The sequence below is a fragment of the Watersipora subatra genome, chromosome 9 (genome assembly GCF_963576615.1).
Source record: "Watersipora subatra chromosome 9, tzWatSuba1.1, whole genome shotgun sequence".
NCBI lineage: Eukaryota > Metazoa > Bryozoa > Gymnolaemata > Cheilostomatida > Watersiporidae > Watersipora > Watersipora subatra.
The window spans coordinates 11,793,723-11,844,645 of NC_088716.1; the positions used below are offsets into that span (position 1 = coordinate 11,793,723).

Consider the following 50,923-nt stretch of genomic DNA (forward strand, 5'->3'; position numbering starts at 1 on the left):
CAAGCTTTAGTGACATTGCGCGTAACGTCATGTATAGTCGCTATGCGTATTTTAACTCGAATAATGACAATCTCTACCAAATGAATCCATTGTATCTCGTGTAGCTTATTGGGTTAGCTTGTTGCCTTGTGAACGGGAGGTTCCAAGATCAAATCCTCTGCGATATGGATTTTTCACTATTACATTTCAATTGCTCTAACTGGACATAAGGTGTGCAAAAACAAACTCTGAGATTTATATATATAGATATAGCTGTAGCATAAACTTAACTAAACTTATAGCTTGTGAGGGTATGCTGACCTCACACTGGTGGGTTCAGCATAGTCTTGTGCAAATAAGATTTTCAATTTAAAATTCAATCTAGAGATTACGGTCGAGTAATGTACAATGTGCATATAGCAATAACATGTAAAAGACTGACTATATATAACTAAAACTATAATTTTTTTATATACTGGTTTTTATATAAAAACTATGATGGCATGAATGATATCAAAACATAAACACAACTTGGTATACGTGGCACACAACATTAGCTAAACAATATATTTTATCTTGTAGACTTGAATGACACGACCGCAGTTCACAGACAGATGTAACATAACACTGGTATCAAGAATAAACCTTGAAAGCAGACACACGACAAAATTGTTCATTTTAGACAGAGTTCTTAGCATTGCACATCAGCAATGATTGTCGATATCAATAAATCCATAAACCTTGCATGGCTTGTGTAAATGAGTGAAGTTTCTGGATATGTTACAGCAATGTTGCTATAACAAGATAATGGTTGTCAAATAAATGTCCAGCAGCCACAATTGCTAGGACTGACATTCAGGTCAACACCGATGAATCATTCTAAATAAATCGTTTATTTTAGGTGCGTTGATATCTTAAAAGCACACACAGAAATAAACAAACATCTTCATTCAAAATTTAGAATGGTAAATGTTGCTTACGGTGATTAAAAATAAATTTTCTGTGCAAAACCTTTTTACTACCTGTGCAACGCCGGACATTCAGCTAGTCTTTGCTATAATAAGAGCCGCGTCTGTCTGTTCAAAACTACGATTTAAGCTACGAAAAAGTATTGCTTCTGACAGGATTTTAACTCACAACTGTCCATAGACCAACACTATACCACCTGTGCTATTCAATCACATTGTCATTGTATGGAATTATTGTGCACATAGTTATTACACCTGACAATCTCTCACGGCATATTGTACTGCCAATATATATATATAGCTGTATATATATATATATATATATATATATATATATAATAGAATGTCAGTTCAAAACTTTTCTAACATAGTGCTCAATTACTAAAAGAAAGAGCTGAAATATAGCGAAGTGAGAGTTGACTAATAAAGCTTTATTGCTATTAGTTTCATATACATTGTAAAATATACAATCCTCAGATAAAACTCATTTACTAGTGACAAGCAGGTAAGATGTACCTTGAACAACCCGCAATAAGATTAAAACATAATTATATGAAAGCCATGTTGTTAAGTATATGGCTAGGTTATGTTACTGGATAATAAGAATTTTATCTGGATGCATAATTATATAATATTTTTCTAACAAACATAGTCTGCATATTTTTGAGGTGTTGTCATATGCTTTACTTACCTTACTTGCTTTACTGCATTCCATTTGATGGTGTACCCTGTGTTGCTCCTTTTTAGCTCCCAAATATAATTACTGAGCGTTGTAGCGTGTCTTTTTTGTCATTGTTGAATGATGCCTTATGATTGGTGAATCTAGCCTTGAAAGTGGTTTCACACAGCCCAATATATGTTTGGCTGTTTTACTGGGCATCTGTAACTACTGCTTGTTATATTAGGTTTTTGGTCAGACACCTTCCTTCTAGTTGGCATTTTTCTGGCTTTCTGCAGTTGCAGGTTCTATTGCTGGTGTTGTCTTTCTTCTTTTCCGTGTTTAGTAGCTTTTTGTTATGGCTTTCTATAATGCTCTTTACATTTTCCATACAACTGTAACTTACATTAGCTTGAGTGTATTCTGGTTAAATATTTTTCTAAGCGGGTGGAATTTGTTGAATATTCTTTTAATCATTATGATGAAAGCTCGTCCTATGTTGGTACTGGCAGCTGCATTATATGGGGGGGGGGGGTTCTACCATAATATGTTTCTTTTTCTGCGGCCTGGTCGTTTCCTATCATCATCATTCTGTGATTTCTATATCAGCTTGTGTTGGTATTTGCTATCATTTAGGGCATCCTGATATATTTTAGTTGCATTGTTGAAGATGGTTTTGCTTGACGATATGTTGTTAAGGCGCCTGCTGATAGAGTCTGGTATGTTTGCAATTATTTGCGGTGGGTGATTGGATTGCGTGTGAATGTAGCGTGGTATGTTGTTTGGCTTGGTGGAAGGCTTGTACGAGATTTGGTTTAAGTCAAGGGTTATATCCAGGAAGTTTACAACTTTCAAGTTGGCTTCTATAGTGATATTTAAATCATATTTGCTGAAGATGGTACAAAGGCCTTTCTTGATCGCTTCTGCTTTCCTAGGTGTGCTCCTAACAATTCCTAGCCCGTCATCTCAGTATAATCCAAAAATGTGATTATATTTCTCCTGAATCTTGTGTAGCATAGACAAGCCAACCAACTCACATGTAAATGAGTTTTATCTGAGGATTGTACATTTTACTATGTAAATGAAACTAAAAGTAATAAAGCTTTTTTAGTCAACTCTCACTTCGCTATATATATATATTTATATATTATATAAAATCGTATATTGTCTATTCGATCTTATGACGCTCTAAGCTCATATCCTTTTGTATTAAATACGGATAAAGAAAACATAGAACGCTTTCAAAAGTTTTAAGGTTTTGCCACCTGATATGAAAAATTATGATCAGCGTCTAAATGCCCTTAATGCTGAGGAGCTAGCTATATCTTTAGATATTTGCTGTCAAAATACCCAGATCACGTCTCTAGTCTGCCTGACCATCCACTACAGTTTCAATTCCCCAAAAAATCCATCATATCCCAGACACCAACACCTTGCCAAACCCCATTTTAGAACAGAGCTACGCAGAAAGAGCTTTTTTCCAATTATTGTTATTTTATTTTACAACTCTTTATTTTTGTTGTCTGGTTTAATTTGCTTTTAACAGCATTGACTGATGAAAGTAAAGTTCATATCTATCTACTGCAACCCAGAATAGAAGAGTCGAATAATGTTCTTTGATTGAGAGTGTTATCCCCTCCCTGAAGTTAGGATTGTCAAGAGAGGACAACCGCTAATGGCGGTACACACCCTTCAGTCAGCATTTCGTTAGTTTGTTTCATGGATGCAAAAGAATTGTGCATAGTGTGAGTGTTTTAACAACACGCACACATCAACATATATGATCAAAAAATTTTTTTGCTAGAAAGTTTAGAGAAAATCAGCTAAAACTATAACAACTTATATGTACGTACTTTTACAGATTGTCTGCATGATCCTTTACTATTCTACTAATGTATTATATTACGCCTGCGCGGTGGTGGCTAACTAATAACTGAGTGGAAGAATGAAAGTGGATGCAACTCGGTCCAAGGCTATTTGCATTGAGCTCATAGGAATGGCAACAAAAAATGGCGTATTTTATTGAGTTCACCATGGCACTGAAATTGTTTTTTCCAATAAACTTTGCTACTCACAGGCTAGTCAGAATTTGAGGTATAATGAGCAAAAATTCAATACTTGTGGCGTCTATTGAAAGTGCAATAGTCAATATATCAGGTAAATCTTATGCCTCATGCCTTAATTAGGCATAAGTTTGCCTCAAGTTTTCCTCGAGCTTGCTTTTTACATATTTTATGCATTCTGTTCCAACATTATTATATTAGTTAGACTATTCATTAGTTTTTTTAGTTAGACTATAGTTTCTTTGTGTTGTTCTTTTTTATTTTTTATTGTACACTGCTTTTTAGTTAGTAGTTTACTTGCTGTGGTACCTTGTATAAAAGATGTTGTAAAATATGACTATATGATTACCACAACAAAGATTGCTCATTATATATGTATATACATGTATATATATACATAGATATATATATATATATATAGATATATATATATAATTAAAAATCCAAATGTACAATAGTTCAATATAGTTCAATGTAGTTCAATAGATAAAGGAAAAGTTACCAGTGACTGAGGTAGTATCAGGCGATATATTTTTAAAATAATATTATAAAATAAATATAAACTTATTTATATATATTTATGTATTATATAGTTATATAAATAGATTTATTGGTGTATTACAATATTTAAATTACACATAATTTTGTAACATTATCATAGTTTATCTATGTTTTTATATAATATTACATAGAATTAACAATACTACTGCGTACTACATACAATACATGAGTGATACATATATAACTATTATAATATTTTATCATGTCTTATTTTATTAGTTAGCGCTAGCTACAGTAAAATAATTATAATAATTTATTCAATTACATTTTCATTTACTATATTTATATTAAGTTATATTTTATTGTAAAATGTGTATTATATTATTAAATTAATAAATATTAAACTTAAAAATATGTAGGAATATGATATTAAAATTAAATATTTTATAATAACGTTAAATCACATAAAAAATAATACATATTTATAGTTTATAAAAGCATGCAACATGCAAAATATTAATTTTAAAACTTTTAATTGAGATACTATTGGTAGCAATATTGATAATTTAATTATTTGATATAACATTATAAATCATATTGATTGGTAAATGAAATGCTATCACAATATTGTTGATTATTTCATGTCTAATGTTGCAGTGCCTAGTAGCTGCTCTGCTCCAGGTTGCTCAAATAGAACTATTAATAGTAACTGTACCTATCACAGATTTCCCAAAGCTAAGATGCTCAATGGCCATGCGAGATGTCGTCAAAAGACTCTAAGTTAATTGAAACAGAGGTGATCCAAAATGTCTATTCATATAGTTTACACGCATGTACATTCTACGTCTATATGTTGCACTAGTGTTTCTATAAAATTTCACAATAAAATTACTTATAAGCAATATTCATACTGTAAAATGTTTGCATGACACTTATTTGGTTTTCAGATGTTTATATTACATGTACGTTTCAAGTTTATGTTCTACTTTTAACTCTTTCCTTTAAATATTCATAATTCTTTCATATTGTATTTAATCAATACTTTTCTACTTGAAAGTTTAGATAGAATTTCTAAATGCTAAACTTGTTATAGCGACTATTTTTGAACATTTATACTAAATGTTACAGGAAAATGTTACAAAGAATTAGCCTACGAAATCAACTATATTTTGCAATCTTATCTCTGACTGTAATTAGATTTAATAATCGTCAAAAAAGCATTCTACTTCTAGTCAATCACAAAATATTTTATGTTATTTGATTAAACTTCCATTTACTACTATACAGGCAGGTTTGTTATTTTGAGATTAAACTCCTTCTGGCTACACATTTAGAATATAGAACTTTCTTTTATGTACACATTTACATATACACATTAGTTGCATACATGATAAAATGATATCATGTACCATGTACATTATACCATATAACATAGTAGGAGGGGAATTTTGCGCTCAGGTATACATTCTGGTGAGTAATTTTCTAGGGAAAGGTAAATGAGTGAATAGGGCACATTCTGGGCTTTTCATTGGTTACTCCTATTAGAGCCTTTGCATTTAAAGAGTTTGGTATTTCAGAGGCCAAAATCATAACGATTCGTATTAGCTCTAATGGTAGGATCATTGAACTTAAAACCCCTGGAATGGCAAGAGGTCATTCGCGAGTACGGAAATCCGGTCGACGCCATTATCAGTTAATGTTCAAGTCAATTTCATTGTGTTCAATGTGAGAAAGAAATCTAATTTCAGATTTAACAGCTATGGAATGTCACGAATACACCGCTCAATCAAAGGAACAGACTACTGAGATTGCTACTAATAATTTATGTACGAGAGATAAGGGTGTAGGTGCACAGTGCTATTGCTATTCCATGAACTGCAAAAACCGCAAGAATGGACTTTTAAAGGAAAAGGCATGACATTTCACAAGTGAGTCACTTCTACTACTAGTTCTGTTACTATTGCTCAAGTCTACGACTACTAATAGTTGTGCTACTACTAGTTAGTACTGCCACTAGTTAGTTCTACTACACTAGTCACTGGGTGAGTGAGAGTTGATCAGTGTCACTACTGAGTGTACGAGTTTGACTGTATTTTGTCGTTGATTAGATAAATTTATAAGCTAGTGAGTGAAATGTTCTTCCTTCAGAACGAAGGTTTTTTATTATTTAAATTTTGAATTTTTTTTATAATAATATTTTGGAACTACAACCCATTAGGTTATTTCTAAATATTTATATTTGAAGGAAGTATTTGTCGTGCTTATAATATTATTTATTGTTGTACCTGGATCTAGCTAGCAGTAAGGAGATAAGAGTAATAATACTATTGTTATTACTACTCTTGCTAACTAACTACTACAGTTTCATTTTAATTTTTAGATTTCCAAACAAAGCAACTGAGAACTCTCGTTATTTACAATGGTATCGCAACCGCAGAAGAGTGAATAAGCCTGATCCTTGAGCACTTATCTGCAACGAACATTTCAATGATCCATGTTTTAACAGCAGGTTAAAACGTTCGACTGAAGCCATTTAAAGGTAATATTTTTCAATGTTGAATGATACTTTTCAATGATTAAATTTAAAACCATATTGTCAAGCACAGTGCTGCAAGGTTGCTCAACTTAAAGTAGCTATTATCTAAAAAAAATTGTTGTGTGATCTGTTCTCTGTGATTCTTCATCTTCGTTTCTGGGATTTAATGTCCAACGCATAAATTATGCTGTCCTTTTTATCAAATGTTAACTGTGTAAATGTTTTTTTCATTTCCTAGTTGTTGTAATAAAACTACATAATACTCCTGCAAATCATAAATTCCAAATTGATAGCAATAACTTGCAATTTAGAACATAAAACATCTTTTTGGAACAAAAAAAATCGATTTAAATAAAAAAAAATCAAATAAAACAATAGAAATCGATTTTTTGATTTAAAAAAAATTATCAATTTTTAACAACCCTGCCTACAACACAACAGGGTAAGACGTGGTGAATCTTTTCATATCAAATAACGGTAATGTGAATTTTGTTGCAAGTCAACCATTAAGCTTTATGCCTAAGATGGGTGTGAATGACTTCCAGTGAAAATTTCTACATTTTCATTTTATATAGCGATATGGTAGCATTTTGAGCTGTTTTATTTTCATTTATTTTATTACTTGTATGGTTGTTTATTAAGGGTACTATGTTTATGTGAATAAGACATTCATTTTTGTTGATTTTATGTAATTGTTATAATTGATGCTTTTGTTTAGGGGGTTGGAATAATAATCCTACTGTTACTCAGTTTAAGGCTACCTTCGCAGACTTATCATCAAATGTGGTGCAGAATCAGATGCTAGTAAGACAGGTAATGTTACTGCTCAAAACGAGATTCTCATCATACAGGCTACTCCAGAAGTTGATCAGTTTGTCGAACTCAATGATTTCAGATGTCAAATTTCTGTTATAGGTAACAGTATAGTCTATATAGCTGGCTACATTGTGCAAAAGCTAACTAAAGTGCTGTCGTGACATTGGCCGTCAGTTGCTGGTTACCACTAAGTCAAATATCCAGTACCGACATCTCTATCCTCTACTCAAGCTACAAAACAATGGAGGATTGGTGCGTCCATCAGACGATGTCATCAGGATCCTGCTAGTTGCAGATCAATACTTTCGTATTCATACAAAGCCAGATCCACTCCATTGTGTGGTGTATTTTATCAGTAGTGTAAGGTCTAGTGATGTGTTATGCTTTGGGAAACACCTTACGGATACGGCAGATGGCATATCCAACCACTGTGTCATTGATGAAAAACTTAATTCAGTCGTTTTATGATCTCCGACAGCATCATTATGCTAAAATCCTACACTCAAACTGCAAGGTGCATCTTTGTGGCATACAATACTAAAGTAGTACTTTTTAAAGGCCAGTAACAATATAATCACTAATATTCATCTGCAGCTGTTGTTGTGCTATTATTCCTAATCTAATTTAGTTCTAAGAAACTGATGCACCTTGGCTCAATATTCAGTGGTATACAAATCTCCTTTTACACAGTTTCTGTAACGTGTATGTATAAGTTTAATCATCTGATTACACTAATTCCTGCATTTCCTTGTTTGCATTATTTTGATTATTCTCTATTACAACGGTTTTTAATTTCCGTTTAGTTGTTGCAGTAGTTCATTCCATCTTTTACAAATACTGTATTATACATATCATACATTCATAAGCTATTATCACTTAAATCTTGAAAACAGTTTCTGTTTTGGCAGCATACCTATGTGTTGTTTTTATCGAAATACTTCATGTGCTAAGTTTTTCCATATGCATTTATGCATATGTAATATAAATTTTAATATAATGGAACAGTTGTTATTTGCCGGAATATATCATTTGCTGGGTTTATGCATTTGTAATACAACAGTTTGTATGAGTAACATGGTCGACGAAAATTTATTATTCATCTACTTATCATTTGATATATCCCACTCCATATGTTATAAATAGGTTTTCTTCTATCAGGGCACTCTAAACGTTGTGTAGGAGTAGCTTTCATTAACACCCAGCTGGAAAATAACTATTCAATATGTACATTTCTGTCATTTTTCACCGTTTGTTTACAAACGGAACTAGCATTCGATTAGCTCTCCAATATGGCGCATACGTTTACGTATTATTATCAACGTAAAAGTCACGTGATTGCCATTCCAGGGGTTTTAAGTTCAATGGGTAGGATAATCCCTATAACTGGATATCCGCCGCCAGCGCTTTACCGGAAGTCGACCGATGCATCCACTTTCGCTCTTCCACTCAGACTAATAACGCGGCCAACTCGAAAACGACCTTGATAGCAATTTCTAGTTGCAATCCCTAAATAATTCAAAATAGGGATAGTCTCGTAAAACTCACTGATTAGTCGTTCAAAATACTGCTGAGGCTAACATCAAAAAGTGCTAATGCTGGCATCGTAATGAGGACTGGCTAGTTCTGGAACACATTCTGTGGAAAAAGAAAGCTGTGAGGCTTTCACTTTGTAGAACAAAGGTGACTGCGTTTGGTTTGATAATAGCCGTTTAGTGATATTTAGTGTAGAATAGTTTGGATTACTGCTTTTACAAAATAGAGTTTCATTAGGAGTAATTGTCAGTTTTTATATACATGTATATATGAGGCATATGATACGTATATTTAAAAGTGTTTCAAGTGAAAAAGTGATCACGTGGTGTTTACGTACGCTTTTAAAATTGGTTGAAAGTGAATAACTTTTCGATCAATTCGCCTTCTCAAATCTTTTCATGCAATGCCCACTGCAGCTCGTGATTAAAAAGTAAGGTTATCGAGCGTGTAGATTATTGTAGAATGCTTTTTAAAAAAAAGCTTTGTTCAAGTCTGTTGGCACCTAGGCGTTTGTTGATCATAAAAGTGACGCCTATAAGACCTTAAACTAGAACTGCGCTAAGCACGATAAACGAAAAAATAGCGAATAAATTGAATGAGTACAATTTATTTTGGTTAGTAGGTAGGCCTATTGGTAGTATTCTTAAATAAATTTGGTTAATAACGTTTGTCGCATTATAGACACCTTTTTTGTATTAACAAGTGTAAGTACTCACCTCATTTTTAGCAAAGAAGGGGGCTCGGTCTTCCTTTCCACTTCTATATATACTACCCAATACTGCCTAATACTACCTAATTCACTGACTATATCCAATCACCTTAACTGCCGCGACCATCTGCAACTGATTTGAGCTTAGAAGTCAATATTGCCTGAGCCCAACAATTCCCATAATACAACATGCCCTTTTTTGGTTTTGGGCAACACCATAACTACCAACGAGCACATGTATTAACTCGCCTTGTGGCACTCATTACCTGACTCTGTTAGAGTCGTCTTCATGGGCTATGCCTCTGGCTTGTCTGACTTTGCACTACTACCGAAAATGCTCTCCTCTTCAATGCCAACACCATCGCCAGTATGCACTCTTTGGTTTCCAATATACCTTTCTTTTACTTCACTCTCTCTACCTGTCACTCCCTTGGGTTCACCGATATACCAATCTCGACCTGTACAGACGTCAACATCATCTCATCCTCCCTATCAAACTTATTGGTCCGGTTTTGTAACTTGATATCATCTGAAACACAAGAACTTAACTCAGCAGTAATGGCTCTCTACGAAAACAATGTAACCGGCTTAATACCTCTCTGAACTCCTTAACAGGCTCAAACTTGCTCTTGCATAATGTATCTACAACAGCCAATAATTTTAACTACTTCAACTCGGTTATGCCCAAAAAGTTTGTTCTCAATCCTTTTACCACATAAACTTCGGCTACCATAGTCCTTCCTGTATTCACTTTCCGATTGAATCACCACCATTCCAACTACGTTCTGCTCACTACCATCAGCACTTTCTAAACCTGTTGATGGCTTCTGCAACTTCAACCTATTGGCAGTTCCTTTAGTTGCTATCGACACCTCAGCATCAACACACCTATTGATGCTCGCCTGTATCTTTCCAACCGCAACACTGCACCGCTTCAACATTGCACAGCTTTGACAACTCGCAGCCCTAACACTTCATCTCTACTACACGTTACCTCACCTGCACACTCGGGAAAGGGTACCGTCAATCATTAAACTCAACTCGATACCAGTACCAGCACTTTTTCGTTGTTGATTTCAAGAAAGAAAATCAAAGCTTGGTCAGCTGCGCCATATCGTATTAACAGATGTAAGTACTTACATCAGGTGTAGCAAAAAAGGACCCTCTGTCTTCCTTTTCACTTCCTTATATACTACCTAGTACTGTCTAACACTGCCTAATCCACTGGCATTATCCACTCACTGTGACTGCCGTGACCACTTGCAACTGCTTTGAGCTTAGACACCAATACAGTGGAACCTCGGTTCTCGAACACAATCCATTCCAGAAAGTTGGTCAAAAACCGAGTTGTCCGAGATCCGAAACAGGTTTTCCTATTAGAATTAATATATATAAGTTTTAATCTGTTCCAAGTCGATTTAACAACCTCGGTAAATTATTTTTTAACATTTTACACCATAAACTGTGCTGTAGACTGCATACTATAAATAAAAACGGGTAGATATAGATCGTGTTTAACTTTAATAAAAGATTTTTTATCTATGAGGATGAAAAAGAAAACAAAAGTAAACACTTCATATGCTTTGCTCTTAAAACATCAAAAACATTAAAGGTTACGATACAATACAAAAAATTGCAGAAATTGATAATAAAACAGCAAAAAAATGCAACAGATCAGTTACGTCAAAAATCGTGTGAAAAAGAAAATAGACACAGCAATGGCACGTTTACTTCACATCTTTGAAGAAGAATCCTCCTCCAAAACAATTTAGGGTAACTCGACTGGAGGAGTTGTGTCCCTTGAAAATCTCATAGGTAGAAGCAACGCCCTCCCAGATGGCTCCTTTTTGTAAAGAATTAATGATGTGAAACTTCTCCCTTTTTGAGAACCTTCTGAAAGTGGCTCACAACAATGTCGTTAAACGTATAAACATGCTGTTTCCGGAACTGTTGCGAATGTTTAATTCAAATGCGCATAGCCCGGTTCGGTCGAGAACCGAATTTATGGTCGAAATCCAAGACGAACAAATCTCAAATTTTTAGGTTAAAAACCGAGTTGGTCAAGAAGCGAAGCGTTCGAGAACCGAGGTTCCACTGTATAGCCTGAGCCCCACAAATCCCATAATACAACAACCTCCAATGTGCATAATCAGTTCAAAATGAATTGAATGGATTAATTAAAACATCGATATAGTACCGCAAGGTCATTTCTCATAAGAGGTTAGATCTATGATTTTGTTCATTAATTTATTATTTTGCATTAAACAAGGTTCAAAGAAGTAAACACGAAGTATTTCAATAATTATGTTTCAAGTTCTATAAAAGATTCATTCACACCAAGAAGACGATATGGCTATAAGCAAGAAGTTTACATTATATGATTATTACTAGTGAAATGTATACTCAAATTTTATCCAAATAAAATGATTATTTCAACTTTTTCAGTTGACTGTCAGGCTTGTATGGAAGCTAAAGATGTTTTAGTGAAGAATTCAGAGTATGATGAAGCCTCCAGTGAGACGTATGAGTCAGTCGGGGACTCGATCAGTGACTCCGTCACTACAAGCTCTTATCACACGGTTTGTGTTGCTATTCCTGCTTTCTTCTATTTTTTTTTAAATGTCAATATATATGTATGTATAATTATTGAACATCTTTTTATACTTATTGGGTCAAATTATTAAATATGGTAACAAAGAAAATCTATTAAATTAGTTTAGTACTGTTTTTTTAATATAAACCTTAGTCTTTGAAAACTACAGGTGTCCTGTCTGTTTGGAGTTGAATTTTCAGGAAATAAGTGTTCTGCTTGCACCAGCAGAACATAGAATGTCATCTTACTTTTCTTTGATTAAGGTTATATACTCCTTCTTAAAGATCACTTTGCACAAAGTTTTAGCAGGTTTTACCAGAAAGTATGGGTTTTTTATTATTTACGGTTGTTTTTTATCTTTGAGGTGATCTGACTGCCAAGATGTTTCAAGAATAAAATTGACAAACTTTGATTGCGGTTAAAGTGTGGAAAATACCGTCATTAGTTGTTAGCGATAGTTGATATCAGCTATTGTGTTCAAGTTGCAACATTACATGTCACTATTTCGTTGGTCTCTTTGCAACCATAGATGTCATAATCGCACTTTCGCTTGACCTGAGCTTTTTAACCACGGTCAAGATTTTTCCACTTTAATCTTGAGGTATCCTGACATTAGGATTCTCTCAAACATCAAAAACAATTGCAAATAATATACCGATACTTTCTGATAAAACCTACTACAATTTCATCCTAAAATCAAGCAAGATTTGAACCCCTGCAGCTCAAATTTAGTGTTTGATCAACGATATACGCAGTCTATATTTAAAGATGGTGTATTCTTGTTCTATTTATAACTGGTCTAACTGCAGTTAAGTCCATAAAAGTGAATACAGAGAGACCAATATTTAACAGGATGTTAACTTATTAAAAAGGAGCAAGCAGGACTGAACAAATTCCTTTTTAAGGCTAATAAACTAAAAATCTTTCAAGACATAAGAAAGGCTATATACGACGCTGGTTAGCTAAATAGACTCATTACATTTGATTGGGGTTCGAGCTTATGAGTCAAGGACAGAGAAGAATTTTGTTTCACTGGTACATTTCCTCGTCAAAAGTTTCCTAAGGTACCACCATCTTTGTTTGTTCCATTTACCTGGGATGGTATGATTATAATTTGTGACACAAGTCTCATCTGTTTTAGGTGTCTATTGCAATAGCCGAGCCTTCTTCGCCGAAGCATGAAACGCACGTCAAACATACAAAAAATGACCTTTTAAATGTTAAAGCTCTGAGCTTCCTGTGTTTATGGTACCTCTTCAGTGCGGGCACTCTCTTTTCTAACAAGTATATACTTTCGACGTTGAATAGTAATCCCAGTGTTTTAGGTATGTATTTAACTAGAACTAGTAAATATTTGTCTCAGGTGTGAACAAGCTGTCTTATAAATCCAGTCCGTGTTAACTATGTTTATCTGTATTAATTTTTAACTCTCTCGCTACAGAAATTTGGCTCATTTTGACAGGAGTAATTTCTGCCAAAAAACATCTGCTGACGTACATTCAATGTTTTTGGTGTGAAATTAGAATCTTTTATCATAGAACCTTAATACAAAGTCTGTTGGAATCAGCAGAAAATTCTACGTAAGAATCAATGCATTGGACTTACAAAAGCCATGTTTAATATTGTTTTTAGTTTAGTGAAACTGGCAGCAACAGAAAAATGTTATCGCTTTTAACCAACAAGCAGAGGCTCATTTTCTTATATTAAAATGTAGTTATCAGGAATATCTGAGGTTCAATGTTGAATAGTTTTACCATCAGAAATGCATTAAGGTTTCTGTTCACAATTTTTCTTTTTCGTCCATCCTAAAACCAAACTGACAGATTTTAAAACCGCAATATTATGCTGTGGATTCTGAGAGAATAGATAACTAGCTAGTTTATTCTTTTTTTCAAAATGATAGCCAAATATCATAAAGTCGTTGTGACGAAATTTAGCGTATATCTGATGACACCTTGATCCATAATCAATGTTTTTGTATAGGTACTAAGGTGAGCCGTCATAAAGGCTTTTTGGTAGAATAAACAATATGCGCCAGCCATTATAAAAGGCTTTCCGCTGTGAAAGAGTTATGTTATCATATCTTTTTGTAATTCGTCTATATCATAACCAATTTTCATGAGTTATGCTCTAGTATTGTACTAGACCACGAATATACATGTATGTCTGCAGGATGCTCACAAATCCTCACAACGAGCATTTGTGGGTATATGCAACTGAACTTGTGCACTTCAACAGGAAGAAGGTCAGCTACCAGCAACAGACATTTCATATTCAACATGCTTCTCTTAGGAACAATGAGGTAATGTTTCTTTTGGGGACAATGAGGTAGTGCTTCTTTTGGGGACAATGAGGTAGTGCTTCTTTTGGGGACAATGAGGTAGTGCTTCTTTTGGGGACAATGAGGTAGTGCTTCTTTTGGGGACAATGAGGTAGTGCGTCTTTTGGGGACAATAAGGAGGTCCTTCTTTTGGGTACAATAAGGGTAGTGCTTCTCTTTGGGAGAATAAGGTAGTGCTTCTTTTGGGGACAATAAAGGTAGTGCTTCTTTTGGGGACAATAAGATAGTGCTTCTTTTGGGGACAATAAGGGTAGTGCTTCTCTTGGGAGACAATAAGGGTAGTGCTCCTTTTGGGGACAATAAGGGTAGTGCTCCTTTTGGGGACAATAAGGGTAGTGCTCCTTTTGGGGACAATAAGGGTAGTGCTCCTCTTGGGAGACAATAAGGGTAGTGCTCCTTTTGGCGACAATAAGGGTAGTGCTTTTCTTGGGAGACAATAAGGGTAGTGCTTTTTTGGGGGCAATGAGGTAGTGCTTGTCTTTGGGACAATAAGGTAGAGCTTATTTTGGGGACAATAAGCAATAAGGTAGTGCTTCTTTTAAGAAAAATAAAATGGTGTATTAGAGGACGGCCTACTTGTCTATATTTGTGCACTGTCATTCCCTTGTGCTGGACTCTATTCTTTGTTGGTTTGTTTATATCTTGTTCACCTCCCCGTCTCTTTGTTTCTCTTGATGTCATTTATGGTAGCTTATCATATTACACTTAGCTGTCTTTTTGTAGGCTAAACATATATTTTTTATACAATGGTAGGTTAAACATGTCTCGGCAAAGGTTCCTTTGTCAACTCTTTGTCTTTGCATGGGGAGTTTCTGTGTAGAGTGGACTTTAAGGCTGGTTCACACTATATCGCCGTATTTCGGCGTTGATGCCACAATACTTCGGTGATCGTCGATGATAACCATGTTCACACTATCACAAACCCATCTGCGTTTGCATCAGCATATACTCCGTGACATAGTGTTCTCATTTTTCCTTTTAAATTTTCACTAAGAAACCTTTTTGTTATTGCGTGCTTGAATCATATACTAGTCTCGCAGCAACCATCATAAACGGAAATAAATAGATCACGCTATCCGCAACCACGAATTACTATCGCCGAAATGGTTCACATTAAAAGGTAGTCGTCGATGCTCGGGGAAATATCAGGAAAGTTTGACAGCTGTAAACTTTCCCAACGTATCCGAGTTGCTTTGTCGATGCCATCGATGATTCACATAATCGACGCTGAACGTCGAAAGGAAAACGCCGTCATACGGTGATATATATACGGTGACGCGTGTCATACGGTGAACCAGCCTTTAGAGAATTTGTATAGGTGAATGCCTTAATAATCTATCCTAGTTTACAGAAGGATTTGAGCTAAAGCCAAGATTGAGCATGCTTTTGGATTTTTACGCATATCATAGAGGGGTACCAGTGACAACATACAAAAAATATCCATCATATAATGTGGCACGCAATAAGCATTCGTTTAGTCCTACTTATATATACAAACTCGGAGCTATCCTCTTCTTGCTGTTTTCAACAATGTGTGACCAACCATGGTAATTACTCTATGAATCACTCTAATATAACATTTTTACCATACAACTAACCGGTTTGTTATAGCTTAAAAATTAGAATATTTCTAATATCTTGGGTCACATTGTTTACTGATGCATTGTACCACATGTGCGTATTAGCTATCAGAGGCCCTAGCTGTTTAGGTCTTTGTGTATCTCGGATGAAGGCCACAACTATCGTAATTCTCCTAAAATTGTAAGGGGTAAGCGATCGGTATCCAAGCGCTTCACATGTACCCCACTTACATATGCCCTACCTATAAGCAAGCCATCAGCCCCCTTAGGCTAGATCTCTATGGCAACAGTGAGTAGAAAGAAAACTCGCTGTTTCAGCTAGAGATTTTAACTAAACTGCTCTGCTCAGTATATCATTGAAATATTAGATTAATTTAGCTGGCAGTGGACAAATCTGGTTTCAGCGACAATTATCATGGTAACTACAAGGAAGGTGATTTGACCAATCAAAGCACATAATTTTCGTGTTGCTCATTTAACCAATGAACGTTCAATAATCACCTGGTCATGCGCTGTGATTGGTTAGAAGCATTTCCTGTTTCTTACATCATGTCTGGTCAGCTAAGCTTTCTTTGCCCCTAGTTAAGCCAAAAGACTAAAGGTAGGGCCACACGAGACAAAATTCTCACGAAATCGGCGAAATTTGGACGAAACGATTCGTACGAATTGAAATTTGGACGAATTCGTCCATCGTTGGTTGCGCACGATGAACGAATCCTGAATTAGACGAAACGTCTGAAATTCCTACGACTCGTTGTTTGATTGGTCGGTTGAAAAGGTTAGTTGAATGTTGAAGGCCGTTTTCTTTTGCACATGTTTGGTCAGATCTAAAAAAGATAACGATTTGCGAGTTTCTAGCCCGCAGTTCCTAACTCGGATTGAAAACTGTGTACTGTGTTGGCGATTATATGTAATCAGTAGTACCATGGACGTAATGGATTTATTTAATAGAAATATAACTGCTTTGTAGCTAGGCTAATAATTGCTGAAAAGTCAGGTTCAAAATTGTATTGTAATTAGAAGAAAAAGTAAAACGGTTTTGTGGGCAAGCCAAAACCTGCTGTAGTCATACAAAATAACCGTTTTGCAATGTAGTACATACGTAATAGTTCGTAATAATATTATCAATGTACAAGCTCTATTCAAAAGTATACTAAAAACCATTTACAGCCTACTACAACTACTCAGTGCAACTAGCATTAGCAGTTTTGTAGTTGCGTAGAAACGACCTTATTAACGCGCAGTTACAATGTATATTATAGGCGCCGAAATTAATTTACGAGTACATTCCGCAACCGATTTTAGGAATTAGGAATTGCGACTAGAACTCACACATCGTTATCTTTTTTAGATCTGACCCGCATGTTTGTACTGAAGCAAATGATTGAAACGGAATCGGCTTCAATTTATCACCGCGTTATGATTGGCTAGTTGAAAGTTAGTTTCGTACGAATCCGTGGTGGGGAAACTCCGTGTGGCAGGTCAGAATTTTCGTACGAATGGAATTTCCCAGATTAGTTGAAATTAAACGATACGTGTGGCCCGGCCTTTACAATTTGGTAATATTCTACTAGCATACTTGAAGCTTGGTTCTATGTAATCTATTTTGCTCTTTAAAATCCACTGTGAATAAAGCTCTGCCAATGCATTAATAAGGAGAAAGTAACTTCAAATTTTCTCTTGCAGGTTCATGACAGTGGCACTCGGGTTGGTTGCTCTCAAATATGTGACAGTGTCTTTTACGGAGACCGTGAAGTCCTCCGCTCCAGTGTTTACTGTTCTTGTAGCTTGGTTAGTCTTGTCCGAGTCGACTCCACTTCTTGGTAAGATTTATCTTCTCTTTGTGCCATGAGGTTTATCATACTCGTTGGCAGAGTTTTCTATTTTCCATACATAGATCCATCATGGTTGGTTTCATTGATCTATGGCTGATTCTTCAGGGTTGTCTACTCTTTAATCCTACATCATTTTCTCTGTCTGTAATTAGGCTGGAGTAATTTTCAGAGCTTTTAAACATTTTCAGTGTCTCACATATTTTTTTGGGACCCCTGCAGTTGACAGATAGTGAAGAAAGCTAATATTCTAACTGCGTGAATGCGCTATGGTTGGTTGATGTTATCAAGTTGGTTGCTTTTGATAATCATCCAGTTTAACGGCATTTTCTTAGCTAGTGTTTGCTTATAATTTTACGGGTATTATGGAAACCCGTTCGTGTTTAGTGTGAACCGTTTGCATGTAATCGTCAGCCTAGCCTCTGGTCTGTGATAACTTTATATACAACTCTATGGCTAGTTCGCAGTTTATATATAGGCTATTTTTGGTTCATTTATTTGTTATAACTTAACAGCTAATATTGTTTCCTTGCTAGTTTTATTACGATAGACAGGTTGCCAGCTATATGGGCCTTTTCTCTTATACCTATTAACTAGCCTGCTCATCAGCTAATGTTAGGGTTTATTTGTGTTTTTCACAGGATGCTCTGTGATTATGTTGTGGTTTCCTTGTGATCTTTGTATGAATATGGTTAGTATTTCATTCTGGCATCTACTAAAAGTTCATTGCTGTGTAACCTAGCTAGCTTAACTTGTGTTTATTGGATTGGTTGACTCATCAGCTCAGTCTTTGCACAAGAATTGACAGATGTGCAAACAGCTTGTAACAATTGAGTGTCTTTCAGTAATTGGTTTTGCCTTAGAAGGCCTAAGGGATGATGTTCAGATGAAACAATCTGTTAACATCATTTTTAGCAGAATCGTCAAATTTCGTTTCATTGGAAGCTTCAGTTTTCCTGTAACTGGTTAAAATGTACATACATATTAGGCAATCGCTCAAAAAACAACTACAGTCCCGCCCAGTGTATTAAAATTAGGCCGCGTTTTTCAAAGACCTAATACCTGACCAGTAAATCTTTTAGGTTGATGTAATAAAATAGCGGTCGACCAATATATAAATTCACCAAAAATTTCACAGCATTTGAGTCATACATATATAGGGAGTCAGTCCCTGGTTATGATCATCTTGGCTATTACTGTTTCAAAGCTACAATCGCACCCAATGCCTCGGCATCGCTTATGACATAAATGGCGCTAACAATTAGTAATCCGTATCCAGTACACAGGGCGTGAATATTTGTTGTTGTGCTTGTGGTGAAAGAAGACGACAGTGTTTTACTCAGTTTCAGTCACAATTTTGGTTACGGCAACCAGTTGTTGCTCTATCGCCTGTTTGATTAAAAAAAAATTTCCCTTTATCATGACTTCAAGGTGCAAGGTAGATTTTTCTAATGGTATGAAAGAAAATAAAGGCCATTATGGAACTGAAACTAGATATCAATAAGAGTATAGAGTAATATATTCAGGATGTTCTGACTTACACTAAAATTCATGTCTAATATATGTCATCATGTCTTATATATATATATATATATATATAGAATATATATATATAGATATTTCTCTACCATATATATGGTAGAGAAATATCTCCCTCTTGGAGAAGAAATTGAAAAATGCTGGAATGTAAGAACAACTGTAATCCCAGTAGTCATTAGGTCACTGGGCGCAATAACACCGGCGCATAAAATGTGGCTTGCCCAAATACCAACAGCAATCAACTCAGGTGAGTTGCAGAAAAGTGCGCTATTGGGAACAGCTAAGATCTTGAGGCGAGTGCTCAAACTCCCAGGTCTCTGGTAGGAGACCCGAGTTAGAGCAGAATTTACCACCCATACGGGGTATCCGGGGTGAGGAAACAATTTTTATATATATATATATATATATATATATATATATATATATATGTATAGTACTTTATTGGCAATAATTTTATTTCACAAATAGAAATGTTTTTCAAATTAGGCCACATAACAACAGTAAAATAAAAAAGGGAAAAAAAAGCAACAGTTAGCCATTAAAATTGAATAAATAGTCTGACAAATAGTGTTTAAAATGCTTTTCGCTGCTAAGAAAACGGATATTAGGTAGAAGATTGTTAAAGCAGAGGCAATGATATTTTCAAAATAATTGTTAGTGGTTATATGCAATTTGTTCATATCACATAAGTTGAAATGAGTTGTGTGTCTTAAGAGAGCTTCGATGTCATAAGTCAAGGACTCTTGTAGAATGGTCGATCAAAAACTAATAGTTGATTTTTTTGTTATACTATAGAATAAAGGTGGATAATTGCCTAGGCGGATGAAGTTCTATCTTCATTTGCATTTCCTTTAATCATATCACTCTTTCAATGAACTCGTAAACTTCTAGTTGGATACGTGTTCTACCGTTGCGTGCGCAAAGTTTGTTGTTCAAGATTGATTGTCGTGCTAGTTCCGCTAACCGTTATCGATGCTCATATGAAGGTATGACTGAAATGTTCTACGCATTCTGCTAGGTTAAAGATCTGTACTCTGGATATAGATGGTGATTGGTTGAAGCATTAAGAAATACCGACTTGAATTTTATCAGCAATAATGCGCAATTCTCTTTATGCGTAATCAAATGACCGAGTGAGGCTGTAGTTATATTTTAAACTGGAGCCAAAAATCAAACTATATTAAGTAATTTACAAAAAAATCTGATGCTTCAAAGGAGTTGTAAGTTGGTCATTGTATGTAAAAGAATCTGATGCTTCAAATGAGTTGTAAGTTGGTCATTGTATGTAAAAGAATCTGATGCTTCAAATGAGCTGTAAGTTGGTCATTGTATGTAAAAGAATCTGATGCTTCAAATGAGTTGTAAGTTGGTCATTGTATGTAAAAGAATCTGATGCTTCAAATGAGTTGTAAGTCAGTCATTGTATGTAAAATAATCTGATGCTTCAAATGAGTTGTAAGTTGGTCATTGTATGTAAAAGAATCTGCTTAACAACATAAATTAACAAATAGTTTTATCTGAACAAGGCAAACAGGACTTTGGAGTAAATCCATCGATATGTTTTGTTGGATCAAAAATTGATTACGAAAGCTTATGTGGCAGGTGCGGTAGGCAGAAGGTAGAGCGGCACGGATAACATCTAATTAGCTGAGGTGTAGGTGCAACAATACTAAAAAAAAAATTTTTAAATTATTAATACTATCTTTTAACTCAGCTTGGTTTAAAAACTATTAAAATGTTTAATCATTCTTTCTTAGGTGTATTATCAGAAAATGTGATTTCTCCTCATGGAGTTGTCTTTTCATTGGACGACAATTCCTTAATGATTCATTGTGTCTCTTTGGATTTGAAAGCTACTTATGATTGGGTAATCACATTATAATTTTAACACACTCAATCTTTATTACAGTCCTACTCTCTTTACTTCCAATAATGTTCGGGCTGGCCCTGACTAGTGCGTATGATCTCAGCTTCCATATTGTTGGCTTTCTCGCTGCTCTCACTAACAATGTTGCTGACTGGTGAGTCTTACTTCCTTACTTCTTTTTCCCTTCTCTTAGTTTTCTGACGTGAAAGCTTCCATCATATGGCGCTAATGTCAGCAAACTAATAATTCTATTACAAACTTTAGTAGTACATATGATTCGGTGGGAATGGTATATTTGTAGAGTTTAAAAAGATGGTAAGTGCGCTGTTGAATATCACTTAATTCAATTGCTTGATATGACAGACATCAAATGTTATATTTTGAAGACAGGAAACATGGCAACATCATTTAACATTTTCCAATAGCAGCAATTGTATGATGTGCTTTTTTCGTTCATTTCTGCAATCTCGAGGCTAGAAATTAACGCTCGGACAACTTCCATCTTGTAACTTTCAATTTGCTGTAAATGCTCTTTTTCTAGTCATGTACACTTCACCAGCTCACCAGCTCTTCTGCGTTGAAGTGCTAGGAGTGTCTCCATTTTCATCATTTGTTCCAATTAAATGATATTCACCTATTAATTATTTTAGTGTTCAGAATGTCTATTCAAAGTATCTCTTCAATTCATTGGATTATGCAGTCCAGTAAGTATGTATTCTGTCATCTGATTGGTTAGTTCACGCCTCTTCTGACTATTTTTAGTAACTTGCAGTGTTCATATTGTTCTTAGATCATTTTAATTGTATTTCCAAGGTGTAAATAAATTTTTATGTCACGTGAACTTGGTATGTTTAGGAAATGTGAACTCTCCGACTTAAGCTATTTGCCAATAAATGTTCATAGCTTTGCAGGAAAACAGTTTGCTAAATACATTTACGTATGTTTTAATATTTACATAAGGTTGATATAAGCAGTTGGCTGTAAAAGTTCTAGTTTTTTATTTTAATTAATTATTTTAATTAATTATTTAATATCTCTTAGTTATTTCTGTTCACAGTCCTGTTGAACTGCAGTTTTACACTAGCCTGACTTCCTTCCTTCTGCAAGTGCCGGTCAGTCTCTTCCTATTAGACATGTCCCAAATTAGAGCAGACCTGAATACTTGGCTCTCGGTCTACCTTCTCATCAATGGGCTTTTCTTTCATCTTCAGAGCTTCACAGCGTACTCCCTTATGGCTCACATCTCTCCTGTCACACACAGGTGAGTTTCCTATAGACAGCTGCTAGCAGGTGGTTGTTCTTTCATTACTTGCAGAAAAGTCCTGAGTCGAAAAGGGTGACTGTTTAGATTTTTCCCTCATTTTTTCAAGGAAAGTTCTCATTTATCAGTCTCTATTTGTGTCTGTAAGCATGAGCTACATCTGTTGATCTTGCCTCATTATAGTTCAAGCTCTCAATAGAAATCTGAAAAAAGTGTCATACCATTTGAATCGATCAGATTTTTATTCATGACCCATAGAAACCATGATTCTGTAGCAAATTGGTATTCAAAGATACATTGGCTTGCGAGGCCTTTTATACCATACTTGAGAGTTTGCCTGCTCCCTTGTCACCAAACTATGTATCAACTTCAATAATTATTTGAAAATCTGAAATCGACAAAAATGCTAACATTCTGTATCCATGATACTTGGAGAGCGTCTTCCTGCAAAAAATTGCGAGATGAATATTATCCGGTATTATTTGAAGATACGCTTGTTTGCGGGTGAGACAATTTACACCATACCTTGATGTTGGCCTTGTTTTCTTGTCACAAAAACATGTATTAACTTTTGTTAAGCGTTTGCAAAGTTTGCAATCGCTTCAAATTATGAATTCTGCTGCGAGGTCTTTAATGATCAGCCTTTCCTAACTAAAAAATTTCTGCTGAACTTTGATTTGATTCAGTAATTAGGTCATTTGCACGAGGTCATTAGTTGCATAGGTCATTAATAATTGCATGACATGTAGTTTGTTCCCTTTTGCATCTCTACCATAGTTGTGAAAGCCGTCTCATTGTTCAGCAATGAATTCTTGCATGGAATGGGAGGCGGAGTGCTACTATGGGTCTTTGTTCAAACCGTTTCTTTGTAATATAAACTTTATTGCATTAAATTGTATAAAATTCAGCACACTTAATAGTTTTACGTCTATTGTACAGGATATAAGAATTTGTTTTTTTATATATAAGACTTTAATAAAGAGTAAATATATTCTTTAATATGGTAAGAGCCGTGTTCGTTCGTCTGAGGCCAAGGTTAGAGGTTGAGATAAAGCGAGTGATTCCCATAGTACTCAAACTCATGACATTCAGTTTGGCAGACTTACACCTACACTTGGCAGACTTACACTTGCCAGACTTACTCTCTAACATCTGCACCAACCACCCGCCTTTAACTATATCTGAATATCTGTGCTGATAGTTGTTATCTTTGCTTTATGACGGAACAAACTAGCATAAATAATGTTGATGGAGTTGAAAAAAAAGACATGTATTGATCATTGGTTATTGATCATATTGATCTCTCGTAGCATACAGCACTGCAGTGGTAACCTCAAACTTCTAATTGTGTTCATCTCAAAGTATGAATTGTCAAGCATGTGATAAAAAAACTAAGGAAGTATTTGAATCAACCCTCCAAGTACTTTTCTTTTCAACATGAAGTATTTGAGGATTCTCTTAACCCAACAGTTTCACAAGTTGAAGCGAGTAGAATGATGAAAGTTGAAAATGAAAGAGTAAACCGGGTTAGTTTAAACTTGACCTAGTCATGATTAGAATAGGATGTATTGTGTATCTCTATCAGGACCTCTACCTCTGAACCTACTCATAGCAAAGTTTAAAATTGCCTTCTTGTGTCTCCCAAGAACAGCAGCAAAAAATCACATTAATTACTCATTTATTTGTTTTTGCATATAATTTCTATTCGCGAATAAGGTTTTTATAGTGAAAAGTTATTATTCATCAAGTAGTTATTATTTATTTTACTCTGGGGAATGAATTACGGTGTATTTTATGGCGTATGTGCTGTTACATTCAGAATTTTTAACATGAAAATATGGTCTCAGAACGAATTGACTTCATATGCAGAGTTTTGACTGTACATTGTGTCTTATAGACAGTCTTCCACGTAACCACATGCTGATGTGAAAAAAACTGTGAAAAAGCTTTTAATATAAAACATATATAAAAATAATATTAATAATAATAATTATAAATAAAAATATATAAACAATTTACTTATTGGAGATTTAATTGAATTTTTGTTATTACCAAAATGTTTAGTTGGTGGTACTTTATGTTCAGGTAGAAGTATGTCTAATGTCTTCTCTATGATTATACAGTGTGTGCAACACGGTGAAGAGAGCATTGCTCATATGGCTCTCCATCCTCATATTCAATGACCCGATCACCTTCCTTAGTGGACTAGGCATGCTTCTCGTCAGCTTTGGAGTCCTTCTCTATAACCAGGCTCGACACTATACGGAGAATGACAAGCATTGATACGGAGAACGACAAGCAGTGACCGAATCTAGCTTTTCGTTTCATCTTGCAACTTGAAGACTTTCAGCAAAGCGCATGGGATGCATAAGCTTCTTTTAGCTGTTATGTTTTTTGACCCAAAGACAATGCATAATTTATTTGGCGATTGTTTCCCTCTATGGTATGTCAGTAAACCACCGCTCTTGTCCAGGGCGAGTTCTAGGGCTATTCATTGCAAGAAGTTAGGTTAGGCACTCTATCAAAAGGTTTTAAAATTAGGTAACCATATTTCTTGACTGACAGCTCAATATTTAAATCACACATTTTATTTCCATGTTGGAATGTAGAAATTTGCAAAATGTTGTGATCCAGTCTTATTTATTGTTACAAATTCCTTTTTTAGCTAATAACTTATCGAATATTATATTGCTAGCGTAGTTTATATTCGGTAATGTCAAGTACCTGTCTGCTCATGCTATCCAGTCATGTTGTTGCTCATGAGATTTTAGCATGAATTCTTCTCTTCACTTAAGCTTAGTGCCTGTGGTGCTCCACCTTAATCCTCGTAGGAGTGTTGGTGTCACTTGACCTGCCCTCTTCACCCCAATGAGAATGATCTTATTAATAATGACACTAACCCAGTTATTTCAAGTGAATTTGGCTTCCCATATATTTTGTTTTATATTATAGAATTAACAGACAAGTTATTTTAATAAATACAAATTCATTCAACAAAAAGTATTTTTCTCTTTTCATGTTACTGCAATGAATTTAGAAAAGCTCCTGACTAAAAAAATTTACTAGAAATCGTGTATGTATGAATGATTTTTATGGTGTGAAATGTTATTTGAATATAAAGGACATGCAATGATGTGACTCTGTCACCTTTGAGACAGAAAACGTGATCAGATGAAAGGTTGTATGTTAGACTTATCTATTTACTGGTAGTAATATAAAGCATGTGAATATAACACAAGGGTCTTCTAAATGGTACCATCCCACTTTGTGTGATGTCCGATTTTTATGATCGCTAGCACAGCTGCTTGTGGTTTTTGTTAGCAAGACTTCAGCGATTGATATCCTCCATCGTTTGCTAGCACTAGCCATATGGAATGCAATGAATGTATATAGCGTTTATACATTAAGGTATGTTTATGTGTATGTGGCATGTATGCAATAAATATATGAAGTGTCTATGATATGTATATAACATGTATACGATACGTATATGATGAGTATAACACCTCTACGCGGCATGTATATAACGCTTATATGATATTAATATGACATATGTATGATGTGTAAAAGATGTATACAATGTATATGTCAAATGTATACGACATGTAAACGGCATGCATTTTTAAAGATATTAGTTTAGTCAGCTCCAAACAACCATGTAAATTATCGTCAGACAAAACCTACAGGAGGTATGTAAGTTGCACCAAACTCATGGTTGGTACCAGGCTTACTAAACCAGTTTAAAGGAGCTGCCCACCATCAGTTTCCTCAGTTCCAGTAGCCTCTCAAATCTTTCTTGACTTAAGATTCTTGGTAGAGAATTCAGAGGAAGCATGTTTATTCTAAGTAAAGTAAGACTATATTTTGTGACTATTAGATACTAAATTGATTTTTATTTGCTGTATAACAGTACAACGGTGAAAAAGTGTACTCTTTTGAAAGTTTTTATAACAAATATCTAGCCTAGACTAACATTTTCGTGGTTTGTTTGTATACTTTGTTGTTCGGTAGAAATCATTATTGTAACCAAGTTGCAGTAGAATTGCGATTTATTTTTCTACAACTGACAAGCTGTTGTACTCATTTTAATCCTAGTTAGTTGCCCATCAAGCATGCACTCGTTAAATTTAGTATCACTTGAAAATTGTTGCACGGAGGCTTCAAACTTGGAATTGTCAAAGCTCTCTGCAACCACACCTATTCTTCCATTATCGTACGGCCTTTGTCTAGAATGTTCTGTCACTGCTTGGGTCGATGATTGTTTGGTTGCCAGGATCGCCCACAGAGTTATTGATTACTACTCCAGTTGCTTCTATTCTCCTGACTGTTCGATAGGCTTAAATGCACAATGAATGATATTGATTGGTTAATTGTTTGTTTTTATACCTCTTATCATTTGTCTTCTCTCTCAATAAATCTCACGGCCATCTTTTATTCAAACTGCTGACTGCTGGAAAGAGACATGCTGACCAGGGCATGCATTTTATGCCTCTGTAAGTTTAGCTTTTGTAATGAATTTGCATGTCATTTCATTTTTTACCATTTTTCTTAGTGATTTTAGCATCGAATTTGTGTAGCTGAGTTCTTACAGCGACATAGCTAGAAACTACTACATATGCAAGCAGCTCAACAGTGAAGTTTGTAATAGTTTCATAACTCTGTTCTTGTTGCTCGTAAGATCTTTTTTGTAGAATTGAGGCAATGTTGGGATATCATGAAACATTTCTATGTTTTTAGATCTAACCTCGTAATAATTTTTTACAGGGTCACCTTTAGAAAACTTCAGAAAACTCAATACGTTTGTTTTATTTGGTCTGTTTATGACTAGCTAGTTTTGAAGCCCAAATTGTTGTCTTGTTTACTAAAGGAAAAGCTTAAAATGCTAAACAGTTTGTTCTACTGGGATGCAGTTTTTGTCAAAAGTTCTTTCAACTCTACATCAGGTTATGAGAAAATTTCCAACTTCATGGTTTCTTTTTGATATGAAAAGGTTTTCATACACTTAACAGTTTTATGCATTACTCATTTTGTGAAAAAAAAAACAGTTTTCTATTCTTTTAGTTGACTCAGAACTTGAAATTATTGTTTTATGTATACTTCTAAGTTATGTGTACTTACAACTTATGTACAATTTTTACCATCATTAGATGTCATGGTTAAACCAGCAACAATTTTTTTTAAATAACTCAATTAAAAGCAGTTTTGAAAATCATCTCCCAAACTGTTGTAAAGGTTAAACATTTCAAAGAGTTTTGTTCAACGTTCACAACATTTCTTGTTTTATAAATATATAAAAACTGACAGTAATGTTTATCAGCTATCAAAATGCTGCATTATTTTTATTTAAATACATTCCTCTATTCTTATAACAATTAACATGTAATATTAAATCTTTACTTTTATTTATTATTAGCTAAATGCTTAACAGGTAATAAAAAAATTGCCCAATGAATTTGAGTAATTTGAGCTAGCAACTTAAGCTAGTGTAAACCTTTACTATAATAAGAGCTGTGTTAGAAGCCTAATAGTCCTTGCGTTACGCATCAGGATCTCTCACGCAGTTATGATTTTCAAGCATGCTAGTTATATATAACCAATAGTATTTTTCCAAGCACTTCAAACGTGAGTATTTTAGCCGATGTAATGAGTATGACCACAATTATTCCTTTGCATAGTGGTGTAGCCGCGTGATCTAGTGGATAAAACTTTTGCCTGTAGACCTGAAGATTCTGAGTTCAAATGCAGTTGAAAAACAATCTTCAAATCCAAACACTATTGCTATAACTGGACACACGGATGACAAATGACAAACAGACAAATGACAAACACTAAGATTTATATACAGTTATTAGTTATTTAATCTTAAATTTTACCACATTTTTATACTATACTAACTGAATGCCCGGCATTGCCAGGGTAATAAAAATGTTTTTGCACACAAAATTTATTTTTATTTAGCATATAACAACATTTACTGTTTTAACATTAAAACTTAATATAATGAAAAAAGTGTTTTTGTGCAGTTCTAATAAATTTAGAAGAAAATAAAACAACTGTGAAAGTGTTTAAATGTGAAATAATAAGTGAGTATTGGCTACATAAATTTGTTCTGCTACAATGAAACATTATTTGATACTTAAACAATTAGTATGAACTGAGAAAACAAAATAAAAATCATGAGTATATTAAATTAATAATAACAATGAGTACATAAAAGTGTGTGTAGTCGTTACGTGCAACGCAACGACGTTATGCGTATTTTAATCGATGTAATGAATATCTTCACTGTTACTAATTGCAATGCTGAGTTAGACACAAAGTCTAATGGATAAGCTCACTCCTTTTATAACTTAAGGTGCCGAATTCAAATTCAGTCCAAATTGCATTTTCGTTTCAAAAAGTGTATCGCTATAACTGGATAGGCAAACAACAACAGATGACAGGCAAATGCTGAGATTTTTATATATACATGTAAATGAGCTTGTATTAGATATATTATACATAGAGTACATTAGTATTTATTGATTTCATGATACATGTAGATGTAGCAAAACCATTTGGTAACATGCACATTTGATACAAGAAGATTCAACATTGTTACAGTCACAATGCATGATTTTTGGTTTGTAAAGGGTTACAAGGCTGTAAATCCGAGATTCATAAGCCCAAGTTGTAAAAGTTGAAAAATTTGAACAATGTTTTTCAAATTAAACTTTGTGCAATGAAAATTTTATAATGTTCACATCGAAAAAGTTTTTTATAAAAAAAGATCTACAATTTATTAGCTGAGTAATAGGCACCCACTTTGGTCTGCTGTCACAATAGGACTTTTAATAGTAACTCTCTCTCTATATATATACTTTATGTTCCAGTGTTGGGTGTTTCCTATGAAAATGTGACTGTTCAATTGGAGGATGGTAAGTACATTTTACTTACCCATTTTACTTACCCATAGATATACAATAGCTCGATGGCTATTTTAACTTAACTACTTTGATGGCATTTTGTACATCAATTTAACTATATAAATTGTTTTGCCGAAAGTATCAAATGAGCCATTTGGAAATTGTTTTTAATGATATGAGAAAAACCAAGAAATTAGTGAAGACTTTTCAGATTTCACTCTGCGTATTAGATGCTGTTAAACAATAACAGCCATGAACAGCTCTCATTGTTAGTACGTAAGTAAATCGGACACGCTGATTCAGATTTTTTACTCAAATTAAAGATTGGCTTACTAACTTTCAAAGCCTTTTTTAAGGCTTTTTACAGCGATTCAATATCAGTGCCGCAAATGACACAATTGACACAATGAGCCCCACCCATAAATATGTGACATAACCTAGCTTTTTAGAGACGGAAGTTGGAGATGTTTAGCCCGATTCTAGAATGATAGAGATGGGTGTCTTAAAACCCATTATTCTCTACATTTAGCCTTCAAAATAATCTCAGTCTTTTATGAAAGGTATATAAGCTATTTAACCTTGCTTGTAGCTTGTTACAGGATGTTTAATAGGTTGAACGCAGAGAAAAATGAGCTCAAAAAAGTGCAATTTAATCACAAGCTAGCGTTGTTATTGGGGTCAATTGTAAGCTAGGTTACACCACAAAATTAACGATATGTGCTATATAGCCAACGCCTTCAAAATGACATCATTTTGGAGACAAAATGCTAATTAATCTCAAAGCTGTTTGCAATTGTTTTATTGAGGCAATAAATATGAAAAATAGTGTAACCATAGTGATCAGCATAGTTGATTTGCTATTTGAATAACTTCTACTTGGGGATTGTGGCAGTTAATGTTTAACGTTCCATTCCATAGAGTTTAACATTCCATTCCATAACAACATTCCATAGAGTTGTGCCACTTATGCCATTGTTAGTTACAGGAAAAACAGATATGTTTTTCCCAAATATTAAAAATCTCTAGCAAGGTTCTCGCACGATCAAAGAAAGCTTTAAGTCAGTTATTTTTATTTTGTGTGTATAATCATTTTAACGCAGTCTACTTTGACTAAAAACATTACACAAACTCTAAGAATGATGTTTTATATGCAAATGTAGATTGTGATAAGAAATGAGACATTTGTGTAAAACTCACTCATGCAGCTAGTGAATGATCTATTAACCACGAAGAGACCAAACGGATCATCTTAAACGCTTCCATTTTCTATTAAATACAATTGCTAGCCTTAGAAGCAATATTTGTAGGTGACGGCCAAAGTTGTCAGCAGTATAGTTGTATGTGTTAAGGCCATTATCTTTGCGTTTTGTTATACATTCTGAAAATAGCTGTATAGTAATTATTGTTTGTTAGTATTCATTATTTGTCCTAGTACGCATGCCAGTTGCAGTCATCATTGTGAAATATTGTCATGAGTAATTATTACGTGGATAATTGCCCTGTGATTCAGTGAGGTGACTGATTGATGTGGTGGTAGCATGCTTGTCTTTCAATTTAATGCCCATGGTTTAAGACCCTTGATGGGCAACCCTTTTTCCTTGCGATCTTAGCCTTGCTTCGAACAGATGGCTTATTATAGTAAAGACTAGCGGAACTCCCGACGTTGCGCGGGTATTAAAAACAGTTTATAAACAGTGGCAGGTAATGTAAGATGCCATTGGCTAATTTGAGCAAGCTAGTATTGTATTGCTGGACTTAATAATAAGATCTGTGAGAACAAGCTTTAGAGACATTGCACCGTAATGTAAAGCAGAGTCGCCATGCTTATTTTAACATACATAAGCCCTCATATCTCCAAGTGAATCTATTGCATCTCACATAGCTCAATGGGTTAGTTTTTCACCTGGTGAATGAGAGGTTCTAAGATCAAATTTTCTGCGATATGGATTCGTAATTGCAAGATACTAATAACTATAGCTGGACACACCGAATCACAGACTTTGAGATCTATATATATAGATTATTTGAGATATGACCTTGTGACATACCATGTTTTTGTAATCTGAGTAAACCAAACACCAAAAGGTGTTTTCAATCTAGTTTCCATTGGTCAATGTTGACTTGCCAAAAGAAGACACACTCTAGACAGAAACATTTGACTTGATCTAACATTCTTACCTCTATCACACACCTTTCAAAGGTGAACAATGACCAATAGGGCCAAGTGAACAAGGCTGTAACAAATGCCAGCCTAATTTTTAAATTCACTAAACTCACACCTTCTAAATACAATTATTTTCATGCATCCAATTTTTTTCTCCTACAGCTATTAGTGCTTTCAAATGCGACCAATGGTAATCAAATGTACATTTATTGCTTGGATTCAATTTGAGAACAGTTTTGTCTGCTGATTGCCATTTGATTTGTATGGCAGCACATCTAGTAGGTCTATTTATGTCTTTGTAAGTAGATATCTATGTGAGTGCGCATCAATACAAGAAGTATTGATATCTGTTATCTTCTATAATCAGCAGACTATTGTAGGTCGTTCTGCTTGACATGTTTGTTTATCTATTGTTATTTTCACACGCTGTTTGCCATATGAATGCTTTATGAATAAGAACAGAAGGTGACCGAGTATTTATTACAACCCTCCTTCTAATTAAGGAAAATGCGATGTAAAGGATGATAACTGTACTTGAACCAGCTATAGTAGCTACTGGTAAGGAATGCATTGCTCATCACACTAATGAGATAGATAGCTAATAATTTATTTTCAAGGTCGTTTTAAGGTCAGTGACAGCCTCTAGCAAATGTTTGTAACATTAGCTGCAATAGACCTACAGATGCCCGCTATTTGCATGATGATATCATTAACGGATTTTGACACACTTAACAGGTGGTTGTAATCTTTTTACTGAAGTCATTTATATAAAATATTTATTGTAAATATTGTGGTCAGGAGAATGTCACTAACCTATACTATAATCAGAGTCTATACTTTATACCTATAACCTACATGTATATACTATAACCTATACTATAATAATGTCCCTTCGTTCGTCCAAAATCACCTAAAGTGTTAGGAAAAAATGGTTGTCGCACACGGGAATCAAATCCGAATATTCCGTTTCGCGGCCGTCCAACTCTCCTGTCAGTTGATAGGGACACTATCACCTGCACCCCTCCGCTACCTTGCCATATTGTAGAATAATTGTACATACAGTTATTACTTTTGATAATCTCTCACGGTGCCGTACTAGTTTTAACAAATATTGTGGGTTGTATGTTCACCCAATGATACCTATATACACTTACCGTATTATAGAGGATTGTCATGGCGATTCACATTTGTACGAAGATAACAACGGACATCTGCTCACCAACAACTACCCAGGATCTTACCCTCCCAACTGTGAATGGACTGTCGTGATATCTGCCACCTCTGGAAACCCGATAATACTTCGGTTTGAGGGATTTAGTTTAGGGGAAGGTGACTATCTGCAGGCAAGTACTTACCAACTCCGACAATCCTGAAGAATTACACTATTTGGGTTCCTCAGACCAAGGGCTTTGATAATATATATTTATTTATAGAATTTAGTTGGCAGATTCAGAAAACAATGGCAAAATAACTATTGGACTGTAAGTTGGCTAATTACCAACCATTTTAGTGGTCACAGCTCGAACATTATTGTACGTCTATTACTAAATGTCACTTTGTCATTGCTTGTATGCACGCGCCATGCATTTCTACATGTTTTGGCCAATATCATCCAAACTTCATGCACATGTTCTCCCACCTTCCACCAGGTAACTAAAAGTATTTGATTCCAAAACTCGATCTGGTTTCTGTGAACCAGTCTCTTAAACACCCACCTGCAGGCTATCTGATAGATAATCAAAGCGATTCCATGCACCGTCATGCCGGCTTACTGCAAGCTACTGTAAGCTATTTTTAGCAAGCTTACTGCCACCTTGTTAAAAATAGTTGGTTTCAAAGCGCTGTCTGGTTCACAGAACCAGACAGAGGATGTGTTCCTGAGAACCAACCTCTAAAGCATCCATCTGATTAGAAACTCAAGGATGTGCCTTAGCATGCCTTAAAGGTTGACTTGCAACTAGCTTCATGTCAACTAGTCTTCAGGATTCCATATTTTAACATTAGTAAGGGAGGATAACTCTATGTACTATGTGATTCTTTAAAGGTTGACTTGCAACAAAATTCACATTACAATTATCTAGTACCAAAAGATTCACCATGTCTTACTCTGCTGTGTTGAAGGGGCAAAATATGTGGAAATGTAATTACAAGCTCTTAACAGCTAAAAAACGAACAGTTAATCGCAGCCATCACGAAAACGCCATAGATTGGAATCCCTTTCCAAAACGGCTCAAATGGGAGGTAGTTGAACCTGATGGCTTCTGTTTACACTTATGCAACCTCATTCGTCGAAATATTTTCACAAATATACTTCACACATTCAATAAAACCATGTATATTGTCTTTACGCGTCTATTTCATCATCATTGTAATGCTGTCACTTTGACGCTGATATCTTAAAACCTACCATGAAAATTTGTTTAATTTTTTAAATTTAGCTTGAGAGAGTGCATATCATCTTCTCATAAACATGACGAGTCTGTTGGTTACCTGTGATAGTCAAAAAATGCTGCAGGAATTGTTCGGGCCATTTGGCAGGAAGTATGGGTCAAATGATCAGATTACGACTAGACGATTAGACCAGGCTGAAATGAAACTGTAAAGGAGCGAACATTTATATTTGATACGGGCTTTCCGGTAGAGCCCGAAATGTTTGTCATAAACTAGTGCTATGAGGCATTTTATATTGAACCTTATTTATTATTTATTGGCCTTTAATTTTACGTGATAATATCACATGTCAAAACAATAGCTGCAATGTTTGAGCACGTCATCGAAATAGATTCCAAACTGCGGTATTTCTGTGCTTTTAAGAGCTTGTAATCGCATTTCCACATATTTTGCACCTACAAAACAGCAGAGTAAAACATGATGAACATTTTGATACCAAATAATTATAATGTGAATTTTGTTGCAAGTAAACCTCTAAGGACAAGGTCCTTCAACGAACATGTTCATGGGTTGTTGTTGTGAAAGTGCTGTAACAATGTTCTTTAAAATTCTAAATGCGTGTTGGGGGATAACTGACTAAAAATGAAAGAACTGCTGGGCATCGCCGGATTTAACCTTAGTTATTTACTATGGTCAGTATTTACTTGTCAAAAGGAATGATAATAACTAATAAGGTATGATTATAAAATAAGACTAATGCAATAAGTATTAAAGTTATTGCTCTAGCCCTGAGAAAAGTATCTCTTCAGGCATCTATGTAAAATCTGGTTACATGGTATTCCCAGGTACCTGTGAGGTCTTTGATGTAAACGTCTCAGTTTTCCTATTTGACAGCTTTTAGCTGTCAAGCAGACTTTACCATGTACATTTTTAGTTAAGACCAGCTCATGACAAAATGACAATTTTAAAAATTTGGTTTTGTTATTTGACACTGCTCTGAATTGAGCAGTTTGCTCACAATTGCTCTGAGTTCGTTACCAGAGACATGGTTGGCATGTTTTGCAGGTGCTTGATAATGAGAGTTTACTCACAGAGACATGGTTGGCATGTGTTGCCACTGCTCTGAATTGACATGCGTTGCAGGTGTTGGAAAATGAGAGTTTGTTCCCAGAGGCATGGTTTGCATGTTTTGCAAGTGCTTGATAACGAGAATTTACTTACAGAGACATGGTTGGCGTGTGTTGCAGGTGTCTGACAATGAGAGTTCATTCACAACTACATGGTTGGCATCTGTTACAAGTGTCTGACAATGAGAGTTTATTTACAGAGACATGGTTGGCATGTGTTGCACGTGCTTGACAATGAGATTTCATTCACATAGACAATGTTGGCATGTGTTGCTGTGGCAGGTGTTTGACAACAAGAGTTCATACACAGAGAAATGATTGGCATGTGTTTCAGGTGTTTGACAAAGAGTGTTCATTCAAAGAGCCATGGTTGCCATGTGTTGCAGGTGTCTCATGTCTTTGAAAATGAGAGTGCATTCACAGACACATAGTTGGCATCTGTTGCAGATGCTTGACAATGAAATTTCATTCACATAGCATGGTTGGCATGTGTTGCTGTTGCAGGTGTTTGACAACGAGACTTCATACACAGAGACATGGAGGAAGGATGATCCTATGCCGACGGAAAGCCTGACTCTCGGCACCACCGTCTCTATCAAATTCAGTTCAGATGACACAGACGAGTCTTTTGGAGTAAAAATAGTTTGGTCTGATAACGAACAGGCTATCGTTCCGGATTTAGTCACTCCTAGCTGTAAGTCTAATAACTGTTTAGAGATCAGGGTGCAGGGGTGAGGGGCCCAGCTTACTCTCTCACCTCTCATTTTCACTAGAATCTCTTACTTTACTTTACTTGAACACTGACTGAAGGTTAGTGCAGGGTCTGTTCAGCGGGAGATTATGCAGGATGGTGCATCCTTTTCCAGCCCCGTACTTCCTTCCACTCACTAAAATTTCTAAATTCACTTCAAATCATTAGCCGATGAAAGGGCACCTTAAACCTGAAGTTCAATGTAGGGTCTGTTAGGCCTTTTAAAGAACCTTCTGTATCACAGGCTAAACCATAAATTTATAAACTCAACAGAGTACAATAGCTAACTAATACGGCTGCTTCACAAAATCCACAAAATCAAACTATGTAGTATTCTATATATATATAACTCCATTGTAGCAACAAGTTTTATTTTATTTATATTCTAGTTTCATATTATTGTTCTTAAATAAATTAAGTTGGTTTTCAACTCTGTATTGCTTGCTGTCTTCGTAAATAGCCTTCAGTGTCAACCTACAACTGGCTACAGAGACCAATGTTAATCAGTTATGTATTCAACGTACATGTAACTGGCTTCAGCATGTTGATGCTTCCTCAAAACACTTTTGCAGTGCTCGCATTTTAAATATCAGGAAACTGCAAATAGCTACTGAAAGAGGAAGAATATGAGAGTGTTACCGACATTATACAGTGATAACACTTTCATATCCACGATACAAAGCTTTCTGGATTACTTGGTATATTTGCGAAGAGATCACTGTCTGAAGAATCCCTATGCTGTCATCGCAAGAGTCTGTTTCACAACTAAAAAAAATAGAGAGCTATTCTTGGACAAAGTTTCAAATGTCTAACTCAATATATGAATCTGAAATCGTTAAAAAAAACAAGGACATCCATTTGTATCCACAAGCATATCAGCATGATTACTTGTTGTATGACGGTGCAATGAGACAGCTGCCTATGTGGCCAAAATAGTTAAACTGATTTTTGTTTGACTTGAGTCCCTTGGAGCCTCCTTAACTTAATGGCAGCACCATGGAATAATTCAAGCTGACCAATAGAACGCTAGCTGTGAATTTATATCTAATAAACATTTGTTATGCCTTAACACAATAAGGCTCTCTATACATGAATAGTACAGGATAAATAAATGATGAATAACGGTATTAAATAACAACTAAACAACTATATTCTTTTTAATTCTCAATAACCTTGAGAAAAATGTAGTTTTCACCTTTTATTTATAGTAATAAACACATTTAGTCAGCTAGTACAGTTGAGCATGCTATACAAGAATTAGTACAACCATGCTACTAGTAGAGTTACTACAATATAGCAAAGTCATGTATTTCACAAGAGTTTACAATAAAAATAACTTTGCTTTATATAGCTCTGACTACGTCATTTTGGTTATATATATATATATATATATATATATATATAAATATATATATATATATATATAAATCTCAAAGTTTGTGTGTCTGTCTGTATGTCCTTCGGTATGTCCGGATATAGCTATATAGCATTCATTAAGTTTAATATGCATTAGATGTCATACACAGTGTACTAATTACATGTACTTGCTTATTGACAAGGGTACATCTCTAAGTTGAATGAAAGCAAAATGTCTTGAACAATGATTAATCTATTGTAATATATTATATGTCAAATATAATACACTGTATTTTAAATGTAACTTATTAAGTATAAGAATGATATATTAGATGTTAAATATAACATATTCTACATGTCAAATATAATTTATTGTATATTAAATATAATATAACATATACATAATAGTAATAACTTTTCAGTTGATATGTAAATGATATATTCATACTATTATTATGCTACAGCTATACAACACACATTGTTTAAAAGGGATTAAATTAGAGCTTTATTTGAAATCAAGCTTATTTTGAAAATATGAAGATCGAAGGCGCAAACATAAATTCTTATATTGCCTATGAAGTCTTTACACATCATGCGGTTAAGGAAACTCTATTAGATTAGTGAATAAGGCATGTTTTTTGTTAGTTTGAACATTTTGAATAAAATAGCTGATAACTATGTTAGCTTGTATTGTATTTTAATTTTTAGATCGGAAGGTTTCAACAAGTACATGCTTGTCATTATTAATAATTCTTTTCTATTCAAAATATGTATATGTAGGTAAGGTTTGTTTGACTGTGTGTCTGTCTGTTTGTCTGTCTGCATATTAGTCTGCCTCTTGTGCTATACATCTGTCTGTCTGTACATTTGTATATATGTCTGCCTGTTTGTCTGTATGTGTGTCTGTTTGTCTGCCATTCCGTCTGTCTGTCCATCTGGTTGTGCTAGATTGAAGATTCCTACAGCTATCATCAGGAATGTTATGGTTACAGCCTGAAATTATTTTATGGTTTGATTTTTTAAATTTCTAGTCTCAGGAACAATACACAACCGAAATGTGGTACCTGGCAGCTTGGGGTACATTCAGTCTCTGGGTTACCCAGACACAATCTATATCTCTAACACAGATGAACGCTGGCTTCTAACGGCTCCTGCTGGGTCGAGAGTTGCGTTCGTATTTAAGTACTTCAAGACTGAAACTGGCAAAGACAAACTCAAGGTAAGCCTGCTGACCTAGTGACCCCTGTTCACTTTTCCTTACCTACACTGCTTATCATTCACCTCGTCATCCTAGCAGTCTATCATGGTTACAATGACTGTCTTTATTTTAGTCTAAACTAACATATGCAATGCTGCAATATTGTTTTGATGAAGCTACAAACTAAAATTTTACCTAACATCTAAGTGAAAAAAACCATGAAAATAGTTTTGATAAAAAATTTTGGCTAATGATCTATGTAAGTTAATTGAAGTTGTCACTTTGCAAAAACTGTTTAAGGAACTTATTTCTTTTCAAGACCAGGTCAAGGTTGAAATTATGTGTGAGTTTATGCTGTTATCTTGAGATCGCTGTTATGAAATGTCCATCTTGCAATTAGAATATTACTAGCCGAATGCCCGGTGTAGCACGGGTATTAAAACACAGCTTATAAGCAGTGGCAGGTAATGTAGTTGCCTGCCACTTACCATTAGCCTAGCGGATTATCAATGGCTTATTTGACTAAACTAGTATCCATTGCTAAACTTAGTAATAAGAGCCGTGAGAGCAAGCTTTAGTGACATTGTGTCATAAAACAGGCTGCTATGCGTATTTTAACGTAAGTAATGGCTCATATCGCCTACTGAAGTCATTGCATCCCTCAAAATCTGATTAGAAATGGATATGTAAACACAATTGAAATAGAAAAACAATAGTGACGATAGCCACGACAGCGAAGATGGCGAGGGTAGCGACGATGGCGAATAGTTACAGCTTGGAATTGTGTCTCTTGATTTGGTGGGCATTAATAGAGGTGGGCAATGGATTTGATGTCTTAACATTTGTTTTATGCATATGCTTTTTGACAGGTCTTAATTGGCCATAAACCTAATTAAAATGTCTGTAACTACACGCTGTCGGTTGTAACACTGCTAAGGTCTACAAACACCGTAAGATCTGTTACTGACCAGAAGTTTAACTGATTACAAACTGAACTTCATGTGTGGCTGAGGAACATAGCCAACACAAATTTGACTTTTCTTCTGGCCCAATTCTGCTAGCAAGTGAGCTGAATTCATTTCATCTTTGTCACCCCTCTTCATCACCCCAAACTGATCAGTGCTTTTACCCTTGGGTTCTCTGTTTATAGATTTGATCCCATAATGGCAGATCAAATGAACAACAGCAATAATAGCAATAATGATAATAACATGAATCATTTTTGACAGTTTACTAAGTTTATCAGTTGAAAATTTATGCTTTAGATTTTTTAATGACAAGCAATTAACTTCAGAAGTTTTTCATTGCATAAAATAATTACAGCTGGTAGGTCTTGAACCTAAACCTGCTGGTTTTATCCTATCAACTCAGCTTTTAAATTACATCTATGCTCTTGTATTGACAGCAGCAAGGAAATTCCTACTAAACAATGTTGTAATTTATACAATATTACAATTATTTATACAATTGTTACAATATTACAATATATAGTGAAAATGACAGTAAAAAAAGTTCATAAAAACTTTAAATTCAAGTTTGAAAATGCTGCCAAAGACCCATGACCGTAATTGAACAGAAGCAATCTAACAAGATGACTTTGTTAGTAGATATTTATTTTCTTCTTTTTCGTTGTTTTCGGACAACTCTTCTTCAGGCCACTTGCGAAAAGCTGTTGTTGGTCTTTTCGCCTCCTGCCAACTCATCCAAACTTCCATTTTAGGAGTTGTCTTTTTTCAAAAAAAACCTTTTGAGAATCAGAATATCTTCATATCTTTTTAAATTCATATTTAAAACCCTTTTTGTAGCGGTCCGCCATGTTTAGTAAAAAATCTGTTGAACTGATTCAAACATAAACTCAAAAAACTGTCTAAAATAATTTTTGTGATATTGTGTAATATCTTTTCGCGCATCTCACAAAAAACTGTAAAAATGATCAGATATCATTGGCCAAAAACATGAACTCTTTTAGATAATAAAATTGTCTCATTAATACTTGACTGTATTAACATTTTCAGATTTATTCCGGACAAGATAGTTTGACCGAAGAACTTATTGGGGAATATTCGGGAAACCTCAACTATGATTTACCTCCCCCTCTCATATCTCCTTCTAACTGGGTGCACGTTCACTTCAAATCAAATAACTATGTTAACTACAAGGGTTTTAACCTGGAGTACTCTATTTATGAGACCGCCACAGTCGGCCCAGGGACTACAGAAGCGCCTAATAGCCGAATGGATCCAGCTGGTAAGCTTCAATTGATTTCTCTCCTAGTTGCTTTTCTCTATGCATGTCTTTTCTCTATGCTTGTCTTTCCTCTATGCATGTCTTTTCTCTATGCATGTCTTTTCTCTATGCATGTCTTTCCTCTATGCATGTCTTTTCTCTATGCATATCTTTCCTCTATGCATGTCTTTTCTCTATGCTTGTCTTTCCTCTATGCATGTCTTTTCTCTATGCATGTCTTTCCTCTATGCATGTCTTTTCTCTATGCATGTCTTTCCTCTATGCTTGTCTTTCCTCTATGCTTGTCTTTCCTCTATGCTTGTCTTTCCTCTATGCTTGTCTTTCCTCTATGCATGTCTTTTCTCTATGCATGTCTTTCTTCTATGCTTGTCTTTCCTCTATGCATGTCTTTTCTCTATGCATGTCTTTCCTCTATGCATGTCTTTTCTCTATGCATATCTTTCCTCTATGCATGTCTTTTCTCTATGCATGTCTTTCCTCTATGCATGTCTTTCCTCCATGCATGTTTTTCCTCTATGCATGTCTTTTCTTCATCCTTGTTTTCATATGCTTTAAGCTGCAAAACCTCCATTGTACATGACTATATACCTTGTACAATATTTTAATTTTCTTAGTTTTATTGAAACTACGGAGTTGTCTGTCTACAACCACAAATGCATAGTCTTTTGGTTTTCTTGATTTGATTAAAATTGATTCTAACATGTTTTAGTTTTACATTTGATATCGACACAACTTTTAATATACTTTCACAAATTTTAATATAGCCTATTTTTAATAAAAGATCATAGCTGTAAAAGAATTATTTCAATAGCATAATAATACACTATCAACTTTTTCTACTTATAATAGAACATAAAAACTAAAATTATTAAAAAAGCAGCCGATAGCAGACAAAAGTATAAAATATCAGAAATATTTTTCATATTTATTTAAAAATTATTTCTGCTATCTTAGAAGAATTCGCTGATAAGCAAAAACCTTTTAGATTTTCTTGCCATGCATTGCTAATGTTAGAACATTCAATCTATATATAAATTCAAGTTTTTGTCTGTCTATTGTTGTTCGTAAGCACAGGTTTGTACCAATTGGTTAAAATATGCATGATTGCAATCCAGTGCACTGTGAGAGATCATGTGTAATGATTAAATGCACAGTTATTCCAAAATGTGGCAAGGTCTCTGTGTGGTTTAATCGCAGTGGGCTTGGCTTCACATCTGCCTACCTGAAGGTAAGGGTTTGATTCCTGTAACATGCAATCTTTTTTCCTAACACTCTTAGCTGGCTTCGGACAGACACAGCTCTTATTATAGTAAAGATTACAATGCTAGCTTAATTTACTAGCTTAAGTTACTTGAATTTATTAGGTAAAGAAACTTAGCTGATGTCAACTACATTACCTGCTACTGTTTATAAGCTGTTTTACATCTTGAATGAATGTGCAGCATAAGAAGTAAGAAATTAATATTCTTCAACAATCTGTTTTAGCTATGCCTTGAACTGTTGAATATTTGAATTATGTACTGGCTGGACACACAGAAATAAACAAACACCTTCATTTAAAAGTTAAAATGGTACATGTTGCATTAAAATAAACTTTTCATGTAGAAACATTTTTATCACCCATGCAATTTCGGGCATTCATCTAGTATGACCATAATAAAAATGTCTGACTGTGTGAAGCCATGGTTAGAGGTAAAAGATTGCTCTATATAGGTTTCAAATTTATGGCATCATGACCTTCGACTGTTAGAGTGCCAGTCTACTCTAGCCTAGGTGTTAGAGCAGACCGACACTCTAACACTTGGGCTAATCAACTACCTTTCGACATTTTTGCATAGTTGTGTGCATACTTATTGTCTGTACTTTATTGGCACACTTGAACACTTTTCACAGTACACTAGACTACCAGAGTATTAATATCTGTATTATTAGTAGTATTAGTATAATAGTAGTATTAGTAATAATATCTGCTCTGGTTAATTGCCTCTATCTATTTAGCAGTGTTGTAGGGTTTGACCTATTTACGTTATTTGACCCATTTAACAGTGCTTGAAGTACTTCTAAGTGTTTGATCTATTTTATGATAATTTTCAGTGACAGCCACAATAGTCATTCTCCTCTTGCTTTTCACCATTGTCATTGTCGCCCTCCTCGTCTACTGCTTCTGGTACAAGCCTAAGAGGGAGGCCGAGATGTCGAGTCATGCAGACTCATCTAAGAAGAATGCAGGTCTCGTATAACTTATTTTTAGATTTTACAATATGTTTTGCCTGTTTATCTTCTGTTAATGGCTGTATTAAACGCAAATCAATACCATGATCAATGCCTAAAATTGATTGAAAATTTACAATCACACCTGTTACAGGCAAACTTATTACATTCAAACCTATTACATTCAAACCTATTACAATCAAACTTATTACAGTCAAACCTATTACAGTCGAACCTATTACAGTCAAACCTATTACAGTCAAATCTATTACAATCAAACCTAGTACAGTCAAACCTATTACAGTCAAACCTATTACAGTCAAACCTATTAAAGTCAAACCTATTACAGTCAAACCTATTACAGCCAAACCTATTACAGTCAAATCTATTACAGTCAAACATATTACAGTCAAACCTATTACAATCAAACCTAGTACAGTCAAACCTATTACAGTCAAACCTATTCCAGTCAAACCTATTCCAGTCAAACCTATTACAGTCAAACCTATTACAGTCAAACCTATTACAGTCAAACCTATTAAAGTCAAACCTATTACAGTCAAACCTATTACAGTCAAACCTATTACAGTCGAACCTATTACAGTCGAACCTATTACAGTCAAACCTATTACAGTCAAATCTATTACAGTCAAACGTATTACAGTCAAACCTATTACAGTCAAACCTAGTACAGTCAAACCTATTACAGTCAAACCTAATACAGTCAAACCTATTACAGTCAAACCTCTAACTATGATCACTTCAACTTAAACGTTTCCCAATACCGGTATATAATGCAAAACTTCAGCAAATATTTGAGTTTAATTTACTAGTTCAATATTTGATTCTATATCAAAAGTAATTTTAAACATATGGCATTTTAAATGTTTCAAAACATTGTAGTTTGCTAGCTAAACATGGAAAGGCTAGCAAAAATTAACAATAAAATGCAGAAACGTAAAAAGTACTAAAAAGTATACAAGCAAATTTAATTGAATCTTTACCGAGTTGAGTTACTGTGTACATATTTAGCCCCACTTTTACCTTTAATCAGGTCTATTTATAGAGCATACACTCCTATTTAGCCCCACTTTTACCTTTAATCAGGTCTATTTATAGAGCATACACTCCTATTTGCAAGTCTCTAAAATAAAATGAAAACTAAATCATTTATTTTGTTGATAATTTTTAAAATAACTTTTGCATACAATTTAGCTGTGTTTATGTTTTATATAATACACGTGTTTTAGTGCTACGTATTAACCTGCAGCATTTATAATGGAGCTTTTATTTGCTTGTTGGCTGTAGAACACATTGAACCACTTATGCTATATTTTTATAGAGTACTTGTTTCAGAATTTGACAGATTTGGCGCAAATATTAGTTTAATAAATTGGCGCCAACGTGGTTTTGGAGCAAATATTAGAGTGAATTACTTGTAAATTTGCGGATAAACAACTACCGGTATTTGAAAGAATTAAAAAAAAATTTAAAGAAAATTATACGAATCAACTTTTAATTAATATGGTAAGTCAATAGTGGTTTTATATTACAATCAGTTACACAAGTGTACAATGCAGTAATAAGCTGATAGTAAAACAATAAAAATAAACACATTTTAAACTTACTACTTTAGCAATAACAGATTTGATAGATAAATAAAAATACAAGCATGATCTGAAATTATATCAAAGCCATTCTCTTCTATCTCAATGCTTTCATAAAAAAGAGACAGAAAAGACATATGAATACAAATATCACTATAGAAAATAAAACTACATGATAGGTCGAATTACATCTGTTTTTAACAGGATCGGCTGCCTCAGCCACTAAGGTTACGTTGTATTCAAATCAGTTACATGTTTTTAGGATATGCCAACGGTGCAGCTGTCAGGTCATCTACATTGAAACACAACAATGGCAGACCATTAACTTCTGAGAGACCTGGTACCGGTAGCAGACCAAAATCAGCTATCAACAAGGATAGGCAATTCCCACCTGCATACGGAACAGTGCAGGCTAGTTCGACAGGACGACCTGGTACTGCTGGACGACCTAGTACAGCTGCTAGGCCTGGTACTGCTGGGCGACCTGATACAGCTGCTAGGCCTGGTACTGCTGAGCGACCTGGTACAGCTGCTAGGCCTGGTACTGCTGGAAGACCTAGTACAGCTGCTAGGCCTGGTATCACAGAAGCATCTAGACCAGGCAAGCAGACTGTCATTTTCTACTATTAAAATGTGATTTGATAATCCTCTAACAGGTCTTTTACAAGTTACTGCTTTTGATAGTAACTATACAATGTACTTAGTTCAAGTCATTTTAATGAGCCATTTGGTCCTTAGAGAGCAGCTATGGTTCTGAGGCTAGAGTGCTGGTTTGTGATCAGTAAGTCAGCGGTTCAAATCATGCAAGGAACATTGGTGGTCTATCAACAATTATGCCTGCATTAGCACAAAATATGGCTTGCAACAGTGACCCCTCAGTGATTGGTAAAAGCCAGCATAAGCAAAAAACAGCTGTAACATAAATGATTATACCTGTCTGACTTTGTCATATTCCTAGGTCTACCGATTATCAGGGGAAATAAAAACGTAATTAATATTAGTAATAAAGAAGTAATTAATATTAATTTTAACTTGCATGAAGTTATACTTACTATGCTTTGTTTGACCCATTTAAAGGTATTTGATCTAACTAATACTAAACTGGATATCGCTGTATATGAACTGGGCCTTTGATTTTTTTGTAAGCACCTGCAAAACTTGCCTGCTGATTCTAATGCTTCCAATATGCCTTATCAGCTGTGCTCCATGCAACCAAACCAAAAACCAACTCTTACAACATTAACCTTTTGGTCCAATGCCTTCGATACCTGTCTCTTAGAGTATCATTTTAATTGGTCATTTTCACAGAGACTGGCCACCTAAGGGTTCCCATTGAGAGGCCTGGTACAGCCAAGAGAAACTATAGTACAGGTAACCTCATGATGTTTGGGTAACTCTATGTTAGACCTGCTGCCACTCTATTTCATGTTCCCCTTGTGGATGAAATCTAATTATGCTTAAGGCAGTTTTAATTTTGAGAGAGGTAGAGGTAGAGGTAGAGGTAGAGGTAGAGGTAGAGGTAGAGGTAGAGGGAGAGGGAGAGAGAGGGAGAGGGAGAGAGAGAGGGAGAGAGAGGGAGAGAGAGAGGGAGGGAGAAGAGAGAGAGAGAGAGAGAGAGAGAGAGAGAGAGAGAGAGAGAGAGAGTGAGAGAGAGAGAGAGGGAAAGAGAGGGAGAGTAAATAAATATATTTTTACTTATAGTAAAGATATATTTTTGTCTTACTTTATTTCAGACATACAAAATAGTTTTTATTATTTTTTCTTTGTAGAATAGACCTTGCTTTCAAAAAAATAAAAATATTAATGTAAATTGCCATTGAAGGTGAGCATTCCCTTAACTTATTGTAAAATTATCGTAATCATAGACTACGAACCAAGTGAAAGGGATAAGAAAAAGAGGAAAAGTTGTCGATACAAACTAATAGTATTACAGTTACGATACCGCTAGGAAGTTAAAATGTTGAGTCTAGTTTTCACCTTATCAAGAGCCAATGGGTTGCGTTTAAAAAGAGCTTGCGATAGATTACGCAATTTACATATATTTTACTGTTGGTATAACGTAGAAGCCTTATAATGTAAACCTTCCCGGAATGGATTATTTACGTTGTAAGAGAGTCTACTATATACTGTATTATTAAACATCAAAATCTGCTGATGAATATTGCAAACTATTGTTTTTGGAGTTGTCACCTTTTGGAGCCAACCCATGCCCTTGTAACTTACTGCGTGCAAGCTGATGTATAGGCTAACATTGCAAAAAAGTGTATGAGAAAGTTTTGTTGAATTCCAGTTTTGTTAAAACAAGAGAATTCTCTTTTTTATATGAAATATATCATATAAAAGATTATATATGTAAAATATAATCTTTGCGTGCAGAAGGAGAAGTAAGTGAGAGGGAGGTGCCACTAGCAGAGCTAGTTGGAAGCAAAAGGGAACCTACCTTGATTATTCCTACTAGGCAGAAGATGAAAACTCCCCAAGTAAGTTTGTATATCTGTTCCACAAACAATAGTGGTGTGAGAGAAGGCGCTATCAAATTAATTGCACCTGCAATATTAATAGCAAATCACAATAATTGATCTCTTCTCCACATACTGCACCTGCATTAAACATGATAAATCCCACTAATTGATCTCTCTTTTACCTACTGCACCAGTGCTATTAATAGCAAATCCCATTCAGTGATCTCTTCTTCACATACGGCACCTCTGAAATTTATGGTAAAACACACTCATTGATCTCTTCTTTACATTTTGCCCCTGCAATATTAATGACAATGTACACACAGTGATCTCTTCTCCACATACTGCACCTACAATGCAGTTGATGAATCACATTCTTTGATCTCTTCATCATTTACTGTACCTGCAACATTATTAGCAAATCACACTCACTGATCTCTCCTTCACATACTGCAACAGCAATTCTATTGGAAAATCACACTTATTGATCTCTTCTTCAAATCATGCACCTTCAAAATTAATTGCAAGTCGCATTCCACATTCCTTCTTTACAAACCGCACCTGCAATAATAATTACAAATCACATTCGTGGATCTTTTCGTCATATATTGCAATTGCAATATTAATGGCAAACCATACTGGTCGATCTCTTCTTCACATATAATTAATCTACTAACTACAAATACTTGTTTTATTAAGAATAAAATTTGTAAGATATATAATATAATATATAATATAACGATGTTGGTGTCAGTAATAGAAATGATGGGAGCAATAATAATGACATGAATGATGCTGACAGTTTACTATAATAAATATGGTTCTCGGTTAAACCACTATTTTTTATTGATCTCTTAACAAAAAGCAATTAAGCTCAGAGGTTTTTATGGCATAAAAAAATTAAACCTATAGTGGGTCTTGAACCTCAACTTGCTTGTCTTTTTGTATCGACCAGTCCTCAAAATGACAGCCGTTTCCTGGTATTTGTATTAGTAGTAATACTTTTTTGACCTTTTGACCTTTGTAATATCTTAAGACTTTTTTGTAATAAACTACAAAAAAGGTCAGGATAGAGTAAACACTAGCCTGTCTTGACAAACTGTTGTTTTTGCGGAGTTGTTCCCCCGCCGAGCGGGCGAGCAACACAACAGCTTGTCACAAAACGTACTGCACCTGATGCATCAGCTGCACTTATAGGGAGTTGTTCTCTTCCATCTACGCGGCTTGGTTGCAATGTTATGTCGGTCGCTCCATTGGTAATCATAACGAGTTTCGCGCAAAAATTTATGTAGAAAAAATAAGATTATAACGTTTAACCAGCGACCAGTCTCTGCGGTAAACTTTAGTAGAACTTGAGAACTTAGGCAACAACAGCGACTAAACATGTCGTTATTTGTGCGCTCAGTCAGTTTTATTTCTATTTTTGTATCAGTCAGTTTTATTAGTTCTTCTGGATTTTATTTTCACTTTATTTTATTCTTAAATTCTACTAACGTTTACAACAGAAACTGGTCTTTGATTAAACGTTGTAATCTTATTTTTTTCTACATAAATTTTTGCGCGAAACTCGTTATGATTACCAATGGAGCGACCGAAATAACATTGCAACCAAGCCGCGTAGATGGAAGAGAACAACTCCCTATAAGTGCAGCTGATGCATCAGGTGCAGTACGTCTTGTGACAAGCTGTTGTGTTGCTCGCCCGTTCGATGGGGGGACAACTCTGCAAAAACAATAGTTTGTCAAGACAGGCTAAAGTAAACACTGACATAGCAATTTTTTCATTGTTCAAAGAGAAGGATGAGACAGGGAGCTACACAGTTCAGTCAAATTTCACAAGCAGAACCCAAATACTAACATTTGTGTTACATTGAAAACTATACCAGAAATATGAGTTATTCACACACAGAAATGCTGTAATCACGAAGAAAAATGTCTGTAGAGAGAAAAGATGAACCTGCTGTAGGGCTTGATCATGCAGCCGGAGTAAATGATGGTGGGAAGGTGACCAGATATTTGGTTAGTGAATATAGACTGAGAGCAATTCTTGGAGATGTGATAGTGGTGAGGAAAGAGTGTAGGAATATGGATAGGGAGTCAGTTGTTAAATTTTAGAACAACGCTAGAATATCAGTTAGGTGAAGATGTGGAATTCTTCTGTTCCATATCGTAATCTGCCAGAATTAGGAATTGTGTGAAGTAAAAAAAAAATTATAAAGTTTAAAGGTTGACTTGCAACAAAATTCACATTACAGTTATTTGATATGAAAGGATTCACCATGTCTTACTCTGCTGTGTTGTAGGAACAAAATATGTAGAAATGTGATTACAAGCTTTTCAAAGCTCAAAAACGAAAAGCCGCCGTAGATTGGAATCTCTTTATTTCCCTGACGTAGTCATGATAATTTGATTATTGTCTTGTCACGTGATGTTCTCACGTGAATTAAAAGGCCAATAAAAAGCTCAATATAAAACTTATCGTAACACTAGTTTATGACAAACACTTCGGGTTTTACCGAAGACCCTGTATCAAATATAGAGGCTCGCTACTTTACAGTTTTGTTTCGGCTTGATCTAATCGTCAAGTCGTAATCTGATCATGTGACCCAATACTTCGCAAATAATTTTTGCAGCACTTTTTGATTACACACAGGTGACCAACAGGCTCGTCATGATTATCAGACAATGATATGTATTCCTTCGAGGTAAGGTTAAAAAATTAAATAAATTTTTACGGTAAGTTATAAGATATCAGTGCTAAAAGTGACAGCATTACAATAACGATAAAACAAACGCGTAAGAACAATAGACATGGTTTTATTGAATGCCTGAAGTATATTTGGGAAAATATTTCGACGAATAAGGTTGCATGAAAGTGTAAACAGAAACCATTTACCACAGCTACGTCCCATTTGAGCCGTTTTGGAAAGAGAATCCAAACTACGACGGTCTGGTATGGCTGCGATTAACTGTTCATTTTTTTAGCTTTTCAGAGCTTTTAATCACATTCCCACATATTTTGCACCTACAACACAACAAAGTAAAACATGGTGAATCTTTTGATGTCAAATAACTGTAATGTGAATTTTGTTGCAAGTCAACTTTTAAATTTACAATTAAAGTTTGTTCAAATGAATTAGAAAACATCTGAGTTGTTTTTTTGCAGATCATGGTAAATGATGGCCAAGGAGAGACAGAAGGGCTTCAGCAACTTCAGGGTGGCCGTCTACCGAGAGGGACCGGCCGGCTTCCTCCACTCGGTATGTTTTGAGAAATTAGCCTTCAAGAGCATCTGGTAAAGCGTCATCCAAATTCTTTTTAGCAAAAAATCTTGCTATGTTCAGATACATATGCTGTTTCTCTTGTTTAGTAATTACCTTCTTCATAAATATTCAATGCGTCATTAATTAAAAACTAGGTAATCTTAAAAAAATATGACTATGAAGTTATGACAAAAGTATAATATAACAATAATGTGGACTCGATAAAAAAACTACAGTTTTTAAACTTTTCAATAAAAATGTGATAATATTAAGCTCTAAAAGTTTAAAAAAATTACTTATGATAAAGAGTTTGGTGTTCTACATTAAATGATTAAATTATTGTCTTTTTTATTAATTATTCAGGTATCTATCAATTTTTAGTCTTTGTCCAAAATTGCCGACTGTTTCTTATCATCACTTTCTATTTTGAGTTTCATGCACATAAAATGATAATATATATCACATG

The 50,923-nt window shown here is 34.8% G+C and overlaps 2 protein-coding genes and 1 long non-coding RNA gene across 5 annotated transcripts; all 3 read left to right on the forward strand.

Moving 5' to 3' along the window:
• Window positions 1-5,941: 5,941 nt before the first annotated feature.
• Window positions 5,942-8,072, forward strand: LOC137404625 (uncharacterized). 2 transcript variants are annotated; one of them, XR_010979719.1, is made up of 4 exons: window positions 5,942-6,097; window positions 6,550-6,708; window positions 7,424-7,518; window positions 7,621-8,072. It is a non-coding gene; the product is annotated as an uncharacterized lncRNA (long non-coding RNA). The 2 variants fall into 2 exon arrangements; XR_010979718.1 differs by lacking the exon at window positions 7,424-7,518.
• A 1,010-nt stretch (window positions 8,073-9,082) lies between these two features.
• Window positions 9,083-25,769, forward strand: LOC137403877 (solute carrier family 35 member E2A-like). Of its 2 annotated transcripts, none has more exons than XM_068089972.1 (9): window positions 9,083-9,201; window positions 12,209-12,342; window positions 13,498-13,681; window positions 14,529-14,658; window positions 17,964-18,100; window positions 21,558-21,669; window positions 22,166-22,219; window positions 22,573-22,776; window positions 24,900-25,769. In XM_068089972.1, the coding sequence occupies exons 2-9, from the start codon at window positions 12,226-12,228 to the stop codon at window positions 25,057-25,059; spliced, it is 1,098 nt and encodes a 365-aa protein (XP_067946073.1). In that variant the 5' UTR covers window positions 9,083-9,201; window positions 12,209-12,225; the 3' UTR covers window positions 25,060-25,769. The 2 variants fall into 2 exon arrangements, with proteins under 2 accessions (XP_067946073.1, XP_067946074.1); XM_068089973.1 differs by lacking the exon at window positions 9,083-9,201 and adding an exon at window positions 9,388-9,484.
• Window positions 25,770-32,366: 6,597 nt separating this feature from the next.
• On the forward strand, window positions 32,367-45,363 carry LOC137404781 (embryonic protein UVS.2-like). Its single transcript, XM_068091013.1, has 7 exons — window positions 32,367-32,403; window positions 33,010-33,188; window positions 35,868-36,057; window positions 38,502-38,689; window positions 40,684-40,857; window positions 43,006-43,144; window positions 44,996-45,363. Exons 1-7 carry the CDS (start codon window positions 32,367-32,369, stop codon window positions 45,361-45,363), a joined length of 1,275 nt encoding a protein of 424 aa, XP_067947114.1.
• Window positions 45,364-50,923: the final 5,560 nt, after the last annotated feature.

Coding starts and splice junctions, on each gene's coding strand:
- LOC137403877 (XM_068089972.1), top strand. CDS start 12,226: ATGGAAGCTAAAGATGTTTTAGTGAAGAATTCAGAGTATGATGAAGCC. Junction 18,101..21,557: donor CGAGTCGACTCCACTTCTTG/GTAAGATTTATC, acceptor TCTTTATTACAG/TCCTACTCTCTTTACTTCCA. Junction 22,220..22,572: donor TCATTGGATTATGCAGTCCA/GTAAGTATGTAT, acceptor TTCTGTTCACAG/TCCTGTTGAACTGCAGTTTT.
- LOC137404781 (XM_068091013.1), top strand. CDS start 32,367: ATGATAACTGTACTTGAACCAGCTATAGTAGCTACTG. Junction 33,189..35,867: donor GGGAAGGTGACTATCTGCAG/GCAAGTACTTAC, acceptor TTGCTGTTGCAG/GTGTTTGACAACGAGACTTC. Junction 38,690..40,683: donor CTGGCAAAGACAAACTCAAG/GTAAGCCTGCTG, acceptor TAACATTTTCAG/ATTTATTCCGGACAAGATAG.